The 64,644-nt window shown below is 44.1% G+C and overlaps 4 protein-coding genes and 1 pseudogene across 5 annotated transcripts; 2 read left to right on the top strand and 3 right to left on the bottom strand.

Moving 5' to 3' along the window:
• Window positions 1–15,883: 15,883 nt before the first annotated feature.
• LOC124669201 (AP2-like ethylene-responsive transcription factor At1g16060) lies at window positions 15,884–18,629 on the top strand. The gene is made up of 5 exons (XM_047205871.1): window positions 15,884–15,918; window positions 16,585–16,667; window positions 16,800–16,897; window positions 17,093–17,166; window positions 17,957–18,629. The coding sequence occupies exons 1-5, from the start codon at window positions 15,884–15,886 to the stop codon at window positions 18,627–18,629; spliced, it is 963 nt and encodes a 320-aa protein (XP_047061827.1).
• A 5,869-nt stretch (window positions 18,630–24,498) lies between these two features.
• LOC124669189 (peroxidase 2-like) lies at window positions 24,499–25,476 on the top strand. Its single transcript, XM_047205864.1, has one exon. It carries the CDS (start codon window positions 24,499–24,501, stop codon window positions 25,474–25,476), a length of 978 nt encoding a protein of 325 aa, XP_047061820.1.
• A 5,278-nt stretch (window positions 25,477–30,754) lies between these two features.
• On the bottom strand, window positions 30,755–42,508 carry LOC124669180 (annotated as a pseudogene).
• A 265-nt stretch (window positions 42,509–42,773) lies between these two features.
• On the bottom strand, window positions 42,774–45,985 carry LOC124669169 (nudix hydrolase 19, chloroplastic). The gene is made up of 6 exons (XM_047205853.1): window positions 45,461–45,985; window positions 45,210–45,350; window positions 45,009–45,113; window positions 44,066–44,165; window positions 43,765–43,857; window positions 42,774–43,457 (listed from the first exon to the last, which is right to left on the bottom strand). Exons 1-6 carry the CDS (start codon window positions 45,956–45,958, stop codon window positions 43,192–43,194), a joined length of 1,203 nt encoding a protein of 400 aa, XP_047061809.1. The 5' UTR covers window positions 45,959–45,985; the 3' UTR covers window positions 42,774–43,191.
• A 4,692-nt stretch (window positions 45,986–50,677) lies between these two features.
• On the bottom strand, window positions 50,678–55,978 carry LOC124685047 (RNA-binding protein involved in heterochromatin assembly dri1-like). 2 transcript variants are annotated; one of them, XM_047219330.1, is made up of 5 exons: window positions 55,891–55,978; window positions 52,618–52,819; window positions 51,582–51,925; window positions 51,286–51,356; window positions 50,678–51,015 (listed from the first exon to the last, which is right to left on the bottom strand). In XM_047219330.1, exons 3-5 carry the CDS (start codon window positions 51,911–51,913, stop codon window positions 51,002–51,004), a joined length of 417 nt encoding a protein of 138 aa, XP_047075286.1. In that variant the 5' UTR covers window positions 51,914–51,925; window positions 52,618–52,819; window positions 55,891–55,978; the 3' UTR covers window positions 50,678–51,001. The 2 variants fall into 2 exon arrangements, with proteins under 2 accessions (XP_047075286.1, XP_047075288.1); XM_047219332.1 differs by lacking the exon at window positions 55,891–55,978 and adding an exon at window positions 53,664–54,929.
• Window positions 55,979–64,644: the final 8,666 nt, after the last annotated feature.

Genomic DNA, 64,644 nt, shown 5'->3' with positions numbered 1-64,644 from the left:
GTCCTTAGTTGTGCTCGGCTTTTCCCCACCCTCGTTAGTTTTTCTCTCGCTTTTCCCCTCCCTCTAGTTTGAAACCCCCGCATACGCCGGACGGGAGGGTTGCCGTCGGTCGAGGCCTTACATGCTACCGTTAATCCGACGGGGTGGGGCCGCACAGAGGCGCCTCCTCTCGACCCATCTCAGTGCCGACAAATGGGGCCGCTCTATTGGGCTCGTCGTAGCCAATGACCAAAGTGGGGTCATCTATTTTTCAGAAAAGTCATATATTGCCGCTTCCGAGGGGCTGCCGCAGCCAATGACCAGTGGGGTCGTCTATTTTTCAGAAAAGACATATATTTGCCGCTCCGTGGGCTGCCGCGGCCAATGACCAGCGGGGGTCGTCTATTTATTTATAGAAAATCATATATTGCCGCTCCGTGGGGCCTCCGCAGCCCAATGACCGCCGGGGTTGTCTATTTATTTAGAGAATATAATATAGAGCCGCCCGTCAGGCCGCCTCACCCCATGGCAAGTGGGTGACTATTTTCGTAGCTTAATTTAAAGTGACTCTTATGTTAAACATTGTGCATAATATATAGAAAATAGCTAGATCTCTAAATATATAGAAAATAGCTAGATCTCTAAAGGGGATAGATGCATGGCTTCACGTTGTCGTCGTCGCTTTCATCGTCAGTATCTTCGTCGTCTGAGTAGTAGTACTTCCTGCACATTGTTCCGTCGAACACCTTCACTGTGAGCACATCATCGCCTTCATATTTGAAGTGTACGTAGCAGCCGAAATCCACACCATGCGCGATGGCGAAATTCTCCCAGCCCTTGTCGAGATACATCCGGCCTTGTCTCGATCAAATAGGACCTCCACCGGTCCAGTAGACGAGGACCGCAGCCACCGCTCGCAGCATACACCTTAGCCGGCTCCCGGCCGTCAAGATAGTCCGCAAACTTTTTGGGAGTGCCCGCAAAGAGATCGAGCGCCGATCGTTTGAAATTAAAGGTTTTTTAGAACATGCCCATAATTAATCACATGCATCATATAGTGTGGGAACGCATACGTACCTTCTGACCAAAGGGTCTTCATAGATGACGATGAAGAACTCCTCTCATGATCAATGGCAAGTTGCTGACGACGGTGGTGGTGGCAATGATGATGATCCACCACCCCGGCCGCCCCTTCCCCTTCCCCTTCCCCTTCCGTCTCCGCGTCCGAGACGTGGAAGCCATGGCAATGGATGATCAAGTGTATGTGAACGAAGAAGAGAGAGGCAGAACTTATTGACACAAGGGATGGCCGTTGTGGGTGTTTATAAGGGAGAGATGACCGTTGTAGGGGTTTACACAATAAATTAAGGAGGAGGTGACCGTTGTGGGGGTTTACACAATAATTTAAGGAGGAGATGACCGTTGTGGGGGTATATATCTCAACAAAAGTAATGCGGACTATCTTGACGGAAATGGAACTTCATGATATAGTTTATCATTTTACCGTGAAAAGTAATGCCTAAAAGAAATGGTAATTCGTGATAGTTTATCATTTACCGTAATGGCTACAACAAATCGTTGATGGTTTATCATTTTTTGCGTGAAAAGTAATGGCTACAAGAAATGGGTGATGGTGTATCATTTTTTGCGTGAAAAGTAATGGCTACAACAAAATCGGTGATGGTTTATCGTTTTTTGCGTGAAAAGTAATGGCTACAAGAAATGGGTGATGGTGTATCATTTTTTGCGTGAAAAGTAATGGCTACAACAAAATCGGTGATGGTTTATCGTTTTTTGCGTGAAAAGTAATGGGTACACGAAATGGGTGATGGTGTATCATTTTTTTTGCGTGAAAAGTAATGGCTACAAAAAAAATCGGTGATGGTTTATCGTTTTTTGCGTGAAAAGTAATGGCTACAAGAAATGGGTGATGGTGTATCATTTTTTGCGTGAAAAGTAATGGCTACAACAAAATCGGTGATGGTTTATCGTTTTTTGCGTGAAAAGTAATGGCTACAAGAAATGGGTGATGGTGTATCATTTTTTGCGTGAAAAGTAATGGCTACAACAAAATCGTGATGGTTTATCATTTTTGCGTGAAAAGTAATGGGTACACGAAATGGGTGATGGTGTATCATTTTTTGCGTGAAAAGTAATGGCTACAACAAATCGGTGATGGTTTATCATTTTTTGCGTGAAAAGTAATGCCTAAAAAGAGTTTATAATTTAGCTCGTGAAAATAATGCAGAAAACCAAACTTTGCGTGAAGCTAACCGACGACAGAGAGAGAGAGAGAGAGGGTGGTGGCCCACTCAGTAGAGAGATAGGGGTTATCCCGCCCGTGCTAGATCATACGATCAACGGCTTCGACAGGCACGATCCGCGTGACATGGGCTAGACCAATCGTGGCAATGTTGGGCGTCTCGTGAGAGTTTGTGAAGGGAGAGGGCAAACCGAGTAGTATCAAGAAACCAAGGGCAAGTGAGTAGTAAACATGACTAAGGGATTCAAATATGAGATTTAAAAAATGGAAAATGCCTGGTTTGTACAATGAAACCCATCTTGGCCTACCTCAAACTATTTGCAATACCAATATACATCAGTGTGAGAATTGGGGCCTCATTTAGACAAAGTATGATTTGGGGGAAGCTGTTTTGGGAAGGGCTTATTGTGGAAAACCATGCACCTTCATAGCTACTAGGTGATTTGAGAAGTGGCAATTTGTGGTAAAACTTGATTTATCTATGATTTATCTATGATTTGAGAAGTGGCAATTTGTGGTAAAGACTCCATGAGTAAGTGCCGCTCTTTTTCGGATTTTTTTGCACATTAAATGACTCATTTAACTAGTTAATCCCATTTGTTGACACTCTGTTGACCAGCCACTTGAGGGTAAAACTGAGTATATTGCACTAGCCAGTATTAGCACTCAAGGGGAAAATTGAGCACACAAAAACTGCTAGTATAAGACTCGAGGGTATACCTGAGTATATCTAAATTTCCAGGGTTAGACTCGAGGACACGTGCAATTGTTGACGCGTAGACGCGGGTCGTGGTGGAGAAGTCGAGACGTGCAATCGTGGACGCGTGTCGCGTTGCGAAGTCCAAGACGTGCGTACGTGCACCCGTGCACGCGTAGGACGCGGGTCGCATTAACCACCCCTCGCCTTTATAGACGCCTCCTCGCACTCTCTCTCGTCACTCTCACTCGCTCACGCATCGCCAACTCTCTCACGTCCCATCATCTTCTCCAAAGCAAAAACCCTCTCCCTCTCCCTCTTCCTCTTCCTCCGCCGGAGAGATGGACAAGGAGAATGCCAATCCCATCGTCGAGGTAGGCTCGAAGCGCGACGCCTCCATCTTCGGCGCCGTCCCCTCTATGGACGTCGCCGCCGCCGCCGCCGCCGCCGTCGCCGGTGCATCGGAGGCTGCTGCCGCCGGTGGCAGTCAGATCCCGGTGGGATGGGACCCCTACGACCCCGTGCCGTACGTCCCGCCCCCGAACCCCTACGACACCTCCCTGGAGGACCCATGGAACGAGGTAACTACGGTTTGCTTCCTTTTTTGTTCCCCATTCCTTTTTGAACCCTATTTTTGCTGGTGTAGATGTATCTGTAGATGGATGAGTATTGGGCTAATATTTGCGCCGATTTTATTCCATTTTGTTTTGATCACTTCTTGATTTCGTTTAAGATTTGGGGTTCGGCTGTTCGGTTAATTTATGCAAGTTATATTGGATCTCAATCAGCTTAATTTATGCAAGTAATCATGGGATCTCAATCAGTTATTTTATGCACTAATCAAAAGATATCAACCGTTTAATTTTGCAAATAATCTCGAATGTGTTCAAGTTCAGATCTAGTTCAGATCTAGAATCTGTTTCTTTGCCTATGATGAATGGTTGGGCACAAATTTTTACAGGGAGGGTTCAGCGAACCATTGCCGTGTACAAATCTGTTGTGCGTGAGCTTTAGTTCGCTAACACTTTCCCCGTAGATATATAATCATGTCCACTCTAACCGAGGCTGACTCTGTTTTTCTTAACTTTGTTATCATGTACGTTAGTCATCGTTGCAACTCATTCACTAGTTTCTGTTTGATATGGATCAGATGTCCGGCAGCCGACGTCGGCGAGCGACGAAGAGGAGGAGGACGTCAAGACTCGTCGTGTGTTGCGGAGGCCGCAGGTCGGCCAAGACATCTCCTCGCTTCGCCAAGGAGGTCTACAGGTGCCCCTTCTGCACCAGGAGACTCGGCGCCACGGACTTCAACTGCCTCGTCACGCATGCTGAGAACATCAGCAACACCTTCCCCAACATCGGCACGACGGTGAACGTCCACTCCTTCCGCGCCAAGCACAGGGCACTCGGCATGCACCTCCGCAGCTTGCTGATGCGCGTAAATGTACACGTCCGTTGGGAACCCCAAGAGGAAGGTATGATGCGCACAGTGGCAAGTTTTCCCTCAGAAAGAAACCAAGGTTTAATCGAACCAGGAGGAGCCAAGAAGCACGTTGAAGGTTGATGGTCGCGAAATGTGATGCGGCGCAACACCAGGGATTCCGGCGCCAACGTGGAACCCGCACAACACAACCAAAGTACTTTGCCCCAACGAAACAGATGAGGTTGTCAATCTCACCGGCTTGCTGTAACAAAGGATTAAACGTATCGAGTGGAAGATGTTTGCAAAGAAAACAAGTAAAACACAATTGCGATAGATTGTATGTTATGTAAAGAATAGGACCGGGGTCCACAGTTCACTAGAGGTGTCTCTCCCATAAGATAAAAGCATGTTGGGTGAACAAATTACAATCGGGCAATTGACAAATAGAGAAGGGCATAACAATGCATGTACATGATATGATAAATATAGTGAGATTTAATTGGGCATTACGACAAAGTACATAGACCGCCATCCAACTGCATCTATGCCTAAAAAGTCCACCTTCGAGGTTATCATCCGAACCCCATTCAGTATTAAGTTGCTAAGCAACGGACAATTGCATTAAGTATGGTGCGTAATGTAATCGACAACTACATCCTTAGACATAGCATCAATGTTTTATCCCTAGTGGCAACAAGCACATCACAACCTTAGAACCTACCGTCACGATCCCAGGTGTCAATGAAGGCATGAACCCACTATCGAGCATAAATACCCCCTCTTGGAGTTAAGAGCAAAAACTTGGCCAGAGCCTCTACTAATAACGGAGAGCATGCAAGATCATAAACAACACATAAACAATAGATTGATAATCACCATAACATAGTATTCTCTATCCATCGGATCCCGACAAACACAACATATAGTATTACAGATAGATGATCTTGATCATGTTAGGTAGCTCACAAGATCCAACAATGAAGCACAACAAGGAGAAGACGACCATCTAGCTACTGCTATGGACCCATAGTCCAGGGGTGAACTACTCACTCATCACTCCGGAGGCGATCATGGCGATGAAGAGTCCTCCGGGAGATGAATCCCCTCTCCGGCAGGGTGCCGGAGGCGATCTCCTGAATCCCCCGAGATGGGATTCGCGGCGGCGGCGTCTCTGGAAGGTTTTCCGTATCGTGGCTCTCGGTACTGGGGGTTTCGCGACGGGGGCTTTAAGTAGGCGGAAGGGCAACGCAGGGGGCCACACGAGGGCCCCACACCCTAGGTCGGCGCGGCCAGGGCCTGGGCCGCGCCGGCCTATGGTGTCGGCGCCTCGTGGCCCCACTTCCTTCCCTCTTCGGTCTTCTGGAAGCTTCGTGCAAAAATAGGACCCTGGGCGAAGATTTCGTCCAATTCCGAGAATATTTCCTTACTAGGATTTCTGAAACCAAAAACAGCGAGAAAACAAAGAATCGGCTCTTCGGCATCTTGTTAATAGGTTAGTTCCAGAAAATGCACAAATATGACATATAATGTGCATGAAACATGTAGGTATCATCAATAAAGTAGCATGGAACATAAGAAATTATCGATACGTTGGAGACGTATCACTTGCAGCGGGTGGAGATCTCCGCCGGGCGAATGCCTCCGCTCAAGCCCAAGGCTCCCAAGGGGAGCAAGAGCAACAAGTGGAGGCAGAGCCAGATGGGGTAGGCGGAGTCCTGGACGTGTGCTGCTGCTGCTGCCTCCTAGTTTGTTGTTGGGATCCCTTTGTTGTTAGCTAGGGATCCCTTGTTGTTATGTTAGTATGATGGTGCTTGTGAAGAACCTCGTTACTATGTTGGCTGCTGTGTATGCAGCCTATTATCTATCCATATTATCTAGGGATTATCTATCCCTAGTCTACTATATTTTGTTGGCCGTACTTAGTTTTCTTGATTTACTATGACTCGTGAATTTATCGTACATTATCCTCGGAGATTTGCTTCTAGATTTAACTACATACATATGGACCGGAGGGAGTACTAGATTTGCTGCCATATTGGGCAAACAACGAGGGCCAAAAGGCACAAATAATTGAAGAAAGTCAGAAATGCAAGCTTCTCTAGATTTTATACTAATTTGGTGAAAAGGACGAGAGAGAAAGAGGGGAAAAAGGTGCACTTAATAATGCCAATTTTGGGCCGAGAGAGACGGAACCCAGCTCTCCGCTCACGTGCAACCAAACGCTTCTCGTCCTGTCCCACGCGGTCCCTTTCTACCAGCCCCACGCGACGTGGGCCCACACGACGCGGCCCCACACGTGACAGAACGGTCAACTAAACAGGAATCCTGCCGTCTGAGCTGCTTCTGCGGGTTTCAGACAAACGTTTGGGTAAAACTGAGGAAAAACTAAGGAGCTGGGGAAAACTGAGTACATCTAAGGACCTGAGGGCACGAAAATAGAAATCCCTATTATATAAGATGGTTTGCAGCGTGGAAGTATCTCTCTCTTAGTTGGCCATCTATGTATCCCTTGGTGTGAGTTATCGTTATGGAATATTAATGAGAAGTCTTATCATTTACTTTTTGCACACCTTATTTTAGTTTGCAAATTCTGTTATATGATTACTCTTGTCATTAATATTGATATCACTTTGGGAGCATCAAGTAAATCTATTTGGTTTTGGCAAACTTAGCATTGGTCAATAGCAACAACACTTTGAGTTTAAATAGAAAAGAGGAAATACATGTAGATATATTATTTCATTATCTTTCTTTCTTGTTAGCTAATGAGCTTAGTATTCTGAAGTTAAAATTGCTTGTGTTTACAAGGAAGATACATGATTGTTTCTATCACATATATATTTGTTTGTTTCCCTCAACTCTTATGCTTGCTACCCAACCTTGCTAGCCAAAGACCTGTACTGAGAGGGAATGCTTCTCGTGCATCCAAAACCTTAAACCAAACCCATGTCATTTGTGTCCACCATAACTACCTACTATGTGGTATTTTGCGCCACTCCAAGTAAATACTTCATGTGCTACCTTTAAACGATTCAAACTATGTTACTCCTTAATTGTGTCAATGTTTTATAGCTCATGAGGAAGTATGTGGTGTTTTATCTTTCAATCTTCTTGGGCGGATTTTCACCAATGGACTAGCGGCACATCCGCTTATCCAATAATTTTGCAAAAAGAGCTGGCAACGGGGTTCCCAACCCCAATTAATAACTTTCATTAATAATTCTCTTCACATGTTTTGCCCTGATTTATCAGTAAGCAACTTAATTTTGCAATAGACACTCCTCCATAGTATGTGAAATGTTGGAAGGCACCCGAGGATTCGGTTAGCCATGGCTTGTGAAAGCAAAGGTTGGGGGGAGTGTCATCCATAAATAAAACTAAGATACAAGTGTAAACAAAAGAGAAGAGGGATGATCTACCTTGCTGGTAGAGATAACGTCCTTCATGGGAGCCGCTCTTGGAAGGTCTGTTTGGCAAGGGGGTTAGAGTGCCCACTACCATTCGTTGACAACAACAAACACCTCTTAAAATCTTACTTTTATGCTCTTTATATGATTTCAAAACTTGAAAAGCTCTAGCACATGATTTAATCCTCGCTTCCCTCTGCGAAGGGCCTATCTTTTACTTTTATGTTGAGTCAGTAAACCTATTTCCCTCTATCTCAAGCTAGCAATTGAGTTGTTGTGATCCAACCATTTATATTATGATCTATTTAATCATGCATTTTATTCTTCCTTGTTTAGTACAAATTTTATCTGAATGAATATGACTTTGAAGGCTATCAATGATTATGAGGAGATTGTTATGATTAAGGATGTAAGCTCTGCCATATAAGTTCTAATATAAAGGCCTTGCTTGGAAGATAAGTACAATCTGTTAATAGTTCTTTGACCAAGAACAAAGTTTGCCATAACCAATTATGATTTCCTATGCACCTTTATTTGTGATTTCTCTTTACTTATTTCAAGTTGAGTTATATGAGGAAGATGTTTACTAGAATGTCTTGTGTGAATTAATAAATGTGATTCTTCTTGTTCGTATTTTATTTATCGACTCTTCACTTCATAAACATGTGGTCTTGTTTACTGAGTTTCAGTTTCGCTTGGGGACAAGCGAGGTCTAAGCTTGGGGGGAGTTGATACATCCATTTTGCATCACTATTTTATATCATAATTTACTGTTACTCATTGATATACTTCATATTTAGAGATGATACTTATGTTATTTCACTTATTTTGCATGTTTCATGATTATTGGAGATTTATTCACCGGAGTCAGAATTCTGCTGGAAAAAGCACCGTCAGGATACCATATTTCTGAAGATCAACAATTGACGGAAAATACACCGAAGTTCTTATTTTCCCAGATGACGGAGCCAACCAAAAGGGGAGGCCGAGGAGGGCCGCTATGGGCCCCCCATAGGCCGGCGCGGGTCCTGCCCTGGCCGCGCCGCCATGTGGGGAGGGGGCCCACGACCCCCCTCGGCCGTCTCTCTTTCGCGTACTTCATCTACCCGAAAACCTAAGGTACTGGGGATAATCGAGAAGGGACACAGCCGCCTCTGCGGGGCGGAAAAACACCAGAGAGAAAAGAGCTCTCCGGCCGGCAGGAATCCGCCGGGGAAATTCCCTCCCGGAGGGGGAAATCGTCGCCATCGTCACCGTCATCAAGCTGGACTTCATTGGGATCATCATCATCATCATCATCATCTCCACCATCGACACCGCCATCTCCACCGCTGCACCTCGTCTCCGCTGTAACATCTTGGGTTGAATGTTGGTTAATTCATAGGGGAAACTCTCCCGGTGTTGATTACTCCTTGTTATTGATGCTATTGAGTGAAACCATTGGATCAAGGTTTATGTTCAGATTGTTATTCATCATTATATCACCTCTGATCATGTTCCATGTGATGTCTCGTGAGTAGTTCGTTTAGTTCTTGAGGACATGGGTGAAGTCTAAATGTTAGTAGTGAACTATGTTGAGTAATATTTAATGGTTTGATATTTAAGTTGTGGTGTTATTCTTCTAGTGGTGTCATGTGAACGTCGACTACATGATACTTCACCTTTATGGGCCTAGGGGAATACATCTTGTATTCGGTTGCTAATTGTGGGGTTGCCGGAGTGATAGCAACCTGAACCCCCGTTGGTATATCGATGCAGGAGGGATAGCAGGATCTCAGAGTTTAAGGCTGTGGTTAGATTTATCTTAATTACTTTCTTGTATTTGCGGATGCTTGCAAGGAGTTTAATCACAAGTATGTATTAGTCCTAGGAAGGGCGGTGCATTAGCATAGGTTCACCCACACAACACTTATCAAAACAATGAAGATTAATCAACTATATGAAGCGAAAGCACTAGACTAAATTCCCGTGTGTCCTCAAGAACGTTTGGTCTTTATAAGTAAACAAACCGGCTTGTCCTTTGTGCAAAAAAGGATTGGGCCACTCGCTGCAATTATTACTCTCGCATTTTACTTACTTGTACTTTATTTATCTGTTATATCAAAACCCCCTGAAAACTTGTCTGTGAGCATTTATAGTGAATCCTTCATCGAAACTGCTTGTCAACACCTTCTGCTCCTCGTTGGGTTCGACACTCTTATTTATCGAAAGTACTACGATACACCCCCTATACTTGTGGGTCATCATCTACATCAACCACGTGATCTGATCTCGTTAAGGCTTTGGATCTACGAGGGTTAGTTTCTTAGCTATCTCGTTGCTCCGATCTCATAGATTAGATATTGGCTTTTCCGTAGATTGGATATTGGATTTATTCGTCTTTGCGGTAGAATTTTTTTGTTTTCCATGCAACGAACCCTACAGTTCACACTCTAGATATTCATGGCCCATAATGCCACACACTTCAAATTTCGGGACTTTCTCGAATTTTATAAAAAACACTTCCCTCTCGCCTTTTACAGATTACTGACGTAAATCACGCCAAAGGCTTGTTAACATCTAGTTCAACCCTGACCCGAATGAAATTACCTCCTGTTGCACCATCCGTATAAACTTTAACAGATTTTCCAATGCGTTAAGACATATTCTTGATTACTTCCTTCTGCTTCAGATAGGCTTCTGTGATGTCATGGATTTGCACCCATATAGGCAGCCTATCAAGTATCAGGGACGATGGTTTTGAATATCCATCGTAGGGTTTGATCACTAAACCTTAGTTGTGGAAGGGCCAGGGCCCCTCTTCCACTACCTTCTTCCAATCTCCCAAGCAGCTGAATTGGAGGATGAAGGTATTGTTGCCCACATCGCTGAAATTAACCTTTTTAGCCAGGCTCCAGGCAAACTGCATCGTATCATCGAAAGCAGCCGCACTGAAGGTTTGTCCGTGAGAACTCACGCAACCGCGAGTAGATCTGGATCCTCATCTATACTCATTTCCTCCCCAGTGATCAGATCATCGAAATCCTCCTCCCCTATCCGCAGATCACGGAGAAGGGTGTTCACATCCATGGTTTTCGCTCCCTTAGGGTTAGAGCTCCCCTGCTACCGACATCATGCACATGTATGGGGTGTGGGCTTCATGGTATTGCTCACCAACGATGGGCGTAGATATATCGTGGTAGAAGAGATCCGATCGGAGTCGGAGACAAGAAACTCGCGATGAGCAATGAAATCGCCGCCGAGTAGGAAACCCTAACGAGGGTAGTTGGAGGGAGTACTTTGTTAATTCTATTGCTTAGTGTGGTTTTACCCAGTAATCTTCTATTCCTTAAGTCAGGCATACTTATCTTCTTCCAAATTATATACTACGTCACATCAGCAAAAATGTTAATTAAAAATCTAGCCTGCCGGTGTGGCAGTTTTTTCTTTGCCTGCCGACCATCCTCCTGCATGCAGCTGCAAACCAAGCTGAACACTTCGCTTCAGAAGTCCCAGGCTACTAAATGCCAGTCTGCTGCTAGTCTTGCATATATACTGCTTAACAAAGACATCCAGTTTGTATTTACTAAAACCCCAGTTGGTGAGCCCCGACAAAAAAGATCTATGAATAAATCTATGCATCCTCTTCAGAATACATCACTTTTATGGCCCATCGGCACTATAATGATATTTGGATATCACTTGTACTCTGTTTGGAAGAGGGGTAATTTCTAAGTAAATTTCTGATATCTAATTTCAGATTCGGCTTAATTGCCAAAAATTACCGCTCTTCTAAACAACCTCGTATCTGTTCTCTTTTTGTTCGTTGTGCCGGCATCCTCCTGTATCATCATTTTCTGATGTAATAGAATTCATTTTGCCGAATTCGATCAACTTACAATATCCGGCCGCAACTTGAGGCTTTGTTTCACAGCGAATCACAGAAGGACAGTACATTACAACAACCGCAGCACTGTCCTCCTTTTTTTTTTCTGATTAAGGGAATACGAATCACCAGACTAATATTGTGTCACCAGCTAGGTGCTCACTACCAGATAGATTACACCTTTCATCCAGCTCGAAGTACTTTGAAGTTTGCCTACATTCCATAACGCATAGTACGCTTGATCTTAGAAAATATTCTCTACATTTTTCTTGGCAGTATATTCTCTCCCTAATTTGTCTCTCTAACGGAACCATATGGTGAAGAAGGTTTCCGTCATTTTCCAAGGTTCTCAATTCGGCGCCTGCCAAACCGAATTAATCGTTGGAAATAGAACTGTCATCTTCTGTAATATTGACAGGGTGTGTGAGAGAAATGATTTCCGCAGGCCACGTTGTTTGACCTGTCCGTTGTCATGCATGGATGATGGATGGGTGTTGGAGAAATGGCGAGTCAGCGGAAGGTGAAATATTTGAGTTTCTCCAAAGAATATCTGGCACAAATATATGTACAACCAATCAGGGCAATATAGTCGTAAAACCGTGTCAACAAAAATAATCGTTTTCAAAGGAATATCAGAGCCAGCCAAGGTTAAGTTTCAGTATGAAACCACGATTTTGGAATATTTGACTACCTATCTCAGTCGCCCTGTGAAAAACTGACAACACAATTATTTCTTTGACATTTTTGATTGATTGAATTTCATTTATTTCTGGGACAACTGGGAACGAAGTTACATATGTATATTTACTTACAGAAATTTCTTTGGTAGCATGTTAATTGAGATCATATATACATTGTCATTCTCCTAGCAAAATGTGAAATCCCAACTGATAGGTATGTGTGTCAGATTTTTAAAATGACCACCTCTCATTTCAGAATGTTACAAGTATCGTTCCCACTTGTGGTCATAAAAAACAAAACTAGAGGAGGAGCCAGGCAGGCAGCACACAGCTTCCGCAGAACGAACACACCTATGAGCGCATACGGTCGCTGAAAGCGCCAGGAAAATGCTCGTGAAGTTCCTAGAGAGATGCATATTAAATAACAGAGGATCACAACATTTAACTACTAAGACGAATGCAAATTAATTAGGAGTATTTAACCTCCTTGGTCTTATCATTTGTGCTGAAAAGGATGGTATTTCCGTGATAGGGTAATAGTCCCTATCTTTCACAGCTAGCAATTACCAACTTGACATGTTGCATGAAGTTCTATATTTTGTCAGTATGCTCCATTACTTATAGCTAATTGTAGCAAAGCGAGGGGACTCTAGATATGTATTTTAGGGAAAACTGATCGTACGGAAATAGCTGGTTCAGTTCTAGTTGCACACAAACTATTACATGTAAAATAATATAAATTATCAATCCTACTACAGCATAATTGCACTAAACGAAATTAAACTATTAAATTTAGTAGAAAAATGTTGTAATGACATATTTATCATAAAAATATATACCTAAATCATCTAAATATGGTCTAGTTATCATATGTATTTTTTACCACTGGTTAGACATATCAAGAGCCTATTTGTTTGGGATGTGGCTGGTTGTGCAAGGAAAGCTGTTGTGTAGGGATCAAAGTTGTGTAGTGAAAAAAAAAGTATTTCGCGTTTTACTATTTGATGATTTGGCTAGTTGTTTGGCCGTAAACTGTGGAATTGTCTAATATACCCTCAAAATCATGAGAACATACTTTTTTCTAATTTATACACATGAATATACACATCAATTTGCCTTACATATTTCCTATTAGTCAATGAGACAAAACCAACATATTACATAAATGAAATATAACATGCATTTTCAATTTCGGTGTCAATGTGCAACAACTTCACATATACCATCAAATGTGCTAGATAGTGTAGCATCGAATTTGAAATACATGATAACTACCCATGAGCCAAAGAAAAGTAAGCACATGTGAGGGAGGAGCACAATAGGGTAGGACCACAGATGGAGCAATACCGGAGACAAAGCAGCTAAAATGGAGGGCATCACAGACGACAGAAGATGCGAGGACCACGAATGGCAGCGCTAGAACAGACGGGGTCGACCGAGAGGTTGGCATCGTGAATCGGGTCACCCGTCGATCTGTGACGGTGGGATTCAAAAGAGGAGCGTTGAGAGTAGGTCAGTCAGGGAAGAGGTTGGATGAGGAGGAGGTAGGCCGGTGGGGACGAGGTTGGGCGAGGAGGTCTTCCGGGTGGGACGGGCTCGACCGAGGAGTATGTCTGCCGGACAGGACATGGGCAGTCTAGGAGGGCGAGAGCGACGTGAATGGGACAAGGATGGTAGGAGTCCGTCGGAGACGGAGGGAGGATGACGGGGTAACGAGGGAGGTCACCGGTGGAGTGTTGGGGTGGTGGCGTGTGCTTTGTGTTCCATTTACCTATGTGCGATGTGTTCTCTTTGGGGAAGAAACGATTCGGTCTAGGAGAGTGGAGTGGAAATATCCCGTAAATAATACAAACAAAATAGTCAGTTGCAAATAACAGTTTTGTTGGTAAGGGGGAAGCCGTGAAAAGCACCTTAAAAGTGCCTCCATATATTTGCCTATTAGGTGCTTTGGCTTTGGCAAAGCCAACATGTAAAGCTAGTAGTTTGTTTTGATTTGCTGGCTTTTTTCATTGGAAAGCTAAAAAAACTCAAACAACCAGGTCCCAAGAATGAACCATCACCATAATTAAATCAGGAAATGAATTATTATAAACAAAAAATAGTGTGAAGGAACATGTGTCCTACATATATGATCATATGTTGACATGACCTTATTTTTGGGGATGATTACAACAACATTATTTGAAATATGAAGTGTGTTGATATATATGACCTTACATTTAGGGATGACTACAACAACATTGCTAGTACAACATGGACGCAGATTTCGTGCTCCTGGTTAGTTCAAAAAATTCAAAACCATATCAGTGAGTCTTAAAAAAATTGAAAAAAAATATTCGGATGTAGTTCATGAATTATCCCACAAACGTGTAAAATATCAATTCCAAATACTTTGTATTCTGAGCTGTAGAAAAATAACAAAAATGTAGATCTGTAGAAGTATGTTTCAAATCCCCAAATTTTATCAGATTTGTCATTTTTGTGTAGCCCACAATACAAAGAATTTCAAGTCACGATTTTACATGCTTGTGGGATAAAACACTAACTATGAGCAGAATTATTTTCAGATTTTTTTAAAACTTGTAAACCATGATTTTAAATTTATTAGAACGACGAGAGCACTGGTGCTCAGGAGCAATGATACTTTCCGGTACAACATGTGATAATATCCAAGAATTCAAGAATCAACACACAATAAACAACATAAGTAACCACATTCCTCAAATGATGGTGATATCATCAAATGCGTGAAATAGATATAACTTTCTTCTTCTTTGGGATCAAGAGCATAGTCCTAACAAGAGCTATCTAAGGAAAAGAAGTTATTTCGTTAGACGTTTAGAAAACCCCGAAATACGGTGACCACCAGTACTATCTAAAGGGATGTATAACGAGAAAAATTGTGAAAGTATTTATCGAAAGATATTTACGCACAAAAACAGGTATTTCCCAGTATATAATCAAAATAATTGTAAAGACATAATGGTAGTTCAAGCATATCTAGAGGTTACGTACGGAGTAGCAATAGAGAGAGTACTAGCTAGGTGGAGTACAAATTTAAATTCTCGGGCCAGTAAGAGCAAGCCACATATGGCCTCCTAGCTGTATACGTTAACCCACCAATGCATGCCCAGACCCAAATTAAAGCTGTCAAAGCCATCCAGCACAAGAGACAAAGCCCTTGGCACCGGGAACATCGACGCCCTCATGTCCTTCTCAAACCCCCATAGATGGAAACAAGGATGGACACCGCCAATCAACGCTCATATAAACTCTCTCGCGCGCGCCGGACATACCTCCCCTTTTCCGCAACTACGACCCCATGCCAATGGCCAACGCCATGGACGAAGCCTATTGCGGCTTGGTGAAAGACGAGCTGATCAACGTCGCCGGAGTGGTAGCAGGAGGGGTGCGGTACCGTGAGGCTGCGGCGCCGGTGATGGGCGCTGACGGTGTGGTGATCAAGAGCATGAAGAGGCGGAAGAGAGAGCCGCCGCCGGCGTCAGGGGTGACGGTTAGCGGCAACGGTAAGGAGGGCGGCGACAAGTCGGTGGTGGGTGGCGCCAACAATGCGGCCGCCAAGAGGAGCTCCAGGTTCAGAGGTGTAAGCAGGTACGCAATCCTGGCTACGTACGTGTATATAGATTCTGTGAAGCTTTCTGCACCGTGTTGTCAAAAAACATACTCTTTCCGATTTATAAATATTTGGAAATGTAAGCTTTTGTGTAAAACTAACACAAAACCTAGATAAAAGTTGTCGAATAAGATATATATTGTACCTATAATCTACAGAAAAAACAGCCGGAAAGTGTCTTTGGCACATGAGCACCAGTGCTCCTGTTTTCTAAAAATCATATTTTTCGAATTCCAAAAAAATTGATATTAAGTACTCACATACATATAAACATTTCGAAGATACTGTGTGAATTTTGTAGAAAAATATGTTGTATTTTGAGCTATACAAAAAAGACAAATTTCTGCCAAATATATGCCACTATACGTAGCAACAAATTTGTTTTTTTCCTGTAGCTCAAAATACAATGCAATCTCTAACAAAATTTTGCACGAGTATTCATGACATATGTATGTATTCACGGAATAAATGTGATGATTTTTTAAAACATAGATATACAGTTTTTAATTTTTTTAAAAACCAGGAGCACTGGTGCTCATGTGCACCAAATTTGCTTGCAAAAACAGCCTGCCTAGCTTTGAATTAGGTAGCAATATACACAACCTACTGAAATACAAACTGTATACATACGCGCAGGCATCGTTGGACGGGCAGGTTCGAGGCGCACTTGTGGGACAAAGGGACGTGGAACCCAACGCAGAAGAAGAAAGGAAAGCAAGGTACGTACGTACTGCGTATAGATGGTACCCATACAAATACGTACATATTAAAGCCATACGGAGTATATAGCTAGGTACATATTTATGTATGAGTTCATCTTATATATCTCGTATATGTACGTCGTCGAGCAGTTTATCTTGGGGCGTACAATGAGGAAGAGGCGGCGGCCAGGGCATACGATCTAGCGGCGCTCAAGTACTGGGGACCTACCACCTACACCAACTTCCCGGTATGTACGCATAATATGTGCTTTTTAAAAAAATTCTTATCATTTCTCTCTATAGAATTTTTTTAGGGTATCATTTATTTATCTCTATATGCAAAAAATGATCTGATCTGATATCCTACTCTATACTAAGCTCCATGATATGTTTCATGGTAACATGGTTGTATTGACATGTTATTTTTGCGTGCATGCTGACAGGTTATTGACTATGAGCAAGAGCTCAAGGTTATGCTGAGCGTGTCGAGGGAAGAGTATCTAGCATCAATAAGAAGGTGAGTAGTATGTGCATACTCGTATTTATGTAAACAAATGTTTTGAAATATACTCTAACCAAAAATCTACAAATAAATATCTAAATTTCTTGTTGCCGGATCGGAGTTTAGGGTGGTACCAGCGATATTAGAGGTCTTGTACAAAATCTAGTACTCGGACTTATGTTACTGTGCATAGTAGAAAAACTCGTGTGGTTTTATTTTATTTTGGATTCTGTGAAAAATTATTTGAATTTGCATGTACAATAATGTAATTCTTGAGATAACTTACCGAAAAATGACTAAACTCTCGAATTTCGATGATATTTGATCGATAAATGAGCTCTTAATACTGTATCTTTCTTCATGAATCACTACCTCTATATGAAAATAGATGAGATCCTGGGATCAATAATTTTGTTATCTTTAATTTGACTATTAGTAGAAAATTTGTTCTTTGGATTTGTCAAATGTTATTAAGGTTGATGCCTTTCACAAGCAAAATTGGGCTTATTAAGTTGCATCACGGAGACACCAACAGGATCCAAGAAGTCACGTTCTGTTGAATAGAGGAAGAACTAGATATGAATGAATAGAAGCCGTGTAGATCATGTTATATATAGTATTTTTTTTCTTCATAGTCACATAATTTGGAAATTAAGGAACATCACTTCTCTCTTCACAAAAATCACTAAAGAAAATGTTTTGATAAAAACATTTTTTATTTTAGAAAAAAAATAGGAAAATATTTCAAAATTTGAATGAGTAGAAAAGCAATGCCCAGCATTCTAATCCGGTGCGGAACATGCAGGAAGAGCAACGGCTTCTCCCGCGGAGTTTCCAAGTACAGAGGAGTGGCGCGGCACCACCACAACGGGCGATGGGAGGCTCGGATCGGCAGGGTGTTCGGCAACAAGTACCTCTACCTCGGCACCTACAGCACCCAGGAGGAGGCCGCCCGCGCCTACGACATCGCCGCCATCGAGTACCGCGGCATCAACGCCGTCACCAACTTCGACCTCAGCACCTACATCCGCTGGCTCAAGCCAGGCGCCGCGGCCGCAGATTCCACGAACGGTATCGGCGCTCCGGCCACCTCGTCGTCCCCCACCTCGACGCTGATAACGCCGAGGGTCGACGGTCTCCGCCTCATCCCGCCAGCGCGGAACTCGTTGTCTCTGCTCGGCGACGTGGGCTCGATGGCGTTCGGCGGCCCGTCGCCGTCCCCGTCCCCGTCGCCTTCGCCGAACACCACGGCGCTCAGCCTGCTGCTGCGGTCGTCCATGTTCCAGGAGCTCGTCGCCCAGCAGCATCAACCGGTTGCAGTCGTCAACACTGATCGGGCGGTGGTACCGGCGCCGGAGGGCGAACTCGGGGATGTGCTGTACGGCGGCGGCGGCGAGGACGCCGCGTTCTCGTGCTCCATGTACGAGCTCGACGACAGCTTCGCGCGGATCGAGGAGTCGCTGTGGGACTGCTTGTGAAGTCGTGGTCCAATCATCAAATTAAGCTCGATCGCCTGCGCAATAAGGAGGTGGCTATAGCTAGGAACTTGCGAAGGGGACGGGCGAGTTCCTGGACATAGCCGTGGCCATGACTCGTGCTTTGGATGCAAGCCACGTAATGACGTGGCTAGTTGGACTGTCGGAGATCTAGAGGTAGGAGAAGACGTACGTGTGGACCGTGTGGTTGGGTTTGTTTGACCTGTGCTGTGTGTGGATTTGATTCAGTCGTCATGAGGTGTGATTTGGTAGCTAATCAAAGCTAAGCTATCTCTTTGCAGTCTTTTCTCAACAACAACAAAATCTCTTTGCAGTTCAGGACTAGGTGTCTCGAAGAGCTATACTGTGATCTGTATTGCCGATCTTCTGTAAAAAGACATACTCCGTCCATAATACGTGTCTTAACTTTGTCTAAACTTAGTGTTCAAATATACCTCACTACTAGAAATTACCTTACCGCTGGCACACTCGATTGGCCTACCGCCGGCGCATTGCTGTTCACCGGCGATCACCTCGCCGGTGGTAAGGCCTTACCACTGGCACCTTCCATTTCGCAGGCGGTAACGTGTCGTTATCCCCAGCGCCTTCCCATATTTGCCAGCGGTATTTGTTACCCCCGGCACATGCCAAAGACGTCAGCAATAGTGAGGTTTACCCCTGGCACATGCCATGTTCGCCGGCGCTATGTGTGTACAGAATTTAAAAAAAAAAGCTAGCCACCAGAACTTCCACCTTCACCATATAGTTAAGACATGTTTCGGGGACAGAGTGTCTGGGCAATTGCCAAAATTGTACAACAAGAATCAGCCTCGTTCGAAAATCTGCGGTGATAAAAAAATTCATTTGGTTAGTGTTTAACTTTTTTTTTGTCGGAAAGCTGGTTGAAAAAGCTAAAGCAAACACACCCTAAATCGCAAAACCAGTTTCATGTTCCTACGGCGTGGGACAACCATCTCATGAAAGTATTCTAGTCAAACCTATAGTGGCAAATGGCTACATCCACCAAATCATTCGGATATGATCACATTATACGAGTCTTCACGTCAAGGTGTGTTGCTTTGTAGAATGATAAACCATACAAAAATATTATGTGAAAAATGCTTTATCGAATCAACAACCATTATGTAAGCCGATAATGTTGCTTGTGTTGCTCAGAGGCAAAATAGGTTACATAAAGAGAAATATCAGTGAGCATATTGCTCATAAATTATGTTCTCCTCATGAATTACATTTTTTTTTCGAAATGGGGGAAATATCGTCCCAGCTTCTGCATCCAAGGGATGTACACGGATTTTTTATTAGATTATTCACAACACCTTACAAGAGCAATACAAAAGATCAAACTCGAAGCCAGCTCGCTAAACCTACAAAGGGGTGAAGGGGGTGACAATTCACCAACTCACATCAGCCAAAAACCAAATGCCTTCCCAAGCCGCCCAATAGCATATGAGAAGCACATCCAGTCAAGCAGACTCTCAGCATACGCCAACGCACACACCATAGAAGTTGCTACCACCGTCTTCCTCGACTCCATCTTCAAGAGAGATCATCGCATTGACCATGCCAGGCCTGCCATCGATGCCACCACGGCGCCAGACGACTCCACCATCCTGCGCGAGTTCATCACACTGCATCCGTCCCGAGACACCGCTGCACCATGCCGCGGCGACACGACAACGCCGACTCAGCAAAAGCACACCGCTCCACCTCAGCACCACCGCCATCCGTTGTCTGCTCCAAAAATGATGCCCCCAACAGGGAGAGCGGCATTGCACGCCGCCATCGTCTGGTCCGGGAGACCCGAGTCTAGGGTTTCCCCTAGAGCAGCCCAGGCGAAGAACGCAGACTGCAGAGACAATGCCTTCAACAAGGTAACGACGAAACACGCTGCCATCATCCGCCATGACCGAAGTCCAGGCCGGCTTTCACCGGTAGCTGCGCCTCGCCATCGGGAGCTAGGCGACGGATCATGAGATCCGCCAAGGCTAGCCACACAACTAGGTGATCTCCTCCGGTGAGAGAGAAGACCACCACCGCGGTGCCACAGACAGCGGCACCAGACGCCCGCTGATACGTCTCCAACGTATCTATAATTTCTTATGTTTCATGCTAGTTTTATGACAATACCTACATGTTTTGTTCACACTTTATGATGTTTTGATGCATTTTCCGGCACTAACCTATTAACAAGATGCCGAAGCGCTAGTTCCTGTTTTCTGCTGTTTTTGGTTTCAGAAATCCTACACAGGAAATATTCTCGGAATTGGACGAAACAAAAGCCCACGGTCTTATTTTTCCACGGAGCTTCCAGAAGACCGAAGAGGATACGAAGTGGGGCCACGAGGCGCCCTAACCATAGGGCGGCGCGGCCAGCATGGGTCCCGCACCCCCCTATGGTGTGGGGCCCCCGTGCCTCCTCCGACTCTGCCCTTCCGCCTACTTAAACTCTCCGTCGCGAAAACCCTAGTACCGAGAGCCACGATACGGAAAAAGTTCCAGAGACGCCGCCACCGCCAATCCCATCTCGGGGGATTCAGGAGATCGCCTTCGGCACCCTGCCGGAGAGGGGAATCATCACCGGAGGGCTCTACATCACCATGCCCGCCTCCGGACTGATGCGTGAGTAGTTCATCCTTGGACTATGGGTCCATAGCAGTAGCTAGATGGTTGTCTTCACCTCTTGTGCTATCATGTTTAGATCTTGTGAGCTGCCTATCATGATCAGGATCATCTATTTGTAATACTACATGTTGTGTTTGGTGGGATCCGATGAATATGGAATACTATGTCAAGTTGATTATTGATCTATCATATATGTGTTTTCTTGCATGCTCTCCGTTGCTAGTAGAGGCTTTGGCCAAGTTGATACTTGTAACTCCAAGAGGGAGTATTTATGCTCGATAGTGGGTTCATGCCTCCATTGAATCTGGGACAGTGACAGAAAGTTCTAAGGTTGTGGATGTGCTGTTGCCACTAGGGATAAAACATCAATGCTTTGTCTAAGGATATTTGTGTTGATTACATTACGTACCATACTTAATGTAATTGTCTGTTGTTTGCAACTTAATACTGGAGGGGTGCGGATGCTAACCCGAAGGTGGACTTTTTAGGCATAGATGCATGCTGGATGGTGGTCTATGTTCTTTGTCGTAATGCCCTGATTAAATCTCATAGTGATCATCATGATATGTATATGAATCTTTATTTGTCAATTGCCCACCTGTAATTTGTTCACCCAACATGCTATTTATCTTATTGGAGAGACACCACTAGTGAACTGTGGACCCCGGTCCATTCTTTTACATCTGAAATACAATCTAATGCAATCTCTGTTCTTTGTTGTTCTTCGCAAACAAACATCATTCTCCACACTATACGTTTAATCCTTTGTTTTCAGCAAGCCGGTGAGATTGACAACCTCACTGTTAAGTTGGGGCAAGGTATTTTGATTGTGTTGTGCAGGTTCCACGTTGGCGCCGGAATCACTGGTGTTGCGCCGCACTATACTCCTCCACCAACAACCTTCACATGGCCTTCATCTCCTACTGGTTCGATAAACCTTGGTTTCGTACTGAGGGAAAACTTGCTGATGTGCTCAGCATACCTTCCTCTTGGGGTTCTCAACGGACGTGTGCTGTACCGTCACAAGGAAGCTTCTACGCGCTAGCACCCACCACCTGCCACCAGGTCGACGTCGTCCCCGCCATCCAGGGCTGCCGCCCTTGGTGCCGTGGTCCCAGACCTTGAGGATGGGCAGTACGAGATCCGTCCCCATCACCGCCTGCCCGGCGATGCCGAGGCAAGGATGGAAGGGGAGGACCGTGTCGCCGGTTCCGGGGCCGCGCCGCCGCCCCCATCATCGCCCGCCCGACGAGGCCACGACGAGGAAGTGAGGAGAGGCCACGCCACCAGCCGAGGCCACTCCGCCGCCATCACTGCCCGCCCGGCGAGAGGGCCGCGCCGCCATCATCCTCCAACTGCCGGGGCCATCCCCCCAGTGCGGAGGCGAGCCTCCATCCGCCGCACCAAGGGACCACGCGAGGATCCCCGTCGCCCCCATCACCGGCCGCGCCAGGCTTCGCCGGCGGCGGCCTCCGGGGACGACGAGGAGGAGGAGGGGGGAGGGGAAGGCGGCAGCGGTGGGGGTTAGGGTTGCGCCCGAGTCGCCCTGGAGGGGAACGACCCGAGCGGGCGGTTCGTCTCGTGTTTGCTGGTGGCACTATTCTAAGAAACTAAAAGGTGCTGCTGGGTGACGTCTCCTCATGAATTACATGGAACGGGGAGATAAGCATTTTTGAAGTCAAACCATATGGCAATCTCACTGATTTATTAGCGAAGTCATTAGGAGCTCTTCTACATTTGAGAAATGTATTCGTGGACTTGGTAAGCGGTGGCTTCAAGATTTGCAGAGAGCTGAGGGGCTACCTTCATGTATTACAACATATTCGAATATTATATTACACTTTTTTTCATTTTTGAGTTTTCTCTCACGGTTCTCATCAAGGTTTTAATGAGGCAATATCTACTGAAGAATATATGTCATAACTCGTGTTTTCCTCGCCGGGGTTTTATAGGACATATTAATATATAATCTTGTACACTTAGTGTTCTATCCTTTTTACTTTTTTCAAGAAAATTTACCTTAGAGACACTGACCATTATATGTGATATTGTTTCTTGTTATTTTTTGCACTATGTTTTGAACAAGTTCTAACAATATATCGACCAATATTCTCCTCGTATTTTCTTCACATTGTTTTTGGAGGACCTCTTATCAACTTCATAGATCATCAAGACCAGACATGAAATTTTCAAAATTTACAAGACATACAAGAAGCAGCTTTATGCAAAGGGGAGTGTTAGAATTAGATTTGATAGGCTGTTAATAGTGTTTCTAGTACATATCCCTTATGCATGCGTCCATTCTTTGTAGCTGATACCAACAGATACATAAATAACCAGATTGATGAACAATGAAAGACACAGTTCGCTTACAATTTGACAACGAGGTTGTAGCCTGTATGTGAGTTGGGTATGCAAAAGTCAGCGGCAAAACTCACATGCATTGGCAGTTGTTGAAGTATTCTTTATAAGGTTCCACATTGCATTCCCATGCAACCGACTCAACATGTGCTGGACGGTGGACGCGTACTCCAGGAGCAACTCAGGAGCTTGATTAGGCAACCACCTGGTTTAAAAAGAGCTGGAAGCCAAAAAACATATGCGCATGCAAGACGCAAGAGACAGCCGACTGCCATGTTTATTAAATTAGTGTTCTGAACTGTCACGCATAAGCTACCCACAGAGCATAAACATTCCCACGACTTGCTCGTATCTTAATTCCACTTGGTGCTGTAACGACCTCCAACTGACATATACGTATTGCTTACTATTACCTACCAATGTTGGTCAAAGTTCTCCAAATGTACCTAAATTCAGACCTCTCTGGCAACGAACCTGCAACAAGCTTATCTCATACCTAATCAGGAAACTACACTTTCGTTCACAATAATCCATGCAAGGAAAGTTTCTGCAGTAGAGGGAAAAGGAAGAATTCAGTGAATGACAAAGATATATAACACAATAATTAAGCTCCAGCAGCCCCCATGTTCCATAACAGCTAGATCACTGAGATGCTGATCAATTATTACGAGATCATGGCGACTCCTATGATGATGAAGCCAACTACTTAGAACTTTCAAGTACTATTAGTAATCTTATCAAGTTATATCTCGATGCATCCATGTATGTATAAATAGCCCTTCCTTAGGAGCAACATTCCATCACTTCTCATCGTTTCATTATAGCTCTTTAGCCCACACAGTCTTGTTGTTAAGAGCTGAAGAAGACAATGGCTTCAGCTTCGCTTAAGCTTTCTATTGCGGTGACATGCGCATTACTCTTGTCGTCGGCGTGCCATGGCCTGGAGGTGGGATACTACAAGAAGTCGTGCCCCCGCGTGGAGGCCATCGTGAGGGACGAGGTAAAGAAGTTCGTCTACAAGAACGCCGGCATCGGCGCCGGGCTGATCCGCATGTTCTTCCACGACTGCTTCGTCGAGGGATGTGATGCATCCGTCCTCCTAGACCCAACACCAGCCAACCCGCAGCCGGAGAAGCTGAGCCCTCCCAACTTCCCCAGCCTCCGCGGGTTCGAGGCCATTGACGCGGCCAAGGAGGCCGTGGAAAAGGCCTGCCCGGGCGTGGTATCCTGCGCTGACATCGTTGCCTTCGCCAGCCGTGACGCAGCCTACTTCCTCAGCAGGATGACGGTGAAGATCAACATGCCGGCAGGCCGTCTGGATGGGCGCATTTCCAACTCCACCGAGGCCCTCTCCAATCTGCCGCCTCCATTCTTCAACATCACTCAGCTTATCGCCAGCTTCGCTGCTAAAGGGCTCGACACAGAGGACATGGTGATTCTTTCCGGCGCCCACACCATTGGGATCTCACATTGTTCATCCTTCGTCTCGGACCGCCTCGCTGTCCCCTCCGACATCAACGCCGCCCTCGCTGGCATCCTGAGGAGGCAATGCCCTGCCAACCCTACACCGGCCAATGACCCCACAGTGCACCAGGACGTGGTAACTCCCAACGCGCTCGACAACCAGTTCTACAAGAATGTCCTCGCACACAAGGTTTTGTTCACATCGGACGCCGCCCTTCTTACCACACCCGCGACCACCCAGATGGTGCTTGACAATGCCAACATCCGCGGACTGTGGGAGGACAAGTTCAAGAAGGTGATGGTCAAGATGGGTGCTATCGGAGTCAAGAACGGATTTCAAGGTGAAATTAGGAGGAACTGCAGGGTCATCAACCGCCACTAATAAATTATCATAGCATCCAATTTTTGTGCTCTTTATTATTCCTACACCTGCTTGTGACTCCCATGTGATTTCACGCATGTAATTTGTTGCTTCAGCAACTCAAATTCTTTGGCAGCTTATTGGTGCCATTGTTGTTCATTTATACTGAAAATAGTTATTTTTCATGCTCCATTTGGGGTTTTCCATCGTGGTTCTGGCCTCGCAGAACTCTAGGAGATCCCCATATCGGCCCGACCTAGAAAATAATCGTCAATTTTCGATTTCCTGATTTTTGACACACGACGTGCCATATGTGCAGTTTTCAGTCGCCCCAAATCCAGCACCTCTGATCGTGGAAGTATTGGGGTCACTGAAATTTTAGCTCCTTCCAAGCGTGCGTCTTCCCTTCTCCCCCACTGCCACCGGCCACTGCCACCTTCCGCTGTAGATCCCTGCCGTCCCCAATCGCTCCGTGTGCCGCGGAAAAGATCACCCGCCCTCCGCTGCTCCTTTCTCCAACTCTTCGTGAGCTCTCGGGCGGCGAATTCATTTCGCCCGCCACATCAACTGCGGATGCATCATGTATCACTATCGGAAAAGACTTATAGCCGCACAACACCCGTGACATAAAACCAAATGTCCTCCACTGGTAACCCGTACGAGTGACAGGCAAAGAAAAACCCGACACTGATACATCGTTGGGTGGTGTCCTCGATGCGTACCGCACACGCGCAAAATAATGTTAACGGACTATTTCCTCGCATCATGATTCTATGGCAAAGTAGTGACATTGTAGCACAAATGGTTTGTCGCTCTTTATTCTCGAAAACCAGTAACATACTTGTTTCTCTTGGTTGCCAGTGCTTCTATGTATACCACTGACTAGCTTACGTATTCATACGTTGTTTCGTTTAGATGGTTATTGGGATGCTCATCTTATCGTCTTCGTCACGCATACAAAGATATATCATTAACGAATAGAATAAGACCATGCTGGTTTGTTTAATAGGTAGCGCCAACTCCAAAACTCCATGTAGGGGAGAGCCCACGTCTAGCTTCTTTCTATATCACTGACTCGGAATGTAAATTTAAAAAAATATAGTACACACATCCCGAAAGCATTGATAATAGACCATGTTCATAAGAATAATATCAGTTTTAAATATATTAACCGAGTGATAAACCATATTGTTCAACCAATGCAAAATATGGAGAAATTAAACTAACAACTGTTCAGAATTTGGTCTTGCGTGCAACGGAACATCAATAAGACTCGTATTTACATCAATAAGGTTTGTATTTATGACACGGGGCTTGCTATATATTCCCCTAGTCGTTTTTATAGGGTTTCTATATCCTCTGGCGGTGAGCCACCCGAGTCCCGAAATCTCCGGTGATTGACGTGCTGATGTTCCGGTTTGACAACCTGTTTGATAGTTCTCTCCGCATTGTGACGCGCACCCCTGTGGTCGCTTGCATGGAGGATCCCATGTCAAAAAAGGCATCAGAAGCCACTCCATCGTCGAGCAATGTTGAAGATGGTAAAGAAGTCGACGACAAGTTTGAGGGACTGTTTGCACGGGGAAGAAGAAGACGATCTCAACTTCTCCAGAGATCTTGATGGTCTGATTAAGGACGTGAGATGGTTGGAATCTTAAGGTCCACACCAAAGCCATTTAGTCACACATCTTTGTTCAAACCGATGAGGAACCGCTCGGTCGTCTGTGAAGGATATGACATTCAAAGGTATGGGAGCTAATTTTTTCCTAGTTCAATTTTAGTGCCTCGGAGATTGGAATAGGGTGATTAAAGGAGGGCCCTAACTTTTGCGCAATGTACCCGTGTTGTTAGAGGAGTATAAATGGATTCACCAATGTGTAGGAGTACAAATTGGATAAATTCCTTTATGGGATCGTACACAGGGATTACCTGATGGTCTAATGGGGAAAATGGAGTTAGCAGAGAAGGTGTCTAGAAAGGTTGGATGTTCTCTGTTTAACGTGAAAATAAACTAGGGGAGAATTAACACGGCTAAGTATCGTAGGGCCCTTGTTTTTGTCGATATAAATAAACCACTAGTTTTGTTTGTGCCTTTGATCTTGAAGGAGAAGAAAAGATACCCAGGGTTATATGAGAAACTTCTAGATTTCTTTTACTTTTGTGTCCTTGTTGGCCATGTTTTGGAAGAATGTGGAGATGGTGTTCATGCCGTTAAGGATTGTGGATGGGGGAATGACTTCTTTGGCCTTTCTAACCAGCACCAAGCCAAGGTAGCGGTGGACATGGTAATGACCGAAGTGGGAGATCGGGTAAAGGACGAGGTAGAGGAGCTGGTGGAATCCAAACTAAGGAGAAGGATGACATGGACTTGGGTCTAGAGGATGCGAATGATCATGAACACTAAAACCTCTCATGCTAACTTAGGCAAGGGTGGAAGTGTTGAAATAAGAGTACCGATGGTAAAAAAACAGGAATGCTAATAAAGAAGACAAGAGTGCAATGACTACCCCTCAAAAGGTACTAGATAAGAAAAGGAGAAAGAAGGATAGGAAAGTTGAAGATGATCTTGACGATGATATGGGGTTGACGGCATGCTTGTGTCGATCAACATCGCACTCATGACATCTAGTCTTTTCCGTATGCTCGTTAAAAGACATGATGTAGTCGTTGATGCAAGCGTGGTATTTTTGTGCGGTACATTGAGAGGGCACGTGATTCTCTTAGCTTCGTGTAGACTACTAGGACACATGTTCCCGACGGGAAGATGATCTTTCCAGTATTTCAACATGTTGTCGATGATTGTGTCAGTCCATCCGTATTTTGCCTTCATCTAGAGAACATCGGGAGCTACTCTCAAGTGGGACTCCTCCAACCCGCAACATGTGTCGTACAATGGAGTATTTGAATCTCTCTCCAGTTTCTCCAGCTTTGATTTCCGTCCAACATTAGCTCCGCGGCCGCCAGTTGTATTTTTTAGAAACAATTCTTAAACATGAGGGTCCCGGAAGACTAAAGTTAGCGGCACCTCCGTGCACGAGTCTTCTACATTTTGTTCACCATCATACTGATCTACATCATCATGTGCAGCAACCTCTTCGTCATCGTCAATGTCATGATGCCTTTCTTCCCCATTTCCAGCTGATACCGCTGCCCCTTTGACCTCTGCATTATCATTTTCATCACTCATCCACTAAGTGTGGCCCTTCATGAAAGCACTCATGAGCAGGTGCCCCTCCAATTTTCCCGAATAGGGGTCGAGCAATTTCCCTCGTTTGCATCTTCGACATAGACACAATATCTTTGTGCAGTTATTTCGATACATGTCGATTGTCGAGTGTTTTTCAGATATCTCATCACAAAACTTTCCCCATCTTGACGGCCATTCTGGCCTGCACGACAAGTGATTTGATTAGAACCAACGATAGGTTTTCACTGAAAATTTTGGCATGACCTTGCTAGAAAATAGGACCTACGAGGAGCGCCAGAAATTTGCCGAAACAGAAACATAACGAATCAACATTTTATAACATCCTTCCGTCGTAAACACAGGCAATCAATATATGTGCAATCGGATTTGCCAACTTCAAAGTTTCATACACATAGCCGATTTCATCCGCAAATTGTTGATTAATCACCTATTAGGTTGATATATAAGTAGACGAGATCGAATATCACCGAGACGTCAAGTCAACCGAGTGGTATTGGGATCTTATTTTCTAGATCTAGATATTAGAGCGATCCATGCGGGACTGATAGATCTAGATCTTGATAGAGGGTGTAGGGTGCATGTAGGAGAGTGGGATTTGCTAAAAATATATCAAAAGTTCTTGGTTAAATTGGCTAAACTAGGGGTAGGGGAAAGTAATTTGAAAGGTGGGGAGGGTCGGATTTGAGTGGGGGAGGAGTGAGAAGTGCGAGAAGAGTGAGGGAGTGCTGCTGTAAAAATATGCCCAGGTTACCATCGGCACACCAAAATGGGGGTGCGCCGGCGGTAAAGTGTGCACCACGGCTGAATTATCATGGGCCAGTCCTAGGAAATACCGCATATGAATCAGCCTGGTGCTGCGTCGGGAATAGCATTATACCGTCGGCGCAGCACCGGGACGGTGCACCGGTGGTATTTCCTGGGCATGGCCAGGACTCCTTTTATCACCGGCCCAGCCAGCCTGCGGTCCATCGGCAGTAACATATTAGCACCGGCGAGCCTGAAATGGCGTGCGCCGACAGAAAATAGCACCATTGTGCGTATTTGGTGGTGCGCCGGCGGTAATCGTGGGCCTAGAGCTGTTTTCCTGGTCCTGATATTGGTATACTATAACATATTTTTCTTCCCATCACCCTATAATTATGGGGTGTTTTTTACCCTTACTATTGTTTTTTCTTTATCACTTTACGGTCATCTATGGGTGCTGGAAAAAAAAATCTAAGCCGTGCCGCTACAATAGAACTTTCACCTATCGGCAATCTTTCGTATTCTCTTCATGAGTTGAATACCCTAGCTTTGCTATGTGCACCTAGGCATAGTTGCTTCCAACTCTATTGATCAAAGTCTTGTGATATATGAGTGTGCGGTACTTAATGCAATGTCCTAAATATAGACAATGATATATTATACAAGTGTAAAATAAATCAATTTAAAAGACTTAACAAAATCATGAAACTAAAGTAGTTGTAAGCAATGCGATACCTCCAACATTTGGTAAGTTTTGTTATTTTTTCGTAGCCTGAGTACAATATAGTACTCCCTCCGTTCCATGGAAAATTATCTAAAATTTATTTAAATTCTGATATATCTAGACGCAAAATAGCATCTAGATACACTTAAATTTTGATAAATCCCAGACAAGTTTAATGAAATAGAGGGAGTATTTCACTTTAGGATTTTGCATGGTGATAGAATGGCTACATCTATAATTTCTTCAGAAATTCTTTAAACTTCAAAAAGTTGAATTTGGAATTTTTTTAACAAAGAACATGACCCATAGCTCGGGCTCCATTTGAGGTTTACATTGTGCTTTTTGGTTAATTTTAAAGCAATGGATGCCTATAAGTTCAAGTCTGAATTATATTTTTGAAAATGCAAACCATGTAAAGTTTGACCGATGTTTTACCAAAAATAGTCATATCCGTTGATAGATTTTTGTAAAATTTTAGTCAAACTTTACTTAGTTTGACATTTTATTTAAAATATAATCGTTTATTAAATGAGTATATCCAATCCGCACGGCATGGAGTACACGACATCGATCACGAGCACATACACGACATCGATCTCCAGAACTCGTCTTCTGCTAGCTGCTCATGCTGAGACCTGCGCCAGGAAGCTGGCCTCGAAGCCGTCGACGAGGTCCGGGTGAAGCGCGACGGAGACCTGCACCGCGCCGGCCGGCGCCCCGAGGAGCGTCGCGTCATCTCCGGGCTCTGGACACCGACACAATCTCCACCCTGCTCGGCTGCCCCCACCCGAAGTGCACCTCGTACGCCATGAACCGGTGGGACGACCCCTGCTTCGCGATCCTTTCCCGCGGGACGCCTCGGATGACATCCACCCACCGGTCGGCGTCGCCCAGCGGGTCCTCCTCCTCCACGTGCTCCCGGATCGCCCGCCGAAACGCCGCTGCAGCGCGCGCGAGCCCGTCGTCATTGTCACCGTCGCGGCAGACGAGGTCACCGGTCGTGGCACGCGCGTAGCGGACCTTGATGCAGTTCCCGAAGAAGCCGGGTTCCAGAGCCGGGCGCAGGCGGCGGCGGCAGTCCGCGGGGAACAGGAAGAACTCCTCCTCGTCTTCGGCGGCGGCGGCGGCGTTGTCCACGGACTTGGCGCGGGCGATGGATGTCCACAGCAGCGACGCGATGGCGACGTAGGTTGTCGGCGGGTGGTTCTGCTCGCTGTAGAAGGATAGAGGGGGATATGCAGAATATGATGGATGTTGTATTGCACCTCATGGGCGAGTATATATAGAGTACAAGATTTAGAAGCTAAGAAACCTCCCAGGGAGATTATGGAAACAATCCTAATACAATTCCGTGTAATCTATAACTACCAACCCCGCAGTCGTAGCGGTAGCGACGTGAACAACAGTGGCGTCGCGGACGGTCAGACTGGAGAGAAGCCGAAGGTAGGAACCAACAGGCTGACACTCCCCTGCAGTCATAGCGGGAGCATCATGGACGGAGTTGCGTCGCGGATGCTTGGACTGTAGAGGAAGCTTGTGAGGCGCATGCGAGGTGGTAGCCCTTGTGCAGATGTCGAGGGAGCCGAGGGCGTTGGGCGGTGCAACCTTGGTCGGGGTAACCGCGCGAGGGGATGCCGTGGTCGATGTCGTGGTCGGGTGCCGGTGTCGAGGTAGCCGCACATGAAGCCGCAAGCGCATAGTGCGCGAGGAGAGTGACGGAGACGCGTCGAGGCAGTCGTCGAAGAGGGTGTCGATGCCGAGGTCGATGCAGTCGGAGCCGTCGAGGACGAGGTGCTGCCCTAGTTTTGCCAGAACTAGGCACACGTCGGGGACGAAGGCATACTCCAGTTTTGCCAGAACCGAGTACGCAAAGACGAAGGCGATGAATGCGAGGCGTCGATCCGAGCTTGCCAGGCCCGGGGACGCGTCGGGGACGAAGGCACGGGCCGGTGTTGCAAATAACGGGCGTGCGAGGGCAGGGACCATCATGGACCATGCGCAGTGTCAAGGGGACCAGCAGAGGAGGCCTCCAGAGCAGTGGCGAGACGCAGAGCGGCGAAGAGGGAGAGGTGCCGATACAGTCCGCAGTTGTCGGAGTAGACGAAGTAGTCGAGGACGAGACGATGACGCTGGCGACGAGGTCGTGGTGGACGGAGACGTAGAAGGCGGCGATACCAGCGGCGGCCAGGAGTGGCCATGCTGGATGCCTAGACTGTAGAGGTGGTCGGCGAGGCCTGCAACGACCAGGAGTGGTCATGCAGGTTACCTGTGGAGGTGCGGCGGCGGTACTCGAAGTAGGCGAGGAAGAACCCGGTGGCTTGATGTAGACATTGCGCTGACGGTGGCAACCTGCGTCGATGGGGCGGCGCGGTACTAGCCTGGAACGTCGGTGCGCGGGGGACGGCGAAGTAGACTACGTGCGGTAACGTCACGGCCCGAGGGGCCGACGTAGTTGCAGGGCGCGAGTCGGTGCAGCGGCGGGAGGCCACCAGCGACGTACACGCCTGGAAGGCGCGTCGGAGGCTAGTGGCGTGGACCAAAGGTGGCGGCGCTGCGGCCCGAAGGGCGACGCAGCGGCAGCCCGTAGCTCGATCGGTGGTAGGCGCGTGCTCGGGGACGTGCTTGGCGGAGACGTGCGCATGATCGGTTGATCAGACCGATGGCAGCGCTGTACGCGCCATACCGTGGACGACGCGCAGATCGGAGTTGATGGCGGCGTTGTCGATGTAGTCCCGGTCGATGGTGACAAAGACGGACCGGCGATGGAGACCGCGTGAGCAAGAACAGCCTGCTGCGATGCCCGTAGGGGCGCCCCGTGTGCGGCGCGTGCGCTGTGCCGTGCGGTTGATGGCCGATGCAGATCGATGCCGTTGTTGGAGTAGAGGCGCAAGTGGACGACGATGATGGGCGACTGATGCGCGTAGATGTACACGTCCGTTGGGAACCCCAAGAGGAAGGTATGATGCGCACAGTGGCAAGTTTTCCCTCAGAAAGAAACCAAGGTTTAATCGAACCAGGAGGAGCCAAGAAGCACGTTGAAGGTTGATGGTGGCGAAATGTGATGCGGCGCAACACCGGGGATTCCGGCGCCAACGTGGAACCTGCACAACACAACCAAAGTACTTTGCCCCAACGAAACAGTGAGGTTGTCAATCTCACCGGCTTGCTGTAACAAAGGATTAACCGTATTGCGTGGAAGATGATTGTTTGCGAAGAAAACAGTAAAGAACAATTGCTGTAGATTGTATGCGATGTAAAGAATAGGACCGGGGTCCACAGTTCACTAGAGGTGTCTCTCCCATAAGATTAAAGCATGTTGGGTGAACAAATTACAGTCGGGCAATTGACAAATAGAGAGGGCATAACAATGCACATACATGATATGATAAATATAGTGAGATTTAATCAGGGCATTACGACAAAGTACATAGACCGCTATCCAGCATGCATCTATGCCTAAAAAGTCCACCTTCAGGTTATCATCCGAACCCCTTCCGGTATTAAGTTGCAAGCAACAGACAATTGCATTAAGTATGGTGCGTAATGTAATCAACAACTACATCCTTAGACATAGCATCAATGTTTTATCCCTAGTGGCAACAGCACATCCACAACCTTAGAACTTTATGTCACTGTCCCAGATTTAATGGAGGCATGAACCCACTATCGAGCATAAATACTCCCTCTTGGAGTTAAGAGCAAAAACTTGGCCGAGCCTCTACTAATAACGGAGAGCATGCAAGATCATAAACAACACATAGGTAATAGATTGATAATCACCATAACATAGTATTCTCTATCCATCGGATCCCGACAAACACAACATATAGTATTACGGATAGATGATCTTGATCATGTTAGGCAGCTCACAAGATCCAACAATGAAGCACAATTAGGAGAAGACGACCATCTAGCTACTGCTATGGACCCATAGTCCAGGGGTGAACTACTCACTCATCACTCCGGAGGCGATCATGGCGATGAAGAGTCCTCCGGGAGATGATTCCCCTCTCCGGCAGGGTGCCGGAGGCGATCTCCTGAATCCCTCGAGATGGGATTGGCGGCGGCGGCGTCTCTGGAATGTTTTCCGTATCGTGGCTCTCGGTACAGAGGGTTTCGCGACGAAGACTTTAAGTAGGCGGAAGGGCAACGCGGGGGGCCACACGAGGGCCCCACACACTAGGGCCGCGCGGGCCCAAGCCTGGCCGCGCCGCCCTAGTGTGGCGGCGCCTCGTGGCCCCACTTCCTTTCCCCTTCGGTCTTCTGGAAGCTTCGTGCAAAAATAGGACCCTGGGCGTTGATTTCGTCCAATTCCGAGAATATTTCCTTACTAGGATTTCTGAAACCAAAAACAGCGAGAAAACAACGAACTGGCTCTTCGGCATCTTGTTAATAGGTTAGTGCCGGAAAATGCGTAAATACGACATATAATGTGTATAAAACATGTAGATATCATCAATAATGTAGCATGGAACATAAGAAATTATCGATACGTCGGAGACGTATCAGCATCCCCAAGCTTAGTTCTGCTCGTCCCGAGAAGGTAAACGATAACAAGGATAATTTCTGGAGTGACATGCCATCATAACCTTGATCATACTATTGTAAGCATATGTAATGAATGCAGCGATCAAAACAATGGTAATGACATGAGTAAACAAATGAATCATAAAGCAAAGACTTTTCATGAATAGTACTTCAAGACAAGCATCAATAAGTCTTGCATAAGAGTTAACTCATAAAGCAATAAATCAAAGTAAAGGTATTGAAGCAACACAAAGGAAGATTAAGTTTCAGCGGTTGCTTTCAACTTATAACATGTATATCTCATGGATAGTGTCAATGTAAAGTAATATAACAAGTGCAATATGCAAGTATGTAGGAATCAATGCACAGCTTCACACAAGTGTTTGCTTCTTAAGGTGGAGAGAGATAGGTAAACTGACTCAACAATAAAAGTAAAAGAAAGGTCCTTCAAAGAGTAAAGCATCGATTGCTATATTTGTGCTAGAGCTTTTATTTTGAAAACATGAAACAATTTTGTCAACGGTAGTAATAATTCATATGTGCTATGCATAATACTTCCTAAAAGTTGCATGTCTCATGCATAGAGTACCAATAGTGCTCGCACCTTGTCCTACTATCTCGGAAAACACGGATTCTCATCGCATAACATATGTTTCAACCAAGTGTCACAAAGGGGTACCTCTATGCCGCCTGTACAAGTGTCTAAGGAGAAAGCACGCATTGGATTTCTCGCTTTTGATTATTCTCAACTTAGACATCCATACCGGGACAACATAGACAACGAGATAATGGACTCCTCTTTTTAATGCTTAAGCATTCAACAATAGTTAATATTCTCATAAGAGATTGAGGTTGTATGTCCAAACTGAAACTTCCACCATGATACATGGCTTTAGTTAGCGGCCCAATGTTCTTCTCTAACATATGCATACTCAAACCATTTGATCATGAAATCCACTACTTCAGACAAGACGAACATGCATAGCATCTCACATGATATCCAACAAAGATAAAGTTGATGGCGTCCCCAGAAAACATGGTTACCGCTCAACAAGCAACTTATAAAAATTAAAACACATAACTACATATTCATCACCACAATAGTTTTTAAGCTATTTGTCCCATGAGCTATATATTGTAAAGGCGAATGATGGAATTTTAAAGGTAGCACTCAAGCAATTTACTTTGGAATGGCGGAGAAATACCATGTAGTAGGTAGGTATGGTGGACACGAATGGCATAGTGGTTGGCTCAAGGATTTTGGATGCATGAGAAGTATTCCCTCTCGATACAAGGTTTAGGCTAGCAAGGTTATTTGAAGCAAACTCAAGGATGAACCGGTGCAGCAAAACTCACATAAAATACATATTGTAAACATTATAAGACTCTACACCGTCTTCCTTGTTGTTCAAAACTCAATACTAGAAATTATCTAGACCTTAGAGAGACCAAATATGCAAACTAAATTTTAGCAAGCTCTATGTATTTCTTCATTAATGGGTGCAAAGTATATGATGCAAGAGCTTAAACATGAGCACAAAAATTGCCAAGTATCACATTATCCAAGACATTTTAGAATTACTACATGTAGCATTTCCCGATTCCAACCATATAACAATTTAACGAAGAAATTTCAACCTTCGCCTTGAACATTATGAGTAAAGCCTAAGGACATATTTGTCCATATGCAACAGCGGAGCGTGTCTCTCTCCCATACAGTGAATTCTAGGATCCATTTTATTCAAACAAAAACAAAAACAAAACAAACCGACGCTCCAAGCAAAGTACATAAGATGTGACTGAATAAAAATATAGTTCCAGGGGAGGAACCTGATGATGTTGTCGATGAAGAAGGGGATGCCTTGGGCATCCCCAAGCTTAGACGCTTGAGTCTTCTTAAAATATGCAGGGATGAACCACGGGGGCATCCCCAAACTTAGAGCTTTCACTCCTCTTGATCATAGTATATCATACTCCTCTCTTGACCCTTGAAAACTTCCTTCACACCAAACTTCAAGCAAACTCATTAGAGGGTTAGTGCACAATTAAAAATTCACATGTTCAGAGGTGACACAATCATTCTTAACACTTCTGGACATTGCACAAAGCTACTGGACATTAATGGATCAAAGGAATTCATCCAACATAGCAAATACGGCAATGCGAAGTAAAAGGCAGAATCTGCCAAAAACAGAACAGTCCGTAAAGACGAACCTGAAAGGGACACTAGACTTGCTCAAATGGAAAAACTCAAAACTAATGAAAGTTGCGTACATATCTGAGGATCACACACGTAAATTTGCAGATTTTTTTTTGATTTTTTTATAGAGACTTCTGCTCAAATTCGTGACAGACAGCAATGCTGTTTCTGCGCAGCAATCCAAATCTAGCATCAACTTTACCATAGAGACTTTACTTGGCACAAAAACATGATAAGGAGAGGTTGCTACAGTAGCAAACAACTTCCAAGACTCAAATATAAAACAAAGTACTGTAGTAAAAACATGGGTTGTCTCCCATAAGCGCTTTTCTTTAACGCCTTTCAGCTAGGCGCATAAAGTGCAAATCAAGTAATATCAAGAGATGAAGCATCAACATCATATTTTGCTCTAATGATAGAATCATAAGGTAACTTCATTCTTTTTCTAGGGAAGTGTTCCATACCTTTCTTGAGAGGAAATTGATATTTAATATTACCTTCCTTCATATCAATGGTAGCACCAACGGTTCGAAGAAAAGGTCTTCCCAATATAATGGGACAAGATGCATTGCATTCAGTATCCAAGACAACAAAATCAACGGGGACAAGGTTATTGTTAACCATAATATGAGCATTATCAACTCTCCCCAAAGGTTTATTTTTAGCATTATCAGCGAGATTAACATCCAAATAACAATTTTTCATTGGTGGCAAGTCAAGCATATCATAGACTTTCTTAGGCATAACAGAAATACTTGCACCAAGATCACATAAAGCATTACAATCAAAATCATTGACTCTCATCTTAATTATAGGCTCTCAACCATCTTCTAACTTTCTAGGAACAGAAGTTTCAAGTTTTAGTTTCTCTTCTCTAGCTTTTATGAGAGCATTTGTAATATGTTTTGTAAAGGCCAAATTTATAGCACTAGCATTAGGACTTTTAACAAGTTTTTGTAAGAACTTTATAACTTCAGAGATGTGGCAATCATCAAAATCTAAATCATTATGAGCTACAGCAATGGGATCATTGTCCCCAAGGTTGGAAAAAATTTCAGCAGTTTTATCACAAGTGGTTTCAGCAGTTTTAGCAATTTCAGGCATTTTTGTACGCTTTGCACTAGGAGTAGAAACATTGCCAACACCAATTATTTTACAATTGATAGTAGGAGGTGCAGCAACATGTGAATCATTATCATTACTAGTGGTGGTAATAGTCCAAACTTTAGCTACATTATTCTCTTTAGCTAGTTTTTCATTTTCTTCTCTATCCCACCTAGCACGCAATTCAGCCATTAATCTTATATTCTCATTAATTCTAACTTGGATGGCATTTACTGTAGTAGTAATCTTATTATCAATATCCTCAGGTTTAGCAGCCATTTTATTAATTAAAGAGGATTGTGATGCGGACATGTATGAGATTCGGGTTTCATCATTTGAAATTTTAGTTTGCAGACCAGAAATCTCCCTATTCAAGTTTTCAAGTTGATTTCCTATATTTTTCAACAAGGTAGATTGTTCATTCATAGTTTTAGTAAACAATTGATTTTGCTCATATTGTGATTGCATAAAGTTTTTAGTGGATCTTTCAATTTCTAGCATCTTTTCCTCATATCTACCATAAGAATTACCATAACCATTACCATTAGCAGAAGGATATGGCCTATAGTTATTACCAGAATTGTTCCTATAAGCATTGTTGTTGAAATTATTATTTTTAATGAAATTCACATCAACATTTTCTTCTTGAGCAACCAATGAAGCTAAAGGCACATTATTTGGATCAACATTAGATTTACCATTCACAAGCATAGACATAATCACATCAATCTTATCACTCAAGGAAGAGGTTTCTTCAACAGAATTTACCTTCTTACCTTGTGGAGCTCTTTCCGTGTGCCATTCAGAGTAATTTATCATCATATCATCAAGAAGCTTTGTAGCCGCCCCCAAAGTGATGGACATAAAGGTACCTCCAGCAGCTGAATCCAATAAATTCCGCGAAGAAAAATTTAGTCCTGCATAGAAGGTGTGGATGATCATCCAAGTAGTCAGTCCATGGGTTGGGCAATTCTTTACCAAAAATTTCATTCTCTCCCATGCTTGAGCAACATGTTCAGTATCTAATTGCTTAAAATTCATTATGCTACTTCTCAAAGATATAATTTTAGCGGGAGGATAATATCTACCAATAAAAGCATCCTTACATTTAGTCCATGAATCAATACTATTCTTAGGCAAAGATAGCAACCAATCTTTAGCTCTTCCTCTTAATGAGAAAGGAAACAATTTCAATTTAATAATATCACCATCTACATCCTTATACTTTTGCATTTCACAAAGTTCAACAAAATTATTAAGATGGGCAGCAGCATCATCAGAACTAACACCAGAAAATTGCTCTCTCATAACAAGGTTCAGTAAAGCAGGTTTAATTTCAAAGAATTCTGCTGTAGTAGCGAGGTGGAGCAATAGGTGTGCATAGGAAATCATTATTATTTGTGTTTGTGAAGTCACACAACTTAGTATTTTCAGGGGTATTCATTTTAGCAACAGTAAATAAAGCAAACTAGATACAGTAAATGCAAGTAACTAATTTTTTTGTGTTTTTGATATAGAGAGCAAGACAGTAAATAAAGTAAAACTAGAAACTAATTTTTTTTGTGTTTTGTTTAAGTGCAGCAAACAAAGTAGTAAATAAAATAAAGCAAGACAAAAACAAAGTAAAGAGATTGGGAAGTGGAGACTCCCCTTGCAGCGTGTCTTGATCTCCCCGGCAACGGCGCCAGAAAACAGGCTTGATGCGCGTAGATGTACACGTCCGTTGGGAACCCCAAGAGGAAGGTATGATGCGCACAGTGGCAAGTTTTCCCTCAGAAAGAAACCAAGGTTTAATCGAACCAGGAGGATCCAAGAAGCATGTTGAAGGTTGATGGTGGCGAAATGTGATGCGGCGCAACACCAGGGATTCCGGCGCCAACGTGGAACCTGCACAACACAACCAAAGTACTTTGCCCCAACGAAACAGTGAGGTTGTCAATCTCACCGGCTTGCTGTAACAAAGGATTAACCGTATTGTGTGGAAGATGATTGTTTGCGAAGAAAACGAGTAAAGAACAATTGCGATAGATTGTATGCGATGTAAAGAATAGGACCGGGGTCCACAGTTCACTAGAGGTGTCTCTCCCATAAGATTAAAGCATGTTGGGTGAACAAATTACAGTCGGGCAATTGACAAATAGAGAGGGCATAACAATGCACATACATGATATGATAAATATAGTGAGATTTAATCAGGGCATTACGACAAAGTACATAGACCGCCATCCAAGCATGCATCTATGCCTAAAAAGTCCACCTTCAGGTTATCATCCGAACCCCTTCCAGTATTAAGTTGTAAGCAACAGACAATTGCATTAAGTATGGTGCGTAATGTAATCAACAACTACATCCTTAGACATAGCATCAATGTTTTATCCCTAGTGGCAACATCACATCCACAACCTTAGAACTTTATGTCACTGTCCCAGATTTAATGGAGGCATGAACCCACTATCGAGCATAAATACTCCCTCTTGGAGTTAAGAGCAAAAAACTTGGCCAGAGCCTCTACTAATAACGGAGAGCATGCAAGATCATAAACAACACATAGGTAATAGATTGATAATCACCATAACATAGTATTCTCTATCCATCGGATCCCGAAAAACACAACATATAGTATTACAGATAGATGATCTTGATCATGTTAGGCAGCTCACAAGATCCAACAATGAAGCACAATTAGGAGAAGACGACCATCTAGCTACTGCTATGGACCCATAGTCCAGGGGTGAACTACTCACTCATCACTCCGGAGGCGATCATGGCGATGAAGAGTCCTCCGGGAGATGATTCCCCTCTCCGGCAGGGTGCCGGAGGCGATCTCCTGAATCCCCCGAGATGGGATTGGCGGCGGCTCTGGAAGGTTTTCCGTACTGGGGGTTTCGCGACGAAGACTTTAAGTAGGCGGAAGGGCAACGCGGGGGCCACACGAGGGCCCCACACACTAGGGCCGCGCGGGCCCAAGCCCGGCCGCGCCGCCCTAGTGTGGCGGCGCCTCGTGGCCCCACTTCCTTTCCCCTTCGGTCTTCCGGAAGCTTCGTGCAAAAATAGGACCCCGGGCGTTGATTTCGTCCAATTCCGAGAATATTTCCTTACTAGGATTTACGAAACCAAAAACAAGCAGAAACAAAGAATCGGCTCTTCGGCATCTTGTTAATAGGTTAGTGCCGGAAAATGCGTAAATACGACATATAATGTGTATAAAACATGTAGATATCATCAATAATGTAGCATGGAACATAAGAAATTATTGATACGTCGGAGACGTATCAGCGACTCAATCCGATCTATGATCGGTAAACCAAAAAAGAAAACGCCGGTCGAGCGACCGGTGATGCAAAAAAAAACCAATCTACGGATTGGAAAAAAAAGACTCGAGGGCAGCGGATCAATGGATCGGTGGACGAACCCTCATACGGGTTGCGCGGCCCGCGGAGTAGATCATGGAGATCGACCTCCCCGGGGGCGGCGCGGAAGCTTGTAGGCGGCTAGGTCAAGGAGCGTGCCGCTCTGATACCATGTAGAAGGATAGAGGGGGTTATGCGGAATATGATGGATGTTGTATTACACCTCATGGGCGAGTATATATAAAGTACAAGACTTGAAAGCTAAGAAATCTCCCAGGAAGATTTTGGAAACAATCCTGATACAATTCCGTGTAATCTATAACTACCAAATATACTCTAACACTCGCCGTCGCCGTTCTTGGCGGTGTGCACGATGCGCCGCTTCAGCGACTGGATCTGGCCAGCGGTGACGAGGTAGGTTCGTCGGCTCTGCCTCGTCCAGTCCGGCTCAGGGAACATGTTCACCTTGGGGCTTGGGCAACTCCGGCGCGGAGAATCGTACCAGATTTCGCGCCGCGGCCTCTGCTTTCGGGTGCCGCAGGAGCCCCGCCCGGTCAAACGTCGGCGCAGCGGCGCCGGCCAGCGAGCCCTTCCGCGACGCGGTCGACCAAGCCCGCATGAACTGCCACAGCGACTGCCCGTCGCCCGCCGCGTGGTGCATGGTCACCCCGACCGCTACGGCGCCGCCGCCGGCCGCGTGACCTGCACGGCCAGCACGGGGGCAGGCAGCCTGCCCACCTCGAGCTCCGGCACGAGCTGCAAGAACGCCTCGGTGTCGTGCTCCACGTCCCGGGCGAGCCGGCGCATGTCGGCGGCGTCGCCGGAGTACTCTGCCTCGACGAACTTGACGCCCGGGTGTACCGCCCCCGGGGAGCAGTCGATGGCAACGTCGTGGTCGTCGGAGCAGGCCGTGAGCTTTCCCGCGAGTGGGGTGAAGACGGCGAGCGTGGCGCCAAGGGAGGCCCGCATGCAGCGAGCTGGCGAGGGATGAGAACGCCGGGATGCTCGTGCCGTCGCCGTAGAAGAAAAGCCGCTGGATCGGCCGGATCGCGAGGAAGAAGGTGTCGAAGGGCGAGAGCCTGATCACGGCGTCATCTCCGGCCGGCTGATTGGCGGTTTGCTCCGGCTGGACATGGGTGACATCCAGAACTCGCACACGGATGTTCATGGCGACACCACACTAGCAAGAACTTCGAGCTGCAGGATAGTGTGATCTGTTCGTGCAGACGCAAAGTGCACTGTTACCGCGTGCGATGAAAATATTGGCCGCTCGTTCCTCTTCCTTGTCCGCGCTCCCAAGACACGCGTTCGTCCTGATCGACGCTCGCAAGAGTAGCGCTGCCCACCAGTACGTCCTAGCCGCCAAAGCATGTTTGTCGCTAAGTTAACTTCAAGATGGTGGCCGGATGACAGCCACAGAACTGAAACAACCGATATAGACATGGACACAAGAAACTCATGGAACCATAAACAACCAAACTCGTTCAACTTGCAAGATGGCCATAAATATTGTCACATAATCGTGAATGTATATTTCCTCGCAAAGTATACCTTACATAAAGAAGAAAAAACTTAAAAGGAACACCACGCCACCCCAACTGCTATACAGGTACATGTGTATCTGATCTACATATACATCCACACACACATAGTGTACACTCGAAATCAAATTACCAACAACAGCCACGGGTACACACGTCCAAAACGCCAGACCCGCAAAACCCTTTGTTCCTCTTACCTTCAATTACAACCAACAACCAATAACAGCATATCTTGTGTACCAAGAGCGTAAGAGATGTACATGTAATGTGTCTACAGTGTTTCAATGCGCTATGTACACCGCGGTCCATCGAAATATAGTAAATAACAGGGACTAGGCTCATAGGTTGGAGAAGGAGCTGGGCACCTTCGGAGCTCCCTCGAATGCCCACGATGATATGAGGTGATGAGCGATGGCAAAGGGCCCGGGTACAAACATCGGAGCAGGTTCCTCGCTTTCCACACTGAGGTCGGAAGAGATGGTCTGCCCTCTCTCGACACCCTTGCATATTTGATTGACTTTGAGCGCATTTGATCTCTGAGCTTTCTCATATTCTGCAAATGTTAGCGCTCTCTTCACATCTTCACGGCTGTGCCACTGGGCGTCTGCGTGAATGATAAGGAGGAAAAGGATGAGGCCAATATACTGAAATGGCACTTGACACGAGAGCGAAAGCACCAAGAAGTATTATAAAGTTGATTTTTAAAATACTTGTCCAACAATATACATCGTCAACCTAGGAACTGAAATAAGTTTGGTTTTTGCAGTATTCAATCTATATTTATGTTCGGTGGTATTACATACAAATAAAACTACAGAAACCAAACCATGACGTGGAAAACGGATGAGATAGTCGGTTGCTGCATGAAAGGGAAAGAATCAGCATGTCATTCCTGAAGTTCAAAAACTTACCTTCAAGCTCCTTTTTATCAACACTAATCTCCAATGATTTAGCGTAAGCAAAGAAACCCACCATCAGCTGGCATGGCATAGTATTTGGCCCAACTGAAAAAGAAAAAAAAATCAACATGAACACTGTCAGACTTGGAAGAAGAAGACCTAAGTGGTTTTTCGAATGTAAAAGTTCTGTAATTTTTGACACGGTAATTACATGTGAACACGCACACGTGCAAACAAACTTGTAATTTCCCAGATTATCCTCCCCCACAGGCTCTCATTTGCAAATAAAAATACAATGAGAAGACTCTATTACCAGGCCATGGTTGAGAACTGTGGTAAATGACTTGCCCAACTTCAATCCCAGTTTCTTCTAATGTTTCCCTTCTCACTGCCTCTTCCAAGCTTTCCCCTGGCTACAAACAGAACAACTGCAGTGAGCATAAGCTTATTCTAATGACTTGTTATCTAACAATATACGACACTGAAAATTAAAGGGAGCATGATAAGCTTGGGACAAATTAATATGAACTGGAATTCCTTTTGAACTTTCCAATTGCATTCATTCTACTAAAGAAAATCAAACCAAATTCCAATGGTTATGGCAACGATGCCATTATAAGATTACTAAATGTAAAGCCAGCTTATGCAGTCGAGGTTCAGATGATATGGAAGTTATAGCAAGAATAAGCTTAGGACAAAATCTAACAAGAACTGGTTTTGCTTCCGAGATTTCTCAATGTATTAATTGATTCATTCATTCTGCTTATAAAACTTAACGGCTACAACAACGGTGACATTACAACCTTACTAAATTCAAAGACAGCAGCCCAGGTTCAAATGATCAACTGAGAGTATTACTGCGTATGAAAAAAGGATCTATCAGTCCTTCATTGTCTGCTAAGAACTACTGCTGGATGTCAAACAGGCCCTTCTTCATGTAATTGAGATTCACTTCAGTTCTTTAAATCAAATTAAGTTCTTCTGCTTAGTAAGTGCTTCAACCACTCTCTAAGCATGACTAACATGGCAATGATAACTTGTTACAGGATACAGGAACTTGTTGGATAAGAAAGCTCTTAGTTAACTGAACTTCTAATGTTGTATGCCATCACAAACCGGGGCTATAAGCCTATAACAGGCTTACAGCAACTTTCAGCCCAGTCCCATCTCATTCGACCAAAAACCACTTTAAGAAAGCACATAAACCTAGATCCGTGAATTGGAGTAAGTAAGATAAGAGGAGAGGTAATTTGCACCTCAATAAAACCAGCAAGACAGCTCCACATTCGTGGTACGAATCTTGACTGACGGCTGAGCAGAGCACGATCATTTTCTTTGTCAATGACCAACATAATCACAACCTGCAACGCACCAAAAGGGGGTTAACGAAACAGTGGACACGAATCACCAGATACTACTGGCTGCAAGCACTAGGAGTGGTCAGTCAGTAATCATACCGGATCAACTCGAGGGTATATCCTCTTCTTGCAGGATTCATTGCTGCACTGCTTCCGCGTCCCAGCTTCAGTAGGAACTGCCTTTGCTCCACACGCTCCACAGAATTTCGCCGTGTTGTGCCATTCTAGCAGTGCCCGAGCCTGCTCGCATCAGAAATCGGATCAAGCTTCGTTTGGCAGTCCCGAATCGCACAAGTATATGTGAATCAGTAATGTATTTTACTATTTTGCAATGAAATTTTGAGACATACATGGCCGGCGATGGCGAGCTCCCCCATGGCGTCCTTGTCCCTCCAGTCCGCGGCCACCATGAGCGTCCTCAAGTCCACGAACGCCGACCCCTCCCCCGCGCCGCCGAACCTGGCGCCCTCGACCTCGCTGACGTCGACGGCCCAGTACGCGGCGGCCTCCTTGCCGTCCCCTGCGCCGCCGTGGGAGCCTAGGAACACGAAGACATCCGGGGGGACGCCAGGCACGCGCGAGGGCGGGAGCCACGCAAGGCGCCAGGCCTGCGGTGGCGCGGGGGAGGAGGAGGAGGAGGGAGCAGGAGGGTCCGGGGAGTGCGCGAGGGGCCGGCCTCGGCGGAACGGGAGGACCTGGGAGAGGTGGTTGTGGGCCGCCGCATCGGCGCCGTCGAGGAGGGAGCGGAGGGCGTCGGCGGCAGCGGAGGAGGAGACGGCGGAGGGAGAGCCGGCGAGGCCGCGCAGCGGGTTGGCCGCGAAGGCGTGGGCGCGGAGGTGGATGGACATGGCCGCCGGCAAGGTGTTCGTCTGGTTGTCTCGCCGGCGACGGCGGGTAGGTGGTCTACTACTGGGCTGGAATGGAAGTTGTTAAGAGGCGGACTTATGTCTCTGTCATGTGGGGATACCACAGTATCGTGATACCACAGTACCATCCTACGATACGATATTGTGAGGGAAAAATGATACTGAAAGCCCTCACGCACGCACAGTCACAAGCTCACACGCAGTCACAACTACGCACGTGTGATGCCCTGACGCGGCTCCTCAAGTTCTTTTTTGAATATCTTTGTTTTTTTAACTGGTTTGAATATCTTTGTTGGAAAGGCATTATTAGAATATTAAAAAGAATAAAAACTTCTATTTTTGTTTTTCTCTATTTTTGCATTTTTCAGTTTGCTTGCTAAGTTTGAACGCTCACAGTCATCTTCACGACTACTTATAAAAATAAATCATACAGGCTTTGGCAGGTGTCCGAGGAAAAAAAGAAAGAACAAGAGAAAAATGAGGAGTATTAGGAAGAAAAGACACAAATATGCACATTTCCTTCCCTTGAAGCACCCTTTTAGTGCAACTAAAGTAGCCCAACTCTTCGTGGACAATGTTGTTAAGCTCCATGGTATGCCTAAGTCTATTGTGACTGACAGAGACAAGATCTTTACAAGTTCATTTTGGCAAGATGTTTTTCAAGAAATGTGACACAAAGTTGACTCTCACTACTGCCTACCATCCACAGACAGATGGTCAAAGTGAGAGAGTTAATCAGTGTTTAGAAATATTCTTAAGATGTTCTGTCAGCACTACTCCTGCTAAGTGGTCCTCCTGGCTATCCATGGACGAATTCTGGTACAATTCCTCTTACCACACCTCATTGGGCACTACTCCTTTCAAAGCTCTTTATGGTACAGATCCCCACTATGTGATGCTACCTGCTCAAGGAAGTAAGTCTGCAGAGGCTACTGCTTTCATGCAGGACAGAGCAGCTTACTCTGACTGGCTGAAACAGCAACTGGCTTGAGCACAAAACAAGATGAAACACTATGCAGATGCTTTTAGAACTTTCAATGTGGGAGAGAAGGCTCAAATTACAACCATATGCACAGCATTCAGTGGTTAACCGTCCCTTTCCTAAACTTGCTATGAAATACTTTGGCCCTTATACAATCCTGGAGAAGATAGGATCACTGGCTTACAAATTGGAACTGCCGGATCAAAGTCAAGTTCACCCTGTTTTTCATGTTTCACAACTCAAAGTACAGGTGCCTGACTTCACACCAGTATTTCTTACACTACCGCCTGCATTACAATTGGACAAACTCTGTGTCGAGCCTGAAGAAATCCTGTATCGTCGCTTGGTCAAACGAGGAAATGCTGCACACGTTCAGGTCTTGGTGAAATGGTCTTCACCAAGACCTGTAAATGCCAGCCAGGTGGATGAGGCCTAAAAGAGGACGATAAGTAGGGGCAGGTCTAGAAACCTAGCAACCAGGGCAGTGACTCGGCGTCAAAAAAATTTCTACCTATATAATACTAAAATACTTGATTTTCTCTATGATTTCTCCTAATTACTACACCTGATACAAAATTGGTCAAGGGTTTTACTAGATCCCACTGGGACAGATATGCACCCACCCCATGGTGCAACCGATGTATTAGAGATCAAACATATTGTGTACATGTTTTCAAAAGTAAAAAAAAACAGTACAATGAACTTCAAGTCCAAATTCAAGATAGGTCTTGGGAAACAAAACAACAAATTTAACATTGATTACATAGGCCAAACTTGTGGCTCTTTCCAAATAACTATTATTCACAATATAATTTGGCTTCTATATTCCACTAGTTGTAGGTTGAGTCTGAATAAGAAAGTTCACGATATTTTTCGCGAAAATGCAAAAAATAACATTCTATGCATTGATAGGAAAGAAGATTATATATACAAGTGCACAAGGGGACCAGCACCAATGAAAGTTTATGAGATGGCAAATGTACATTGTATCTTGATGTTAATTGTTTTTCAGATTTCTTGAACGAGAATGGAGTGTGGCAAGAATTATTACATAATAAATACTTGCACTCTAATACCCTCTCCCAAGTTAATAATGTAAAACCTGGTGACTCGCTATTTTGGAAAGGACTTATGAGAGTCAAAGATGACTTTCTTTTTATCTAAGGGTACCTTTAAGATTGGTAACGACGTAGATACTCGCTTTTGAGAGGATTATTGGTTAGGGGATAAGTCTTTAGCTCAACAATATTCATCCTTGTATAATACTAGTCCAGCATAAAGATGTTACAATGGCAAATGTTATGTCGGGATTTCCTCTAAATATAGTGTTTAGAAGAACACTAACTCCGGATAAATGGAATAGATGGATCCATTTGGTCCAGCGCTTAACGGATATAACTCTTTTACCTAACAATGATAAGTTCATTTGCAATTTAACATCTTCAGGTGGGTTCATGGTTAAGTCAATGTATCTTGATCTTCTTAATGGTCAGACTAGATATATTCACAAATATATTTGAAAACTCAAAGTTTCACTAAAAATTAAGATTTTTATGTGGTTCTTACGTAAGAAAGTTATTTTGACAAAAGACAATCTGGTGAAAAGGAATTGGCAGGGACAATCCAAATGTTGTTTTTGTGATAAGGAAGAAACAATACAACATCTTTTTTTTTGACGACCCACTAGCGAAAATCATTTGGAGGATCGTTCACATGTCCTTCGGCGTTTCTCCACCAAAAAATGTGTCCAATCTATTTGGGAATTGGCTTCATGGACTTGGCAAAAATATAAAAGCCAAATTAGAGTTGGCATTTGTGCTTTGCTTTGGGCAATTTGGCACGTCCGCAATGATTTTATCTTTAACAAATCAAAACATGCTTCCTTTTTACAGGTTATTCCTCTCGCTGTACATTGGACCCGTACGTGGTTATGTCTCCAGCCGGAGGAGCACCGCCAGGACATGGATTTTGGGTGCAGCCGTTGCAGAGGATTTATTCAGCCCGTGCGGCTGCAGCTTGATCGTAGGCTCACATGTTGATCCATTGGCGCATTTCCCGTTTATCTCTGTTTAGATGGTTGATACATGTATCGACATTGAGTGATTTGTGAAGACTTGTAATAAGCATTGTACTGTGACTTGGCTACTTTTTAACAATAAGGAAATAAAGGCCTTATGCATCTATTCGATGCAGGGGAAGGGGCTGATCCCCATTTCGAAAAGAAAAAAAAAAGATTTCTTGAAAACTTTTAGAGTGCATTTTTAATCTTCAGTGCACCACCGATGCCACCAAAATAGTTGGTATACTCAGCATGTCTCCGGGAAGAGGACAGTCAGGCAAGAAGGGAGTAGAGTGGAGACTGGAGGCCGGCAAGCGGCAGTGCGGAGCTTATGTCTAAGCACGCTCAAAACTGTCGTATGGTCATTCATCTTCAAGTAAATTGAAGAAGAGACGAAAAGAAAAACAATGTGTTATTTAGTTTTATATAAAACAAGAGGTTGGGTAGTAGATGTTTCAACCCTTGAAGAGGAAAGATCAAAAGATAATGGAAACTGCGTTGTCAATCCAGAAAAAACTTATATCACAGCAAAATCATATGTACCATGCTCCAAATAAGCCACAGAGGTGTTACGACGAAGTCACACAGGGCTACTCAAGAACCTCAGCCATTAACGCTATAGCATGCAAATGATTTGCACAAGTTATAAAATAGAACTGTTCAAGATTAGAAAAAGTTTGGTAAGAACATCCTTTTTTTTGACAATCAATACCACATATATTCATAGCAACAAATAGTACATGGTAGAGATACATGAACTGACTCCAACGATTACAAAATAAAGTCTAAAAGATAGTAACAAATCTTCGATGTCTTTAATTTCTTTCTTCTTCCGGAACACAATCTTGTACTCTTCTGAAGGCAGCCAAAGGTAGATAACGAACCATAGACCTGTAGATACCGATGAAAGTTCTCCCATATTTTTTTGAGCCGCAATGCCAAGACTGCGTGCACGCACGCAACCATTAAACCAGTCATACAACATCGGCAAGAGTACCAAACCAGTATGTCAGGGAATAATAACCGACTAGCTTTGTCATCATCGATGGAGAGCCGAGAGTACGAATCACCATTGTCGAGGACGTAGCAGCCGGGACAAAAACTGCGAGGATAATCCTCCTCGCGGCAACAACGACAAAAGATCCAAAATCGATCTGGCGAAGCAAGATCCGAAGGCCCATACCTAGAAAATTGCGATTGTTCAACACCACCATTGACGCCGAGAAGAAGATCTTGTCGCCGAACGAAAGGCCGAAGATCACTTATTGCAGACGATGTCATCTCCATTAAGGGGAAACCAACAAGAAGACGGCTACCAAAATCCTAACATAATCTAATGAAAACTATACTTTTATTCGAAACTCCACGCATAGATCAGGTTCCCCACTCCTCCCGACGCCGGCGAAGCCGACCGGAGGAGGGGGAACCAATCTATGGAGGAGGATGAACTGGAGGCGGCTAGGGTTGAGGCTGGCGGCTGAAGGAGAGACGGGAAACAGGATCATGAATGAAACAGGGCTGGATAGCACCAATCACACCCACGACAGCTATAGCATAATTGTAGTCCGTGTCTACAAGATGCACATCCTGGGGTTTCAGAAACAGCATGATGGCATTATAGGTTCTGACAATTAACACACCCAAAGAAGCAAGGACAAAAGCACGTCAACTGTTACACAATACCTATAAGGGTGTGTAAGATTAATATTTCAAGTACACCGAGCCATACAATTTCAGCAACGACCAGAGCAGCGTAAAAGAGGCATGACTAGACCACGCATACAATACAATGTGGAAGCAAAGGGCACTTCTCCTACCCTCGCAACCATGCAATAATAGTAGCACAACACTTAGCAGCAATAGAGCATTCATACTACTATGTAAATTTATTCTTTCTGGATCGCAGCTTCTAAGTGTGACGACGGTAGGTCTCATCCTTGGCCGGCTCGTCACACCTCTCGGTCTCGGTTGGCCAGGTTGGTCCTTACTTCCCGGTGCCTGCATATTTGGTACGACGGAACAATGCCAATGTTAGCTCACAAAGCAGATGTTGCAAGCCAATTGTGGTGCAAAAAAATGTATTCAGGATTGATTGACTAGATGGCTCCGAGTGATTTTCATTATAATTAATCATGTTGCCAGTTTTAGCTCTTTTGCACCGATCACTGCATATAGATTGGAAAAAAAGTTGCATGTCTTTGATCAAAGAGTCGTAGTAAAGACACCAAAGAATAGCATTGCTTGCAAATGGAAGAAGAGAAAATATACCTGCTTCCCTAAGTGCATTGCACCTGAAGCACTCAACCCTACTCGCAAAGTTGTGCACATTACAACCAGGCCTGGGAAAAATAAACAAACAAAGTTAAATAAAAGTGTCAAAGATGATTCAATCTACTCCATAAGATTCAATTCTAGAAATGTTGTTTTATACTTAAACGTTAATCACAAAAAGTGTATGCATATGCATACAAGTGTTTCTTGCCATGCATAGCATATGGCATACATACATATTGGTTGTAAGGCTGGCAACTACGTTCGAATTAGATAGAATAGCTATAGCTAACCTTGTGCATATCCAATCGCCCGTTTTCCACCCAGCACGAACTCCACCACTCTCAGCAGCACCAGCGCCACCTTGGCCTGCTGGGAAGTCCCTCACGATGGTTCCGCACTTGAGACAGCTTGAGCGGCTGGCAAAGTTGTGATAGCCGCAGTTGCAGTACCAGTCACCAGGGCGAACGTCCAGGGAGGTCAGTACACCACCTATCTCGCGGCCGTCTCCGAGCTGCAGATCTGAGCGTGTGGCACGGCAGCGCTGGCAGAAGTCACGCCGGCCAAAGTTGAGGTGCTGGCAGGAGTAGCAGTTCCAGTCTCCAGGCTTCCTCTGGGTGTTCATTCGCAGTTAGACCTGTATACATGCATGCATGAATATGTGAAGTAGAATGAAGTTAAGAGAACTAAACAAAAGTTATACTGCAAATATAGTTAGCTACTCATCAGTGCATTGCTACATGTGTAGTATGAGCATAGATGTCTTAAAGAAACATCATGCTGCCATAATTATATATATGGAAATATGTCCTGGGCCAATGAGATTATGGTCTAGGTAGCTAGCTAGGAGAAAGATGCGTTCAGAAACTAGAAAGAATGAATATTATATAGGATAGACAGGATATGGACAGAGAAATAAATCAAAGTTTGCCTCAACTAAACTAGCTAAGTCGGTGTTCTATATCGATCAACCGCACATGTTGATCATTAGAAAACACTTTTAGATAGTGTCCCACTTGGGAGAAAAGAAGATGTGCATGAGAGAGCATAATCATTAGCCAGACAAGAAACAACAAAGCTAGGTAATTTCATCTATGAAGGAATTAAACAAAGCTATTTATCTAGGATCAAACGTACAAAACTTATCCTTGCAAAGAAAAATTCAATTAATAACAGATTAATGGCCACAATAAGACTATATGACCTCTCTCCTTTCTCAAGAAGATTACATAAGCAATTAAATGGTCCCAGTGTGATAGATGGACCACAAGAACAAGAGGTACTAGGTCGTCAGAACAGAACAAGAGAGGAACAGGAAGGGACACATACCCTGTGAAAACTTTTCGTTTAGTACTAGGGTTTTCAGTTGTTGTCTTGTCCTTGTTGTGTGCTTGCTTGTTGTGTGCTTGCTTGCTTGCTGTGTTCTTACTTCTTGTGGATGGTTGCCTTTTTATAGTGAAGACGCCTCAATAATTGAGGATCCAGGGTGGGCCATAGAGGCACGGAGATGCTTCGATCTTAGCCTTTCTAACTGAGCTATCAAAATTGAGCAAGGCGGTCAGTGGAATTAAAGAGATGGGGAAGAGGAGCAAATAAGAAAGAGCAAAAATGCAACAAGAAAGTGATGCCAGCGATTGGAGAATTTCAGTGTTACATAATGAATCTACACCGTGGAATATTACTACTGAATATGTATTAACTGGTACTTGAAAACTCAAACGTAATAACTGGTATAAGTAACTACACTGAAAATCAGTAGCATAATTATCATATCTATACAATTCAGTCAAGTATTTTTTAGTCGGAAACATATAAACAATTAACAGAAGGAAGATAATGCACACAAATAAATTCTTTATTAGCATGGATATTTCAATATTTACATAATGATGATACAAATCTGAAGTTAGGGCTACAACATAGTACAGCACTAACTGTGCACGCAGGCAGCAAGTGACCAAAAGGTGTATGCGGTACCTGCAAATATATGCTAAACCAGTTAAAATAATACAATCTTATTAGTTGGAGAATACATGCAAGTATATTCTAAACCGGCCTTTCATGCAGCTATGTAAGTTGTTTCAATAGTTAATTAGTCTTGTTAAGAACACAGTTAATTAGTTAAACTAAAAAATAGCTCGACACTGAGGTTCTCTTCATGAATAAGAAGTTGTTTTCTGTTATATATTCTTGGCCATCTTTTCTCTTTCTTTTTCTCCTAAGAAGCCATTGTTTTAGGAATATTTTATTTAAGTTATTCATGGAGAATAGCTAATTAGCACTGATAATTTTCATAAGACATAGATGCGAGGAACTAAGAATATTTATCAAAGAATATATTCTTTTAGACTTTTATCCTTCCCACAAATATGTACCTGGGGAGGTGCAGATCTAGCAATAATGCACACTTCATGTGGCTAATAGAAATCCTAGTGTTCCAGTTTAGAAAAAAGTGCCAGATGACTTGAGGAATTCTAAGGATAGAAAAGAAGGAGCTTCAAGAAAGCATATTAGGTATAACAAACTCCACAATCAATGTAAATATAGTTCCGGCTCATACAAAATGGTAAGATAAATAAACGGCTCAACTGAAATGAGCTCAATGAAAAGCTTGTAAGTGTTGTATGTAAATCACAATGCTATGTCTGAAAAACAATATATGTGCTTTGACCAACTATCCACTTCCTATATGGTCAGCCCTGATGAAGAATGCAGCTTTTTATAATATATTGTCTCGCTAAATAAAAAGAGTATAGCATACTGGATTTTGTCACTCTCTGTTCTGTGGTGCACAATGGTAGGAAAAAAAATCAATAGAGGTGCCAAAATATACATATGTAACTTTGAAGGAAAAGCTCTACAAGATTTTTGGTCATAACACCAACTGTTCAATGAAGCTATTAGTAGATCAGGACTACTTCAAAGGCAAACAGTGAACAAGACATATATGAAGAGCTACTTGTCTTCAGTTAACAATTCCCAATTAGTAATTCAATGACGGTTTACATGCCTTGTCCATTCTAGATGCAGAGCAACCTCCCAAAGATAGTACTAAAGTTGGCTAAATGTTCGCACTATATGCACTATATGCCAGAGGAAGATTGTATTATTGGGGTTAAATATAGTTAGCCTCTTGAGAATCAATTCTCCACATACGTGCATGATCTATAGGCATTCACGAAACCTATTGCGATCTACATATATTCCCCCAAATCACACCTTTCCGCAATAATGCAAGAGGTTCCAAGTTCACTTCTAGTCAGCTACCCGTACTGTTCTGTTTGCATGAAAAGCATCTGCCGGGACTGCCCTAAGTTGTATTTACATTCTTTTCCCTCTGTTTTCATCCGGAAAACTTGATGATCAGAGACCAAGTAGGGTCATACAGGAAACTTGGTTATGAGATAAAAAAGAAGTATGGCTGTGCACCAAGGCACATTGTATTTATTGAAAAGTTGACAGATATAGTTGACTACCTTATAAGTTCATCTGTGTTTTTAAAATCGAGAATAAACATACTTTGATGCAATCCAATATACTCCCTCTGGACCTTAAAGGACGTCACAGATTTGACTAAATTCGGATGTATTTAGACAAATCTGTGACTTCCGTTTCGGGGCGGAGGGAGTAGCTAATTTTGTAGAAATTACTCCTGCAACATATACGGGAACTGATCTGTTGCACTAGAGTTACCCGCTTACAGTTACATGAACTTGCAGTCAATTAACTTTCTAGATCGACCACCATGAAAAATATGGGGTAGCCTATCTTTTCCCCCGCTCGCACCAACCAAGTGTAGACATATAAACAGGGTGTTCCCCTTGTAACAAAGAGAAACTCACTTAGCATTTATCATACAACTTTTGGTTTTAGGACGTGAGCACTTCAGCGCCTACAAATGGTAGAGCAAGAGCAAGGTTTACGTTTGATGCTTCTGGCGTTGCTGACCAGCAGAGGAATCAATTCCACACAGAAGTGCGAAGGGAAAGACTGTTTCCACTAGATCATGTTGGGTCACGATCCATGGGATGTCGTCGGCAAAGCAAATCAAAGACCAACTGGTGAAGATCTAATCTAATAAACCTTTGGCTATGAATGGATACTGATCTGGTGAAGGTGAAGTTCAGTCCAGACTGCAGCTAAACCGTACACTGCTTTCTCAAAAAGGTAAATGATTCCAGGTTATGATTCTAATTCAATTACGATTTGCAAAGATTGTTCCCCCGCGTCCCAGAAGGCTATTATTCCCCTGCTCCCTAAGAGGGAGCTCCCACGCAAAGCACGCGCTATGGCCATTCTAGAGAGCCTTCAAATATGATTCATCATCTTGAAATGACAATGACGTTTATCTAGGTTCTCCAGGTTCGAAATATGTAATGCACTATTGACGCCTGAAACTTTATTCCCTTTTCTCAGTCCGACCTAGTTAATTTAGTCCATTCAAAAAGATCCCCTCATCTCTTATCACTTGGAAAGCATCACGAAGCCAAGAATCTCCCCGCAAAAAAAGTGCAGCACCCTTTATCTCTATCTTCCTGTTGAAGTATCGGAAAAGGGTAATAATAGCACAATAGTGAAGGAGGCGCTGGTTTGTTTGGGTACCTTAATCAAATTTGCCTGAAGCTTGCTTGGCCCGCGAGCGCGAAGGCTCGGAAGCGGGCAAATCTTGGCTCATCAGCATGCCCTTCTTCTTTCCCCTCGGCGCGATGCGGACCAGCCAATGACGGCGGGGTGATCAGATCCGGTCGCCGCCGATTGGGCCGATGGAGACGATCTCCAACGGCATCACCACGTCACGCGTGCTCCACCTGCTACCCATCGACGCTAATTCTCCCTTGTCGTCCTCGCCGCCCCCGCAGACCGCAGCCTATGGCCGGAGCCACCGCCAGAAGCGTGCGCGCTGAGCTGCCGCCGACCGCCATGCGCCGTGGTCTACACTCTAGAGCACGAGATGGCTTTGTCCCTTTTTTTTTTCTGAGCGGCCAGATGGATTAGCCGGGCTGGACACTGCTCGACTCTGGCCCACTAATGGCTAATAACACCAGAGTCGCCCTTCCATGATTCCATCCAGACCCAGTATATTTTGGGCCAGAAAACTCCATGCCTGGGCCTACCCTGCATACTAGACTATTATGTATTTTCTCTATCTCTACTATTTAAAAAGACTAAACTAGTTGGCTTAAAAAAAGATTAAACTGCTCCCCTATTCTCCCCGGGTAGCGATACGTCAAAGCCTTTCGTCGTCCTCGTCGTACTCCCATTTCGCTTCAGCATGGGCTACTAAGGAGTCACGATATGGTAGAGCCCTTGACCTCACTCCATCCTCTCTCATTGACGGAGGTTGACGCCGCCTAAACCGACCATCTTAGCCGCGTCTAGAGATAGAGCTCCGCTCGATACAGCTACTTCCAGCGGCTCCTCTCTGACCATAGCCGCACCACACGGTACCTACCTGCCAATCACCGCCACACAAGTAGAGGCATCATAGTGGGGTGATGCATCGGACGAATCCATGCGTGCTCGATGAGGGTGAGGCACCACCGATGGTGCAAGGAGGTTGCACACGCATCTGTGGCACGTCTTGCGGGTTGGCACCCAATGGAGGTCAGACAAACGAGATCTTCCGTATGTGCTATTTGGCTCAAACTATCAGTGATGATGACATTGTTTTACTAAGTATTCTTTATCGGTATGTTAATTTCTTTGGTTCTGTTATTTCACGCTGAAATAAAGCTCCGTGATTTAGCAACATATTGCTTCTCAGTTAGGATCCTCTATGACTTTCTTTTTTGTAATGGTCTTCTCACATTGTAAAGATTTCTGGACCATATGTAGTCACAAGAAACAATGCACATATGTTTTTTGATGGTGCTCCGGTGATGGTGTCAGACAATCTTGGTGGCGGTTGTTGTGGAAGCGGTTGGAAAACCCCAAGAGGAAGGTGTGATGAGCACAGCAGCAAGTTTTCCCTTAGTAAGAAACCAAGGTTTAATCGACCAGTAGGAGAAATGCGTGACTTCTGAAGGTGTTGCTAGCTGACTAGTGGCAGGGCGCACTACCGGCGTTAGCAACAACGTGGAGCCTGCACACAACACAACCACAATACTTTGCCCCAACTTACAATGAGGTTGTCAATCTCACCGATTTGCTAAACACAAAGGATTAGACGTATCGAGTGGAAAGAGATGGTTGCAGTAATTAAAGAGAACAGAGCTTTGCAGTAAGTAAACATAGCAGGATTGCAGTGGTTGAATTTATCAGTGTAAAGGAAAGGACCGGGGTCCACAGTTCACTAGAGGTGTCTCTCCATAAAGATAAATAGCATGATGGGTGAACAAATTACAGCTGGGCAATTGGCTGAATATCGACCATACATGACAAGATGATTACTATGAGATTCGTTTGGGAATTACAATATAATACATAGATCGTAATCCAACTGCGTCTATGGCTAATAATCCACCTACCGGTTATCGTCCGAACCCCTTTCAGTATTAAGTTGCAAGCAACAGATTATCGCATTAAGCAATGTGTGTAAAGTAAATAACAGAATTACCCTCGGATAAAACATTGTTTTTTTCTCCCTAGTAGCAACAACACATCTACAATCTTAGATGTTATTGTCACTCTTCCAGAAAACTAGAGACATGAACCTACTATCGTGCATTGATACGTCTCAAATGTATCTATAATTTTTGATGATCAATGCTTGTTTTACACCAATTCATATATGTTTTGCTTACACTTCATTGCACTTTTATATGATTTCCGGCACTAACCTATTAACAAGATGCAACAATGCCAGTTCCCTGTTTTCTGCTGTTTTTGTATTTCAGAGAAGTTGTACAAGAAATATTCTCGGAATTGGACGAAACAAAAGCTGAAGTCAATATTTTACCAAACGAAGACGAAGTCCAGAGGAGGGTCGAAGAGGCGCCACAGGGCAGGTAGACCTGCCCTTGGCGCGGCCTGGCCTGGGCCCGCACCAAGGGGAGGTGTGGGCTCCCCAGGCACCCCACCGACCTAAATCCTCCGCCTATTTATACATCTTCTAGGGAAAACCCTAGATACCCGAGCCTCCATCCACGAAAAGTCCCGTCGTGGCCGCCATCGCAGAACCCATCCCGGGGGTTCTGAAGCTCTTCCCGGCACCCTACCGGAGGGAGGAATCATCACCGGAGGCATCTACATCGCCATGCCCGCCTCCGAAGTGATGCGTGAGTAGTTCTTCTCTGGACTATGGGTCCATAGCAGTAGCTAGATGGTTATCTTCTCCAATTTGTGCTTCATGTATAGATCTTGTGAGCTGCCCTACATGATCAAGATCATCCTTATGTAATCCTACATGCTGTGTTTGCTGGGATCCGATGAATATTGTATACTATATTGAGGTCGTTATATATTCATGTCATATGTTATTTGTGATCTTGCATGCTCTCCGTTGCTAGTGAATACTCTGGCTAAGTAGATGCATGTGACTCCAAGAGGGGGTATTTATGTCTATGCTTGTTATGTCACAAGCATAGACATAATAGTATCAATCCAAGAGGGGGTATTTATGCTCGATCATATATACCCCCTCTTGGAGTCACAAGCATCTACTTGGCCAGAGTATCTACTAGCAACGGAGAGCATGCAAGATCACAAATAACATATGACATGAATATATAATCAACCTCAACATAGTATACAATATTCATCGGATCCCAGCAAACAGAACATGTAGCATTACATAAAGATGATCTTGATCATGTAGGGCAGCTCACAAGATCTAAACATGAGGCACAAATTGGAGAATACAACCATCTAGCTACTTCTATGGACCCATAGTCCAGGGATGAACTACTCACGCATCACTTCGGAGGCGGGCATGGCGATGTAGATGCCTCCGACGATGATTTCCCCCTCCGGCATGGTGCCGGGAAGCGCTTCAGAACCCTCCGAGATGGGTTCTGCAATGGCGGCCGCGACGGAACTTTTCGTGGATGGAGGCTCGGGTATTCAGGGTTTCCCGAGATCGTGAATAAATAGGTGGAGGGGCGATGTCAGTGGAGGCCAGGGTGGCCCACACCACCCCTAGGCGCGGGCCAGGGCCAGGCCGCGCCTAGGGCAGATGTGGCCGCCCTGCTGCCCGCTTTCGACTCCCCTCTAGACTCTGTCTTCGTTACGGTAAAATATTGACTTCGACTTTTGTTTCATCCAATTCCGAGAATATTTCATATACAACTTTTCTGAAATACAAAAAACAGTAGAAAACAGGAAACTGGCACTGGGGCATCTTGTTAATAGGTTAGTGCCGGAAAATGTGTAAAAGTGTAACGAAGTATGAGCAAAACATATATGAATTGATGTAAAACAAGCATGAAGCATAAAAAAATTATAGATACGTTTGAGACGTATCAATTTTCTAATACCGGTTACTGATACTGGTATCAGATTAAACAATGATATATGGAGGGAGGAGGAAAAACTAAATGAGGTTGACATAGATGATATGGATAGAAGATTCACTCCAGGAGATTAGATGTGTCGTAGATCAGACGAAAAAGACAAAGTTGTTGGCCCTGATGGGATTTCCATTGAATTCTATCACGTTTGTTGGGATATTACCATAAATGATGTGATGTCCATTTTTGATGATTTGTTTGCGCACAAAATTCAGCTAGACAGAATCAACTATGGGATTATTACTCTCGTGCCAAAAACTGATGATTCTAATACAATTCAGAAGTTTAGGCCCACCTGTCGACTCCAGGTCTTTTCAAGATTGTCACAAAAGCATTGTTATGACCAAATTGTCGCATCCCTGTCAGACTGCTTTTGCTAAAAGAAGATATATCACAAAGGGAGTCATGTTGCTGCAAGAGATTTTGAAAGAGAGTAGAGTCAGAAAACAACAAGGGGTGGTGTTGAAAATTAACTTTTAGAAAGCCTATAATAAAGAGATCTATAGGGAAGGCCATTGGAGCTCCCACGCGCCCAGGAATTGTTTTCCCAATTTTTCTAGTGGTTTCCCCAGTTTGTTCCTGCCAGTCGCAACACCCAAATTACTGGGCTTGCCACGATATGTTGGGAAATTTGGAAATTGCGCAACAGAGCTTGCTTTGAGGACAAGTTAATTCATTCCCATGTGGAGCTAATTAGCTACTCTATCGTTTTTTATGAAATATTGGGCATGTTTTCATGGTGCCACGGACGTTGAGGATATTCGTGCTGGAGCAGACAATCTTCTGAGCCTTGCCTCAATGCCAATGCCATGGGCGTAAGTAACTCTGCTTCAAACCCCCCTCTCTTGTTGGACGATATGGATGTTGACGATGACAAGATCGCTGAAGTCAAATCCCCTGCGCATGGATGATGAACCGTTGCCTAGATTTTGTTTGTCGTTGCTTGCTGCCTCTGATGCAGATATTTTTTTGGTGGCTTCCTTGTGCTGGTCTGTAATATAAACTTAGTTTACTTATTCCTCCAGAAAACGCTAGCAGTTGGCGGCGTCTTATTTTTCATTTTATCACGACTAGATGATACCTGACCGTCTGGTCCTTGTTTCGTTATTATTCCGGTAATGAAATTCGATTCCTCGTTAGATCGCTTGAAAAAAAAAAGTTTTGTAATACCACCACTTCAAGCCTGTTCAGTGACAAGGAATTATCATGAAGTTTGAGGGAAACATGATTTCTGAATCCGGTCTAATGCAGTTTCATGTACTGCTAATATTCAATGCAGTTTCTTTTTTATCAGAGTTCATGCTTTCCATTTTATCTTAGTGAACAGTGTATTCCACTTTAATTTTCTGTGCTTTGGTGTAAAAGCTAATCCACCATGGTACAACCATTCTGTTTTAGGCTCGGATAACTAAAGGAAAATTTGAACAAAAACGAGAATGGATAATCCCTCAAAGGGGAATTGTAATACGAATTGAATATGGTAATATGGACTTTTGTTAGCACCACCAAAATAATATCATCCACATATATTTGACATATCAATGAACCACCCCCTTTAACCCGCTTGGTGAAAAGGGTTGAATCGACCTTCTCCATTTGGAATCCACCCATGAGAAGAAAATCCCAACGGTACTAATACCAAGCACGATACACACGGTTTTAGTAAACGGGGTCTTCGAAACCTAGGGGTTGGGCAACATATGCCTCCTCTTTCAAGGGGCCATTGAGAAAGACACTTTTCACATCTTATGCATGTAAAATGAATACATTAAATTTGTCCTTTATCATATTTAATTTCCACATATTTGCAACATATATGATGATAATACCATGTTTTATATTGATTTATGGGGATTTAACAATGATTCCCTTTATTTGGTTTATAATTCTCCAGAACATGTATGGCGCGCCACCTGCCCTATTTCGCTCGTCGATCGTCCAAATCGCGTGATCTTTTCGCCCACCGACGTATTTTGACCTAAAAATCACTATATATATGGCCCCGAAGAGTTCTCGGGAGGAGAGCACCGCAGAAAGACAAAAACACGAAACAGATGATGCAGTAGAGAAGATTGGAGGGGGAAACTCCGCCGAGATCACCACCGGAGGGATCTCCACCTTCTCCAACGTCTTCATCATCATCACCATGATCAAGGGAGAGTAGTCCACCTCTCGACTACGGGTCTGTGGCAGTAGCTTGATCTATTTCTCTCATGTTCTTCATAGTTCTTAGTGCCATATGAGCCGCCTCACATGATTATGGTCATATATGTAATACTTATGTGGTGGATCCTTATTCTATGATATTGTGCTATGAGATCTGATCGTATTATATGTAAGATGTATTGATAGATGCATATTATGTACCCAGTTCTTAAGTATTTGTTCTGATCCAACATCTATGCAAGAGCGTGTGTGTGGGGTGATGTGTGTATTAGATGGAGTAGCATGGTTTTAGTGATTGAATAGTGACAACAAATTTATGGTCTATTATGGCTTTGCCTTTTCATTTGCTACCTCACTAGGGATAAAGTGAATGCATGTGCTATGTTCGTCACGTGACAAAAGTGATAATCTTGTTTAGTCAAGGTAGCATATTTGATATTCAAACATCATGTCAAAGTACTTAAAGCTATACTCTGTTGATTCTTGATTCAAGATTGCATGGAGTTTTCCATTTCTTATGGAGTATAAGATAGATGTGTTGCATCATCTCTGTGTTAGAAGGTGATCCCCATATGAATGCGTATCTTACTCATATTATTTTTCTGCATCCTCATATCTCATTGATGAATTAATATTTGTCCACTACAACTTAAAAGAGAAAACAGTCAAGTGAACCCATGAACCCCGATCCATTTTTTATCATAAGAAACACCTTTATATTGCTTTTATCTTGTTTTCTACTTGCAACACTATTTTTATCCGAAAATATAAAAACATTTACTTTTCTTATTTGCATCCAAAACACCAAAAACAATCAACCCCTTTATAATTTTTTACTTAATTACTTTATTTCATCTAGTTTTCCTCGCTTTATTTTTACTTGTGTTTATTTACTTACACAAAACCTTGTGATTGACAACCACACGGTGGAGTTGGGGACACAAGGCTTTTATTTTACTTGCAGGATTGCTATAAAAGAGAGAAGAGAATACTCTTTGTCCAGTCCCTGAGAATTCGATATAAACCCTCGAGTCACCCTTGTGGGGAAAATACTTTACTGATAGAACACTCTACACTTGGAGTCCCAACATCATCAACATCCTAATTTAAAATTATAAAAGGAAGCATACGAAAGTAAGAGACGAATAGCTTCGAGTCGAGCGACGAGCGCAAAGGTGTCCTCATAATCCATACCTTCTATTTGGTTAAACTCTTGCTACACTAACCTTGCTTTATTTTGAATGACAAGTCCATTTTCATCTTGTTTGTTCTTGAAGACTTGGTTCCTATGATATTGATCCTATGATTTCTTGGTTTCTCCACTAGAGACCAAACCTTGTTGCAGGTGAAGCACTCTAGCTCTTCTTGCAAGGCTATCACCCAATCCGGATATGGCAAGGCTTCATGTACCTTCAAGGGTTCAAAACTTCTTGAGCTTGATCCTGAGTGATAGAATCATTTTGCTCTTCTTCTTGAGCTTGATCTTGAATGGTACTATCATTTTGTTCTCTATCTTGATCATGCTCATTGGTTTGAGGATTTGATTCTTCTTCTTGTGTATGTGTCTCCTCTTGAGTAGTGAGTTGCTCGTGAGGTGGAGTGATGGGATCATCTTGAGTTGAGCTAGGCTCCACTTGAGTTGAGCTTCGATCTTTCTTTATTATTGTTTTGACCTTCGTGTTGATGGGCCTCACAAGGTAAAATGTGCCCGATGCACATGGTCCTTATGACTTGAGAATATTCTTCATCACCTATATTACTTGGAAAAACTTTCTCCTCTTGAGAGCCATAATTTTCATCGAATTTCACGTCACAAGATACTTCAATACGTCCAGTGGACTTGTTGTAGTATCAATAGGCGTGAGATTCGTCTGCATAACCAACAAAAATACCATCAAAAGTTCTAGATTCGAATTTACCGAGTCTTTCTTATTATTCTTGACGAAGCATTTGCATCCAAAGACGCGGAAAATATGAGATGTTCGGCTTTGTTACATGTGAGAAGTTCATATAGGGGGTCTTGTTGTAGATTTGTAGAAGAAGGAGCCAGTTTGATGCATGAACCGCTGTGGTAATGGCTTCACCCCAAAAGTTATGGGGTGACTTGAATTCATGCAACATGGTTCTTGTAATTTCAATAATTATCCGGTTCTTTCTATCCACAACACCATTCATTTGAGGGGTATATGGTGCAGAGAATTGGTGCTTTATTCTCTCGTCTTCAAACAAATCTTGCGTGATGTAGTTCTTGAATTCGGACCCATTATCCATTCTTATTGCCTTGATTTCTTGTTTGGCCCACTTAATGAATTTCACGTGGGTCTCATCTTTGGACTTTAGAAGAAATACCCAGGTATATCTTGAGTAGTCATCAACAATAACAAGTCCAAGTTTTCTTCCACCGAAAGTATCAGTGTTGTAAGTCTTTTGCGACCTTAGCACGATGATTCCTGTCTGTCAACTACAATGATCTTTTCCTGACTTTGGTGATGGAGGTGCACCTTCGGCTCGTTCTAGTGCTTGTAGTCGTCGCTAGGTGATCTAATAACATATTTGTAATTTTTAATGCTTTTGGGATTGCTGCTAACAATGATTATTAATAGTTCGGTGAAACTTTTTTCGAAAAAAATGATTATCAAATCGTTGACTAGTATTTTTAGGGAAGTAACAAATACCTATGCTAGTGTGTAGTCTTGCCGTAGTTGCAAGAACTAGTGACGAGCTAAAAAGGATGTACTAGGAG

This window comes from Lolium rigidum, chromosome 1 (genome assembly GCF_022539505.1).
Source record: "Lolium rigidum isolate FL_2022 chromosome 1, APGP_CSIRO_Lrig_0.1, whole genome shotgun sequence".
In the NCBI taxonomy this organism is placed as follows: domain Eukaryota; kingdom Viridiplantae; phylum Streptophyta; class Magnoliopsida; order Poales; family Poaceae; genus Lolium; species Lolium rigidum.
The sequence above is the reverse complement of the archived record's forward strand: the minus strand, read 5'-3'. Positions and strand labels throughout refer to the sequence as shown.

Excerpts from the sequence above, each read along its gene's own strand:
- LOC124669169 (XM_047205853.1), bottom strand. The coding sequence starts at position 45,958 with ATGTCCATCCACCTCCGCGCCCACGCCTTCGCGGCCAACCCGCTGCGC. Across the intron at positions 45,351-45,460 it reads AGCTCGCCATCGCCGGCCAT|GCTCGGGCACTGCTAGAATG; the intron begins GTATGTCTCAAA and ends TGATGCGAGCAG. Across the intron at positions 45,114-45,209 it reads TATACCCTCGAGTTGATCCG|GTTGTGATTATGTTGGTCAT; the intron begins GTATGATTACTG and ends GGTGCGTTGCAG.
- LOC124685047 (XM_047219330.1), bottom strand. The coding sequence starts at position 51,913 with ATGAACACCCAGAGGAAGCCTGGAGACTGGAACTGCTACTCCTGCCAG. Across the intron at positions 51,357-51,581 it reads GGCGATTGGATATGCACAAG|GCCTGGTTGTAATGTGCACA; the intron begins GTTAGCTATAGC and ends TATTTTTCCCAG.
- LOC124669201 (XM_047205871.1), top strand. The coding sequence starts at position 15,884 with ATGCGGCCGCCAAGAGGAGCTCCAGGTTCAGAGGT. Across the intron at positions 15,919-16,584 it reads GGAGCTCCAGGTTCAGAGGT|GCATCGTTGGACGGGCAGGT; the intron begins GTAAGCAGGTAC and ends ACATACGCGCAG. Across the intron at positions 16,898-17,092 it reads CCACCTACACCAACTTCCCG|GTTATTGACTATGAGCAAGA; the intron begins GTATGTACGCAT and ends GCATGCTGACAG.
- LOC124669189 (XM_047205864.1), top strand. The coding sequence starts at position 24,499 with ATGGCTTCAGCTTCGCTTAAGCTTTCTATTGCGGTGACATGCGCATTA.